Here is a 72,089-nt window from a genome sequence, read left to right on the forward strand (position 1 = left end):
TTTGTGAAGACTATAAAGCTTATCTCAACCTAAATAATTTCACAGTGTATAAATTAATTTTGTTTATACTTTTATATTTTGTTAGCTTGGAATATCAAAGTGATAAATAGCAAATATGGTGACAAAAAGCAACAGAAGCTTAATTACTTTATAGTTCTGGATATCAGCAGTTTTCAATTGAGTTATTTAAAAGAATTTTCTCCTTGATGCTCAAGAGAAAGAAAATTAACTTATAATTGTTGAGGTCCTCATGTTGTTGACAATCATTTTCATGTTTCTGTTGGTAAATACATTTCTCCCATATGTCTACTGTTACATTGTCTCTGCGTTTTTTCTTTCATTACAACAAATGCTATCTGCTTAGAATTATGTGTGCCCTCAACTGAATGCTCACTTCCCAATCCTATTAATTACCTGTGAAGGTGAAGTTTCATGATAAGCTTATATTTTAACTTTCGAAGCAGCTATGAGCTGTTCTTATGTCTATACATTGTATGTGAGTATGCTATCAACAGCAGTCAGCTTAATCTAACCTTCTTCAATGTTCACACTCACTCACATCTAACCCTTACATCTTAACTTATGTATGGCTGTATCAAATATAAATTCAAAGTTTTTTACAATTATATCCAACTAGAGAAATCTCAACTTGCAAGAAATCAAATAAAGATATAACTCAGAAAAGAGCTCATCTTGCATATATATTTTTTTAATGTGTGAACCTAAAAAAATTAAAAAGAAAAAATTTCCTCTTGTTTTAGTTAAGGTTTTACTCCTATAAATAGACATGATGACTAAGGAAAGTATTATAAGGACAACGTTTAACTGGGGCTGACTTACAGGGTCAGTCCATTATCATCAAGGCAAGAGCATGGCACATCCATGCAGCCATGGTGAAGGAAGAGCTGCGGGTTCCATATCTTCATCTGAAGGTGGATAGTGGATGACTAACTTCCAGGCGTCTAGAAAGTGGATCTGATAGCCCACACTCACAATGATACACCTACTCCAAGAAGGCTACACTTCCACATAGAGCCACTCCCTTGGCCGAGCAAATACAAGCTATCACATTCCACTCCCTGGCCCCCATAGGCTTATCCAAACAGAGTCTATGGGGGCCATGTCCACCCATAGCATAATAAAAAAATGCATTTAGTCTAACTTCCCAAGTCTCCATAGTCTACAGCATTCTCAATAATGCAAAAAGTCCAAATTTCAAAATCTCTTCTGAGAGTCATTCAATCAATTAACTGTAATAACCAAAACAAGACATGAAACCAGCTGTGCATACTGCAAACTCTGCATCTCCAAGGTTGATGTCAACAGGGTCTTCAGATCACCACTCCTTTTTCATCTCTGTTGACTTCAACAGACTTCTTTGTCTTGGGCTGGTTCCACTCCCTATTAGCAGTTTTCCTCAGCAGGTAGACCACACCTCTGGCATCTCAGACATCTTGGAGTCTCCAAGGCAACCTCAATTTTATAGTTTCTCATTTCAATGTCTTAGCCTCTGGTAGACTCTTCAGAGAAGGGCAAAAACCAGTGACATTCTTCACAAAAATATTACAAAAAATCTTTATGCCAAGTTCTGAAATTCTTCTCCTCTGGAACCTCTTGGTCCAGGTCAGTACAGTACAAATTACTCCCAGCAACAAAGTTTTTCATATTCCACAACTGATGACATGATGATAGTGCCGTTTAGGCCTTTGGAAGGTGGCTTGTCAGTAGAAACACAACTGTGTATGAATTCAGCACCTTCTTCTGGTCTCCCCAATCACTGCCACAGACAGTGGTACAGAGACAAACCAGAGAGTGCTGACACACCTCAAAGGCCCACAGGGAGGTCAAGTTCCAGTCAGAGACAGCGAGAGCATCTGTAAAGGTACAGCGTGGAATCTTAACTTCACCCACCATATTGTCCTCCACAGCTTCTCTCTCTCTCTCTCTCTCTCTCTCTCTCTCTCTCTCTCTCTCTCTCTCTCTCTCTCTCTCTCTCTTTCTCTCTCTCTCATCTCCTTGACCAGTCTTTAGTACCAGATATCAGTTTGCTCTTGTGAAGAAGGCCTTGAATTCAGTAAGAAAGTGGTTGGTTTGTCCCCACACGTCATGCTAATATTGCACCAATGGATCTATGCTGCTTAACAGGTTGGTAAAATAGCATTCAGAACCCACAGTTAAACAAGATAGTTAATGACAACTCCCTTCAGCAGCTTTTGTAACACCTTTTGTCATTGTGAATACCCACCTTTGGAGAGGAAGCTTCTAGTTCATTCCAGCTTTGTTTTTCCATGTCCTGCAAGCAATGCATTATTCCTATTCAGTTTTACTTGAGTTTATTAACATATTTTTGATACTAATTACTTCTACATTCTTGACTCTTGCTTCTACTGCTAGGAACTAGTTTCAACCAGAAGTTGACATTTGTATTGTCACCAGTAATCATTTTTATATGTCCTTACAGTGTATTAGAGGTGCAAGTTTTTAATTGTTGGCCTCATTTCCTGAGCAACTGGAGTTCTATTGACAAAGTTCTTGCCTGGGCTGGAGAGATGGCTCAGTGGTTAAGAGCACCAACTACTCTTTCGAAGGTCATGAGTTCAAATCCCAGCAATTACATTGTGGCTCACAACCATCTGTAATGGGAGAAAGTTCTTGCCTATGTCTATATCTTGAAGTATTTTTGTCTGTTTTCTTCTAGAAAAATAAGAAGCTCATGTCTTTCAACCAAGTCTTTAATCCGTATTGGATTTTTTATAAGATAAAAATTATGGACCTATATAGTTCCTCAGCAGGTAGATATATAATTTTTCAGAACCATTTATTGAAGAGGCTATATTTTATCCAATTCATGACACAAGTGTCTATAGTTATGTGGATTTTATTTTTGGATTTTTCTTCTATTGTTCTTGTCTGTGTGTCTATATTTGTGCCTCATTGGGTAATTTTACATTAAGACATTTATACAACTCTTGACATTTCTGTATTTTACTTCTTTTCCATTTAATGTTATGCTCCCTTACCCTTACAAGACAACAATTTATAGGAGAATGAAATTCATGTATTCAGTGATCACTTTATATTCATCATGTTTTGCAAACACACTAGAAACTTTGTTTTTGAATGAATGAATACTTTCTTTTAAAATCCATTTAAAGAAGCTATCATTTTAAAAAAATTTTCTTTTATTGAATTTTTTAATTTACATTTTAAATGTTATTCCCTTTCCCAGTTTCCCCTCCAGAAATCCTCTATACCACCCTTTCCCCTGCTTCTATGAGGGTGCTCCCTCACCTACCCACCGACTACCTCTCATCTCCCAATCCAGACATCACCCTACACTGGGGCATCAAGCCTAGACAGGACCAAGTCCTCTCCTCTCATTGATGCCTAACAAAGCCATCCTCTGCTACATATGTGGTTTGAGCCATAGGTCCATCCCTATGTGCTCTTGGGATGGTGGTCTAGTCCCTGGGAGCTTTGGGGGGGTTGGCTTGGTTGATATTGTTGTTCTTCTTATGGGGCTGCAAACCCCTTTAGCTCCTTCATTCCTTTCTCTGAATTCTCCATTGGGGACCCTGTTCTTAGTTCAGTGATTGTCTGTGACCATCTGCCTCTGTATTTGTCAGGCTCTGACAAAGCCTCTCAGAAGACAGCTATATCAGGCCCTTGTCAGCAAGCACTTCTTGTCATCTGCAATATTGTCTGGATTTGGTGTCAAAATGATCATCCATTATGATCAAGTAGGTTTCATCCCAGGGATGCAGGGATGGTTCAATTTGCCAAAATCCACTTTAGAAACAAACTTAAAGTAAAAAACCACATGATTATTTCATTAGATGCTGAGAAAGCATTTGACAGCATTCAACACCCCTTCATGATAAAAGTTTTAGAAAGATCAGGAATTCAAGGCCCATATCTAAGCATAGTAAAAGCTATACACAGAAAACTGGTAGCCAACATCAAGCTAAATGGAGCGAAACTTGAATCAATCCCACTAAAAATCAGGGACTAGACAAGGCTGCCCACTCTCTCCCTACCTATTCAATATAGTACTTGAAGTCTTAGCCAGAGCAATTAGACAACAAAAAGAGGTCAAAGGGATATAAATTGGAAAAGAAGTTAAAATATCACTATTTGAAAATAATAATATACTTAAGTGACCTGAAGAGAACTTCTACAGCTGATAAACAACTTTAGCAAAGTGACTGGATACAAAATTAACTCAAACAAACCAGTAGCCTTCCTCTACTCAAAGGATAAACAGTGTGAGAAAGAAATTAGGGAAATGACACACTTCACAATAGTCACAAATAATATAAAATACCTTGTTATGACTGTAACCAAGCAAGTGAAAGATCTGTATGACAAGAACTTCAAGTCTCTGAAGAAAGAAATTGAATATCTCAGAAGATGGAAAGATTTCCCATGTTTATGGATTGGCAGGATTAATATACTAAAAATGGCCATGTTGCTGAAAGCAATTTACAGATTCAATGCAATCCCCATCAAAATTTCATGTCAATTTTTCACAGTGTTAGAAAGAGCAATTTGCAAATTCATTTGTAACAACAACAACAATGACAAAAAAACAGGATAGAGAAAACTATTCTTAATAAAAGAACTTCTTGGGGAATCACTATCCCTAACCTCCAGCTGTATTACAGAGCAATAGTAATAAAAAACTGTATGGTACTGGTATAGAAACAGGCAGGTAGATCTGTGGAATAGAATTGAAGACCCAGAAATGAACCAAACACGTATGGTCACTTGACCTTTGGCAAAGGAGCTAAAACCATCCAGCAATTTCAACAAATGGGGCTGGTTCAACTGGAGGTCAGCATATGTAAGAATGCAAATAGATTCATTCTTATCACCTTTATACAAAGGTCAAGTCCAAGTAGATCAAAGACCTCCACATAAAACCAGATACACTGAAACTAAGAGAGAAGAAAGTAGGGAAGAGCCTCGAACACACAGGGGAAAATTTTCTGAACAGAACACCAATAAGGAAGTTTTCTAATCACATATTTTATAGTTCTTTAAATTCTTATGCTTAAGAATGATTAAGAAATTCATCCCTACTATAGGATCATTTCAGTTCCCTGAAGGAAAATGTTAGTCCCATTTATGTAAGGTGTCAGGTTACATTAATAGAAAACACATCTCCGAATTAATCTTGTTACACTTTAGGGATTTAACACCACAGGAATTCAGATTTCTCTACTGGCCATTCTCCCTCATGTCTCTAACAGAAGCCTATTATCCTTAGGTTCTTGAGTTGGCAATATTTCCCATAAAATCTATTTCTGTGATTCCATGATTTCTGTCCCACACTCAGATGAGAATACATCTTCATCTAATGTAAGAAAAAGATTTTTATCAAAATGTTGTGCTTCCCAGTGGGAAACTACTTCCATTTCTAAGACTCCAGGCTCTGAATTTCTGCTCATAATGACAGTAAGTTATCACAATTTGTTCAGTCTTATGGGTTAAATCTTCCAGCACATAGTATTTTATTCCAAATTTAATGTTGTTTGGAAACTTCCAGAAAAACCAGCAACACTTCTTGACAAAGGAGGTTTGTAAAGCTTTTGAGAAAATGTCTAAGGACAAAGTTAGAAAAGATCAGGTTGGTATGGAACAGCAGGAATTATTTTCAGAAAAAACAACCTTTGTGTCATTTTCAATATTTATATTACCAAGCATTTTTGATAGAAGAAACATATTTTATGTTATTTAGAATTTAATTGTTAAAAAGTTAAAATGATTTTTCTATGAGTTCAAACTCACTTCTAGTCTTAATTGCACAACAAAAATATCAACTAGGGAAACATTTTAAATGGAAATGATGAAAATAGAATTATTCAGCCTTAAAAATGTAGAAATTCTGGCATCTTTGACAACACAAATAGAATCAGAGACAATTATGTTAAATGAAAAAAATTTTACATAGGAAGGAGATAACACAAGATATATCTCAAGTGGAGTACAAAAAATTTTATTCAGAAGAGAGAGAGAGAATAGCAGTTGTCATAGTCTGCCCTGGAAGGAAGAAGGATGGTGTCAAGGAAGGGAGCTCTCAGGTTGGCAGTGGGAATAGCCTGGTGTTTTTAGAAGAATTACATAGATTCCTGATTAGAGCTGGACATTGAGATCTATGAATTTCAATATTGCTAACAGAATCCATCACTATAAAAATATGCATGAAATATTTTGGGTAAAGGATACATTAATCGACTTGATTTAATCACTCCATATAATATTAAAAATTAAAATACCACATGATAAAAATAAGTAAGTAAATAAAATATATATCTTTAAAAGGAAATAAAATGAGAATCTATCACTTAAGATAGGCTGTGTGATCTGAGGTGGAGAGAGTGAATGACGGCCTCAGAGAAATGTCAGGTTTTGTTCAAACTCTCAAGATGTGTGGATACTACGAGCTTCTTTGAAATGTTCACCTAAGATCTCAGTAAAACGAGCCTATCTCCAAACCTCTTTGCATTTTTCATTCATTACATTATATGTGTGGTTATGCTGAAATTATTCTGGTCATGTTGGATTTATCATAAGTAGTCACTAAGGACTATATGCTTATTGAAATATGAAAGCTATGAGAAATATCTGAAGAGAAATTATCTTGTTAATAATTGATTTTTGGTGTTATTGAGATGGATCAGTAGATAAAGGTGCTGGTAAGTAGCCTGATGACCCTAAGTTGTTGATCTCCAGAACCCAAAAAGTGAAAAGATAGAATTAACTCCTAAAGGCTGTATTATAACCTCCAGACATGAAGAGTGTCAGTTGTGTGCCCCAACCACACATAAATATACACACATATAAGTGCAAAAAACATTCACAAGAAAGAACTGTTTCTTGTTGATAATACCATAGGGAAATTATTTTCTTCAATTTCTTTGTTCTGTGTTTAAGATTACTGTATCAAGAATAAACTTATATTTAATATAACTAAATTGCTAACATCCCACTTTAAAGATGCTTTAAAAAATTTGGTACAGATGGTGTGTGTGTTCACAAACTTGTAGTAGCTTATACCATGACATAAGTACTAAGAATAAAATACCTTGGAAAACTAATAATTTTTATAAACAGCTAATATTTAAAACATATTTATATTTTTAGTGATCTGAAGTGCAGCATATAATGGAGATAAAGCCAAGGGGTGATGCTTGATTTGGTCTGAGTCATTCCTGATTATACTTTATGCACAATGAGTGGGAGGGTAAAGCCATCAATTACTTTAAGAACGAAAACAACAGTTTTAAACAGGTCAGATTGTTGGAAAAAGAGCAAATCACACGCAAAAAATGAGAAACAAGTGCAACTAAGTGAGTTTCAGAAGCCAAAACATTGGAGAAAAAGGATGTGAGTGGGGCAAAAAAAAGGTGTGTGTGTGTGTGTGTGTGTGTGTGTGTGTGTGTGTGTGTCTGTGTCTGTGTCTGTGTCTGTGTGTCTCTGTGTGTGTCTGTATGTTACAGGCTCCTTTTCACTCATGTGATGGGTCGAGAAAATAAAGGACATGACAAACAATAGAATTTGAAGGTGTATGAGTTTAATTTTACCAGGATTCTGAGCATCTCCCATAGTTTCTTCAGAATATAGATGTGGCTTGTCTGTCCATGAGGTAGGGTATGATTTTTATTCCCTAGTTACGAATATTCTATTTCATAGGAAAAGTCTCTGAAATCTGTGTACAATAATGTACTTAATAATGCAGTGTATACTTGAGGAGCTGAAGATATAGCTCATACTAAATGTGTCTGATACTATATTAAAAACATCATTATGTGTGCCTAAATTCTGTCTTTATAGATCCATTAAGACTTAAGTAACTAAAATTTATCTCCATAAGATCATGAGATGGCTAGGTAAGGTAAAAAATTCAGCTGTGGTTATTTAGCATTGTGTAATTCTTTTGCAGTCTTTTCGAATGTGTTTGGACACAAAGTAGACCATAAAATAAAACATATTTATATCTTAAACATCAGCATAGCTTATTTCTTGAATCTTTACATGCTTATGATATTTTTGATAGGAGGAGGTATAAAATATGAATGGATATATAATATGTAATGATATGTAGTGTATATGTATATAATGATGCATTGTTTATTTACCAAATTAAGTATCTCATAATTACAGATTAAAATTCTAGTGGTTGTTATCAGTGAATAAGCATCAAGTCAAGCAATGATAAGAAAGTTACAATGAAAGCAAGAGGTAAAAAAATGCTTAGATAAACTCTAGCTGCATCTGTGTGATAACACTGCTTGGCATAGGATCTTGCAAAAACAGATTTCTTATTTATTCTTGAATTTCCCTGGTGAGTCGTGAGTCAAATTGTTCACTATAATACTCTTTTGGAAGTGGCAAGAATCAAACCTTGAACTGTGTTGGCAAAGATTCACATTGATTCATACCCCCTGGTCATATAAGTAAGTGTTATCTGTAAGTTTACTTCTTTTGCTAAATCTGTTGAACTCCCTGATGATTCATTAGCATAAAGCACTATAGTAATAGACTGTCTATAACATCCATTCTTCCATAGCACTGAGCTGTGCTTCATGATGATGGCTTTAAAACATCATTGAAAGAGGCCAGTTTTTGAGCTTGTCCTTTTGAGATGAATGTATTGCATGGCTTTTGTGGCCTTATTTTGAGACCATTTTAATTCTGTCCTCATCAGTTCCAGCTCTTGTTCCAAATCATGGGTCTTAAAATCACTGCTCACCTTTTCTACCTCCTGGTTCGATGAAGGTGGATCCAAATTTCCCATCACTTGTCGAGTCTCCACCTTTGTTCTTAGCTGGACAACTTCTACTTCTTTAGATTACAGCTGTGCATTCAGTAATTTCAAAGAATCAGAGTTGTTTTTGTTTAACTCATCAAAATAGTGCTTCAAACTATCTCTACAAATGCCAATTTCTTGGTAGATATGATGGCCTTATTCATTGCTTTTTGTACCATTGTACAAGCTCTCCACTCCCAAGCTCTTATTTTTTTCTTTAATAGTTCTTTTCAACCTAAAGTTGCTTGATGTCTTCATACACAGTGACAAAGAAAATGTAGAGCAACAGACCCATTTCCCAAATGCTTTGTAAGAGATGTCTTTGCCTCTATTTTGTGGGCTTTTTCCTGCTACAAAATGCAGACAATATCACATTCATTGGCGCATTCAGGATAGCCTGATTCTAGGCTACCTGGAATAGAGGTTTTCCACAATTGAGCTTGCCACATGACACTCTGCAGTGTGCACAGTGGGGACTAAGGGCAGAGATTCTTACTTAGTTCAGTGATCCAAGTATGAACCAAAATACCAAGAAACTAAGAACACCAAATGCAATCAAGAAAGCCAGCAGATGACACATTCAAATGTCATCTCCCTTTGTCACTAAATGGCAAAGCTGTTTGTTAGCCTGCATCTTCCACTTTACCAGGAGTTATGAAACTTTTCATAGGAAAAACAAAACAAACACCTTGTAAGTCATGAACTGGTAATGAGAGATCAAGTACTAACACTAGTAAAGACTCCAGGAAGACAGCTCTTACCCTAGACATCCTCTGGAAGGTGATGCTTGAATATTCCCAAACAGGGCTAAATCTACTAAGACAACATTTGGGGTCACAAAGTGTTCAAAAAATAATTTCCTTTACCAATTCTGCCACCACTGCATGTTAAAATCAGCCCAATCAGAGCTGTGCTCATAAGAATTAATTCTGAAGTTCATCATGATTTGATGATAAGGTCACAGTAACTTCCAAGAGAGTATTCAAATTTGAACTGGACTCTGCTTAAAATGTTGCTGAATTCTTCAGTATGTACACTTGCATACACTGAACACTGTGTAGTTGACTTTCCAGTCAACTAGAACCCCTAGCTCCATTTTCCAAGAACAAGATTTATGACATCAAAATTAATAATGTTAACTAATACTCTTAAGTGTTTCAATATAAGAAATGTGTCCTTAATAATAATTCTGTGCTTTTGCTTTTTGAATAAAGATGTTGTTTTATAAAGTATGTGAAATGCTTAACTGCCTATTAAATAAAAAGAATCTTTTTTTATTTTCTTCAAATTCAACTTTTATTTTGCTATTATTCTTTCAATAGTACATATTTTTGAGACCAGATGACATATATTCACTTACAAACTTATTATGCAAGCTCACAGTATCCATTTCATTGTACTCAATAGCATAGTATTTGAATGGATGAATATACTTATAAATAACAAAGATTTTTTTAAATTTAGAGACAATTCATTGAAATGATTCAGAAGGTAAAACATAATTTTATTTACTTTTTAAAACATTAATGGACTTTTTTTATTCAACCTAGAGTAAAAAAGGCCAAAGGTATTTTTGAAGACTAAATAAGCAAACGAAAGCAATTACATATGAATTCAGTTGCATACCTTTTGTTTATTCAAGTTATGAAATAAAAGGCGAAGTGTCAATTAGGCATTACAAGGCCAATCATACTCATTTCACTGAACTCTCACTTTTTCATAGTCTGAGTTAATTTAATGAAAATTGAGGCAATGGAGGTGACCGTCTGTTTATTATTTCCACTGAGTATTGGAGAAGTAAACCGAGGCTCAAAATATATCATGAGAAATAAGGGTTGCTAAAAGGAAAGAATTACTACCTGTGAGTTTTTCTGGCAACGGTTCCAATGAAAACGTACTGTAAGGAATCTATTTATATTGTATAGATACAGTATGATCTCTTGCCTTCCTGACAGAAGGAGTTAGCAGACACTCTGAATTCAATGTCTTTCAAATTAACATGATTCTTTGTTAAAATAGCATGGAGAAAACCATGTGTATTAATGATTAACTATGGGGCTTAATGAAGTGCTTCTATATATTTAGAACAACTCTGAAGAGAACATATATGCTGTTACTACAAATAAAGAAAATCCACTCAGTACTAGAATACCATTTTTACTGCAGAATTACAAACAAAACCAACCATTTGCCATGTTTTAATGATGCTCCAACACCTTATTTTTACATCCCTATTTTACAGTCACATAAAATATAAACTCATCTTCTAACAGTGCTGCACCTCTGTTTTTTCCTTTGCTGTGAGTGGCAGCATTGTCAGCTAACACGGAGCTCTTGTGTGTCAGCATGCATGTGAAGAATTGATTGTATACTGCTAAAGGGCCAAGTGAAGGGAAGGTTACTTAACAAAGAGCAATAAAACACTCCTTCAAATGTTTTTCAAAGAGGCTTTTCTTGAATTTCCTTTGTGTAACTGTGTACTGTATTGTACTTCGTGAGTAGATATTTATAGTTACAATAGTATTTTTGAATTACTTAAACAGTTCCTTTTTTTAAAAAAGAAATAAAGTCTCATTAAAATAACTAGTTATAGTAACTCTCCAGCTATTGAAGGGAAGGCAGGTGGAAGGGTAGTGCAGTGGTCAACGATTGCCTGGCACAGATAAGGCTGTGTTTGTACTCCTTAGCACTACCAACCTTTACATAACAGATAAGAAACAAACTGATTTTTTCCATAAATATTTCTTTCTATGCTGTAAAAAAAGATAGCAGCAGATTTATTTTCATTTAAAAGCTAAAGGAATCTTTTAGTATAAGAGATAAACACCACTTAATGATACTTATGCTCAGAGAAAGCAGTGTTAAGAATCCCGTCTTTTCTTTTCCTCACAGGAAAATGTCTGAATCTCTCAAAGACTTCAATAGTTCCAACTTCCAGGTGTCTGAGTTCATCCTTCTGGGATTCCCGGGCATACACAGCTGGCAGCACTGGCTTTCCCTACCATTGAGCCTGCTTTATCTCTCAGCAATAGGGACAAACGTGGTCATTCTCCTCATCATCTCTCAGGATCCTTCCCTGAAGCAGCCCATGTACCTTTTCTTGGGCATCCTCTCTGTGGTGGACATGGGCCTTGCCACCACCATCATGCCTAAGATCCTGGCCATCTTCTGGTTTGATGCCAAGGTCATTAGCCTTCCTGAGTGTTTTGCTCAGATGTATGCCATTCACTGCTTTGTAGGCATGGAGTCTGGTATCTTCCTCTGCATGGCTTTTGATAGATATGTAGCTATTTGCTATCCTCTCCGCTATTCATCAATAATTACCAATTCCTTGATCTTAAAAGCCACACTGTTTATGGTGCTGAGAAATGGCTTAGGTGTTATTCCAGTGCCTGTGCTTGCAGCCCAGAGGAATTATTGTTTGAGAAATGAAATTGATCATTGCCTGTGCTCTAACCTTGGAGTAACAAGCCTGGCTTGTGATGACAGGAGGCCGAATAGCATTTGCCAGTTAACCCTGGCATGGTTTGGAATGGGGAGTGACCTGGGTCTCATAATATTGTCATATACTTTGATTCTGCGCTCTGTTCTTAGACTCAATTCAGATGAAGCTGTGTCGAAGGCTCTGAACACTTGTAGCTCCCACCTCATCCTCATCCTCTTCTTCTACACTGTTGTGGTAGTGATTTCAATAACTCACTTGGCAGAGACCAAGGCCAACTTCATCCCAGTTTTGCTCAATGTGATGCACAATATCATCCCTCCTTCACTCAATCCTATGGTATATGCACTTAGGACCAGAGAACTTAGGCGGGGCTTCCAAAAGGTGCTTTGTCGGGATTTACAAAAGAAATAAAAATCTCTTCTCTGTGATGTACATGGACTTCAGCCTCTCCTAAACATATTCTAGATGTTATGGATGGGAATGGAAGTGCCTTCGAGAGTCCCTTTTCATGATGTTTTTTTCTACCTAAATGATCATGAAAACTTACTAAATTAAAAAATTCTGTTCACATTCATTCTAAATTAACAAAAGCTAAATAAATATATTCAAGAATATGGAAAGACTGTCCACTAGACCAGCCAAAGAGTATTACAGGCAGAACTAGTGATTTATATGTATAATGAAAGTAAAAGCCAATATATTAACAAGTGTGTGAATTATAGGACAAGCTTGCCCTTTGTTAGCTGTATGTTAGGAGTGAAGTCAGCCTGCCTAATTAGCATCACCTTAGTAATATACGCTGCAGAGACAGACATAGAAAACAATAGGCAAAGCCCGACCAGGCTGTGAGAGCGTGCTGGGTGGTCCACGAGTGAGTGACCCAGCAGGAAGAAGTAAATCCACTTATATAGAGTTGCTGTTCACTTGCATCTCAAGATTTGCTCTCTGTCCTTTTATGAGAATTGACTTTGATGTACTGTGAGTCAAGCTTCACAGGCTTGGGACACTAAGGCAGACTGAAACAATGGCAGTGAAAAAGACAAGAGATTTTGGTTTATTTTAGATCCTTGATTCTTCCACTTCCAGCCTCCCTCAACATCATTTCCAGCAGGATGTCTCGTGGTACACTTCTCAGGTGGTCCACCATTTAGAACATGGTTATCCAGAAACTCTTTTTTCACTTATCTTTCCATTGAGACAAAGAAAATAATAAAAATTTCTGTTATTAGTAAGAAATATGTGCTGTTTGTTAAGTTACGTGGTCTCCTTTCTCTTGTGTGTGTGTGTCTGTGGATCTGTGTACTTGTGTGTGTAAGAGAGGGCTTGAAGGAGGGAAAGTAATCTCCTCCATAAAACAGTATTCGCTGCCTCTGTGCATGAATTCATGTTTAGATATAGGGCCTTTCCTTAAAATATGGAAATAATTATTCACATGGATGGAAGAACACACAATTTTAGAGACTGACCATCCACAAAGAGCACAGAATCCTGGAAAAATAACATTTTATTTGGAAAAGATATTTAAAATAATTTACCTTATGCTACATAGTTACAAAATTTTGTTTTTATTATGATGTAATTTCAGGTTTACAACAATGCTTCAAGACTAGAACAAGAAATGCTTTGCTATACATGATGGTGCTTGTCTGTAACACCAGCACCAGGGAGGTAGAGGCAGTTAGGTCTCTGTAAATTCAAGGCTAGCTTGAGCTACATAGCAAGTTCTAGTTCAGCTAATGCTACACAATGAGACTCCCCCTCAAATAAAGGAAGGAACAAAACAAAAATAGAAATTGTATACACTATTTACAGAGATTTAGCACGTGTTTGTATTATACCCATGTTGCGAGTTGTCTTCTTTCCATATGCCTGTGTGTATATGTGTGCATGTACATGCATGCATACTATTGTTCTGAGCTATCTAAAATAAATACTGTTTGTTTTACACACCTTGCTGTGTATTTTCAAAACTGAAGGCACATTTTAGACTTGGTTTTGGCCCTTTGTGAATTTCACATCATGCAACCCAACCCACTAATCTCCCTCATACATGCCCTCAGCTTTTGCAACTTCTTTAAAAGAAAAAAAATCTCATGGTAGAACTATAGTGTGTCAAAGTGTTTCCCACATGATACCATTTTGCCTACATCTCTTTGCTTGCAAATGTTCATAGCGATGAGTCATTGGTCTGGCTCGAGGCCTCTAGCTTCTGTTACACTATCAATATTTCACTGGGATTCCTCTCAGACATACTGCTGTTGCCTTGTGTCATAGAGATCCTACAGCTTGAGGTCTACCAGACAGGCCCTTTACATGCTTCACCAGTTGGGGTGGGCCATCTCAAAACTCTGGATCTGAGCACAGAGGTGTCTGAGCCGGTCAGTTCACCAACACCCTCCTGCACCCATAACACCAGGGTGAACTATCTAGCTCTGCCCTAGCTGGTCCATCCAATGATACAGCCATCAAGTGGCAGAGCTAGCTCTCCTACTCTCGTGCACTGGGGCACAGCTAAACCATGCCATTGAGGCCAGCTGTATTGTGTTGACCAGGTAAGGTACAGGGCCCACTCTCCCAAATGCTGCAGCAGGTGAGGAGCAAGGCAGCTCTCCGGCTCTGATGACCTTGGGGCTAGCTCTCCTGCCTCCCATAAGTGGCAAGGCGTAAGAGAAGAATCTCTCCCTGGCCCGAATCTTGAATAGCAGACAAATGGCAGTGGCTAGCTCTCTCACACTCATGTCCTGAGGGCTGGGTCTTTCCTACCTGCTCACATCCCCCCAACAAGATTATGTCTACCGTGCTGCCCAGGTGAGGTATAGGGTCTGCTCCATTTAGTACTGCCTGGTGAGGGATAGGGCTAGCTCTTTCATTTGCATGTCGTCAGGGCCAGTTCTCCCAGGTAAGTGCTGGGTACAATTCTTTACAGACCTCAGACATCGATATTGCTTTGGGAGGGTTTCCACTCAGACCACAGATGTCTACCTGGGTTTTGGTGATAACAACTCTCCCCTTACCTGCTACTGCTGTAGGGCCACAGACCCAGATATGGCCCTCAGTGTCAGTACAGGTCAGGACCTCCCCATGGGCATAGGTGGCATCACTGGCTACACACATCAGGCTGTTGCTCACTACCCTCGACTCTCCAGTTTTGCCTCTCTTCATTGTGCAAACGCCCTTCCTATTCTCTTTCTCTTCCATTTCTCCACCACTTACTTGCTCATCTTAGTGGTGCCTTGGGGTGCTTAGGTGTCTGGGATTGTCTCAGGTATGGTCTCAGGAGTGCTATGTTCTACCCATGTTCTGTGGCACTGGGCAGGAGTTGTCCCTGGTATGATCTGCATAAGCGTGCCTTTCACTGTGTTGGACTGGTGGTTGATTTAGACTCCCCCCCCCCCACAGTCATTTTGTCTCAGTAAAGGCAATGAATTTTATTATCATAAAAGCCTGAAGAAAATTAAAGAAATCATATTAATATTTTAATTTAACTTGCACAAACCATTGTTTATGGTATCTTTTGTGAAAATGCTTTGAAAGAATACAATATAAAAATGCCATTTGATATTTTTATGTGTGAATGAGACATTTTCTCATATTTCAACTTTATGATAAAATGAGCAAAATATGATATTTGAGGTATGCAGTATGCTGTTTTCACATGCTTATGTTTTGTGAAATGACCACCACAATCAAGCCAATTAACATATCGTCAGCTCATTACAATATTCACCCTTCAAGCAGACTCCCATCACAAAACATCATGATTGTTAATATAAAGTAAGACTAATCTGTGTGTGTGTGTGTTTGTGTGTGTCCATGTGAGTGTATACATAGGCAGGCGTGTGTGTGTGTGTGTGTGTGTGTGTGTGTGTGTGTGTGTGTGTTTTGACAGAAATCTGCAGAGGGCACTGGCTCCTTGGAGTTACAAATGTTTGTGAGCTGCCTGATTTGGGTGCTGGAATAAAATCTCTGGTTCTCATGATTGAGCAGCAGGTGTTCTTAACTGCTGAGCCAACTCACAGGTGACAGCCTGCTTGCAGCTGGCACACATTACTGTCATCAAGTAGAGGCCACCCTAATGTATAAAAGGAATGCATTCACTTTAGTTATTCTTTAAACATTTCATACAGGAGTGCAATGTTTCTTGATCATACCCAGTCCCGTACCCACTCTGACTCCTCAGGATCCTCATCTCATCTCCCTCTCAACTTCTCCATTTATATTTAATTATGTATTTTTAACCCATTGAGTTCAGTTAGCTGTCCCCTTATGTATGTGAGTGTGAGGTCATCCACCAGGGTATAGGGAACTCACCAGTGTCCTATTTATGAAAATAAGTAACTCTCCCACCCCCACTACCATCGCCTGACCAAATCTGTACAGCACACAGTCAGTAGCTTGCAAGAGCCCTCCACTTTATACTTCTATTAGTCACTCTTTTTTACACAAAAGAACAATTTCCACTTATATTGAATATTTTTTGAGACAACCTCACTATGTAGCCCTGGTTAGCCTCAAACTTGAACTTTCCCCTGTTTCAGCCTCCCAGATAGTTCTTATTTCTGACAGTGCACACAAAACTGACCCAGTTTTTTATTTTATAATGAGGTCACCAAGCAAATTCACTGCTCTGTGTCTTTAAGATCAACACAGTATACAAAATTTATTTAGATTATATGACAATCCAGGTTTTTATTATCAGTATTATATAGAATTTTACTGTGAGAGTGTATAAAAATTTGTTCATGTTGATGCTGACACACACACCCTTACACACTATACACATATACCATACTCATACATTATACACACATATGCTCACACATTATACACATACTACACACAAACACACACACAAACACACACACACACACACACACTCCCTTACACATACACATACCACACCACACACACACATTCACAAACACAACATGCATACACATCACACACTACATATACATACCACACACCACATATACACTTCATACACACACACACACACACACACACACACATTCACACACATACACCATACAGACACATATGCACACACTGAGAGATACAGAGAGACAGAGTGTCCAATGTTCCTTTGGGATTCTGAGCATGGGATTCTAGTTCGGCCAGAGTTGGCCAGGTATCTGTAGCCTCTCTCCATGGAGTTCTGGGCTTTCAGGGTAGGCCTGTGTGGATTCACATTGTTCCATGGCAGAAAAAACAAACAAAAAAAACAACAAACTAAAACAATGGAAATATGGGGCCCCGATTCCTCTACTCCAAACACTTAAGTTAGAAATGGAGTTTGGAAGCAAAGCCAATTTGGGGTTTGATAATTTTCTTCTAGTATGAGAAGCAAATATGAGATAAGATTAGAAATGTCAAATATCAAGCATTTTTCCTCCAAAGAAGCAAACCTTAAAAACCACCACCACCACCACTACCACCACCACCACCACCACCACCACCACCACCACCACCACCACCACTACCACCACCACCACCACCACCACCAACAACAACAACAACAATAAACAGGCGAGCAATTTTTACAAAGACAAGAGAGGCAATGAAAACACCCACTTGTCCTTTATCTGTGGCAAAGCTATATTTTTCAAGGTTTCTTATACAGAATTTTATTTAGAACACCACAGACAGTACACTAGAAGGCAGCTTCTCCCAAGGCAGCCATACTCAAGTCTCTAGTGGGCTTGAGGATGTAAGGACAAAATTACTGCACTAATTTACAAACAAAACTTGTCTAAGAGGCCCCTGTCTTCTTCCCCTAGGACCTTCACTCATGGGGGCTGGAGAGGTGGAGTCCTTGTCTTGTGAATGTGGAGGAAGCTCCTCAGTGGCCACACTGCCCAGCTCAGTCCTCAGTGTTCAATAAGTACCACTTAAGAGTTTGGAAATGAGGCCTGCCGGATGCTTGGAACCAGCCACACGAGGGCGGCAAGGGTGTCCTGATACATGTGCAGTGCCAAATAGCCGCAGTGGTGCAGATGGCGCTGGACCGATCTGAGCCTTCTCTGTGGCCTTGGTGGAGCAGGTCACTCCTGTGCTTGTGCTCTTGCTGTGGGTCCTGAGTTGCCAGTGCTGCTGCGGGAGTGCTTAGTCCACTTCGCTTTCACTTCCAGTAGCTCCAGCGTGTTCTCAGGTTAGGTGAGAAGACCTAGGGAGTTGAGGGATCCCTGGTGCCTGGGTGCAGGGTTGTGGATAGGATTCAGTGTCACCAAGAGGCCGCGGGAAGTGAGGTGCGCAGAACCATCTCATCTGGGCCTTCGGATTGGCCACAAGAATCCTGCAAACACACAGCTGTCAACCTTCAGGCCCATTGCCTCAGCGGTTCATGTCTGGCAGTTGTAATCTCAGGTAGATCTGTGGGTGTGTGTGTGGGGTTGGGGGGCGCCAGAGAGCCGGGTGGAAAAATTGAGATGGTGAAAAGAAAAGGGCTCAAATGCACAGGTCCTGCAGCCCTATGGATGGGATGAGTCTAACAGGACTCTGGGTCCTCATTGGTGAGGCTGGCCTGGTGCTCAACGTGGCCAGTGCTCCTGGAGAATGAGCTCTTGGTATTGGGTGGTGGAGATAGAGAAGAAAGTCAGGATGGGTTCAATCAGTTTCTTGGTTAGGGATGGAGGAGGGAGCACAGGTGGATTTCACCAGGAACTACTTACTTGAAATAGTTCATGCGGGTAGTCTGGAAGGCTTTGCCAAAATACGACTTTTATTTATGTGGCTCCTCATCCACATAAAACTAATTAAAATGGGTTCTATTTTTATGGTTTAAAAACATGAATCCGAAAGATCAGAGAGTATAAATGAGAAAACAATATCATAGATGTCAAAATGTTATTGAGAAAATGCATATTTAATGGAGGCAAAGACTTGATAACCTTTAATAAGTAATAGTAATATTAATAGTATATGTATACTTTAGAAATTGTAGATAAAATATGTATAAATAATATATCTAACACAGGCAATGGAAACTCTCAGAGGACAAGGAAGGTAAAGCAGGGGGATTTGTTGAAAGAATAAATGAAAGGATGTTACTGCTTATTTTGTAGAAAAAGTAAACCAAGGAACTCACCATTCTAGGCACCACAAGCTGCTCTTGACCTGTGACCACACATTCATCTTGTGGAGAAAAAGGATCATAGATCAGCATGTTAAAATACAGTGAAGAGAAATCACGAAGAATGAGGGAACAATATCACTGACTTGTGAGATCCTGAGATTTACTGGGGAATAAATCATGAGACTATTTTCAGAATCCTTTGATTAGAGCATCAGTAACAAAGATAAACTTCAACCACTGTTGATAAGAATTTTAATAGTCTAAGTTCTAAGTGTTTAATAGTTGGTGAGAGGATGAAATCATTTTTCTGTCTGTCTGTCTGTCTGTCTGTCTGTCTGTCTCTCATCTATCTATGAGACTTGCAATATATTACAAACTGGACTCACTCCAGCTCTCCTGACTCAGTCTCCCCAGAGCTGGTATGATAGGCATGCAGCCAGCATGCCCAGACCAAACTACATTCTAAGACCATACCTATAGTAAAATGTGTATCAACGGTTGAGTAAAGCCACATTTTAATAAATCATAACAATACAGTGGATTATTATTCCACAAAGATGAAAGTCTATCTTTTAAAAATTCAGTATCTGGTCAGTCAGAATCTGATCAGTAACAATTGTCTGAGTGAATTGATGAATTAACAATACAGAACAATAGAAACATAAGCATTCCTTTGGTTGATTGAATAGTAAAATGTACTGTATGGTTTTTAAAAGCAAAAGAGAGCTATAGAGAGCAATCCCAACCTATATTTTCTCTTGTGTTTTCTTTAGAAATACTTATATGACTTTAGGCAATTTCACGGTGGTACTAGCCTGGTCATGTCAGCGCAGAATAACACAGATCTGACTCCAGCTTCCTTTGTTCTGAATGGGATCCCCGGCTTGGAAGACATGCACATCTGGATTTCCTTCCCATTCTGTTCCATGTATGCAGTGGCTATGATGGGCAACTGTGGACTCCTCTATCTCATCTTCTTTGAGGACTCCTTACATAGACCCATGTACTACTTTTTAGCAATGCTTTCTCTAACGGACCTTGTCATGTGCTCCAGTACAATCCCTAAAGCCCTCTGCATCTTCTGGTTTCATCTGAAAGAAATTGGATTTGATGACTGTCTTGTACAGATGTTCTTTACCCATACCTTTACGGGGATGGAGTCTGGGGTGCTCATGCTCATGGCTCTGGACCGCTATGTAGCCATCTGCTACCCTCTACGTTACTCCACCATTCTCACCAATGCTATCATTGCCAAGATTGGGTTTGCCACCTTCCTAAGAGGGGTGCTGCTAATTATTCCATTCACATTTCTCACCAAGCGCCTACCCTACTGCCGAGGCAATATAATACACCATACCTACTGTGACCACATGTCCGTAGCCAAGTTGTCCTGTGGCAATGTCAAGGTGAATGCCATTTATGGCCTGATGGTTGCTCTCTTGATTGGAGGCTTTGACATTCTGTGCATCACAGTCTCCTACACCATGATCCTGAGGGCAGTGGTCAGCTTATCCTCAGCAGATGCTAGGCAGAAAGCCTTCAGCACCTGCACTGCCCACATCTGTGCCATTGTTTTCTCCTATAGCCCAGCCTTCTTTTCCTTTTTTTCCCACCGCTTTGGGGGGCACACCATCCCTCCATCTTGTCACATCATTGTGGCTAATATTTATCTGCTTTTGCCTCCCACTATGAACCCTGTTGTCTATGGAGTGAAAACCAAGCAAATACGAGATTGTGTCATAAGGATTCTTTCAGGGTCGAAGGATTCCAAAGCTCACAGTATATAAATGACCTTTGGCAGGATAACAATATAATTATACCTTATTGCTTGCTTAGGTGAAAGCTGGTAAAATCCTTGTAGATATACTATCTTAACAAGGCATTAAAAACTAGACCATGTTACATGTATTTTTCAACAGTTCTGGAAAGCTTTCCAAGCTCCCATGACTCTAGCTTCTTTTTTAAATAATAATCTACTGGAATGACAAGGTTTCTTTGACAGAAGCCAATGAAAAATGAGTAAAGAATGAGGATTTTAAGTCTTGTTTCAATATATCAACTGTAATTTTGTGATATAAGTCAGTTATTGCTTTTGATAGAGTATATATGTTTATATGTACACAATTGTAAATGTGTGTATAGATCTTATACACAGGATCTCTCTATCTCCATATATATATGTATATATATATATATATACACACACACACACACACACACACACATATATATATATGTAAAATCATGTTATTATCTAGGGAGCTCAACAGAATCTTACTAGGCTAGCTAAGTTGCTCTGTCTAAGCCACTGTTATAATTATTTCACAGCAGAATAAATGACTGTACCATTTCCTTCAAGACAGCCTTAATGATCAAGCAGTCCAGAAAATGCTTTGTCTGAAACACGTTTAAGGAAATTCAAATATTTTTCCATAGAAAAATCATATAAGAAACTACTAAATTTTATTTTGAACTTCAATTGCAAGTATAATAAAATTGAATATTTCTCTAATATTTAAAGATCTATTAAATTAATAAAAACACTTCAAAGAAACAGTATTTGTATATTTAATGTTTTGGTAGCTGAACTGATTCATAAGGAATGCAGAGTAAACATTTTTTATTCTCATTTCTCCTTGTCTAGCACACAAGAAAACACATTCTTTCTTTCAAACCATAATTTGAGACATCATAATGATGAATGAACTATAGTCATCAAATTTCATTCATTCATTTTAAACCTTTTGTTCTGTGTCATATTTAATAACTTATGAGATGATATCGCCTTAAAATAGGTTCTAGAGACTATAACCAAGAAACCATCTTGTCAAACGGCACTGGATATGTGACTCTAGGGTGTCCAGCCCCTGTGATGCAACTAAATTGAAACTTATGTACCTAAGACTCAGGAAAAATCATAGAAAGTTGGGTGGGAAGAGTATAAGAACCAGATGACCAGGGTACCTGCTCCTAAATAGTGTTTTATAAACACAACAAGGAAGCCAAACCTATGAAACCTTAACAGTATACTTGCCTAAAACAAGATCTTCATAATGAAAGTACAATGACATGACAATGACATTCCATTGTGAATGGGAGATATTTCCCAAGATCATATTCCAGATGAAGATCTAATAGTAACTGATCTGCTCAGAGAGAAGAGAATAAACTTTATATCCCTCTCATAGGTTTTCTACTACCAAGTGGTCATAGTCAGTACTTGGTAAATGTATGTATGTATGTATATATGTATATACGTATGTATGTATGTATGTATGTATGTATGTATATATGAATGTATGTATGAATGTATGTATGCATGTATGTACACATATGCATTTATATGAAGCAATTATTTAAGAAGAGTTTGTGAACTTGAGTTGGGATGAGGAATGGGAGGGTTTGGGGAGTAATGGAAATGATGTAAATAGAGTGTAATGTATCAAATTCTTAAAAGAGTAAAAGTTATTTAAAACCATATGAACAACAATGCCAAGCAATCAGAGCTTCCAGGGACTAAGCCACTAGCCAAAGACTATACATGGACTGACCCTGGGCTCCAACCTCATAGATAGCAATGAATAGCTGTAAGAGCACCAGTGGAAGTGGAAGACCTTGGTCTGGCCAAGACTGAACCCCCCAGTGAATATAATTGTTGGGGGGAGGGCTGTAATGGGGGGAGGATGGGGAAGGGAACACAATATAGAAGGGGAGTGGGAGGGTTTAGGGGGATGTTGGCCCGGAAACCGGGAAAGGGAATAACAATCGAAATGTAAATAAGAAAGACTCAGGTTAATACGGATAAAAAAAAAAAAAAAAACAAACCTGTAGTTGGGAGATGACTTACTTTTGAAAGTGTTTATCATGCAATCATAAGAATCCAATGATTCTTAAAACTAATGTAAAATAACTAATAGTGGTGGAGGCATAAAACTTTAATCCCAGAATTCAGAAGTTGGAAGCAAGAAGATCCCTATGACCTACTGTCCAGCTAGCCTGGTCTAATTGCCACATCCATAGATCATCACATCACTCAAACCTTATCAAAGAAGTTTCTTGCAGTTGATGGCAACTGCAGTAGGTGTTTAACTGGTCACTACACAGGAAAGAAAAAACTGTGAAGTGCTCAGCCTAATTTCCAAAACTTGGAAAGTATCTATACACGCTTATATTTCCCTCACAAGGCTCAAGGATTTTCACGAATGATTGTACAGAAAGATTGGGAGAAATGGGTAACTTCAAGAAAACTGTTTTAGACACGCTATATGGCAGATAAATGTAAGAACTCATGGGAATTGTGACAGCATGGATAAGACCTATGCAAACTTTGGTATCAGTCAAAATACAGCATGGATGGGGGAGATGGGTACAGAATCACACAATAAGCTGAGGAGCTATTGAAAGTTGTTGGCTTGTGCGAGAAGAGTCAGATTCTTTAAATTGGTAGGCTCACTACACTTCATGGGAGGCCATATTTCCAAGAGAAGTTGGGCAGCATGAATTTTACTGGATATTTTTGTTAAGAAAGAAAAAGAAAAGAAAAGGAAGGAAGGAAGGAAGAAAGAAAGAGAGAGAGAGAGAGAGAGAGAGAGAGAGAGAAAGAAAGAAAGAAAGAAAGAAAGAAAGAAAGAAAGAAAGAGAGAAAGAAAGAAGTTGGGTGGATAGGGATGTGCTGTGGAGGGGGTAGATCTGAGAGCAGCTGGGAAAAGTTGAATATTATCAAAATTATAGACCACTAGATAAATGAAAATTGAAATTACCTCCTAAATCTTACCAGAGCACTATGGATTAAAGCTGGATATGAACAACTAAACAATCAATCAAAGAGCATGCAGGGTCTGAACCTAGGCCCCCTACACAGTTGGAACAGATGTGTATTTGGTCTTCATGTGGCTCACCTTATAATTCAAAGAGGGTCTGTCTCTGACTCTTTTGCCTACAATTGGATCCCCTTCCCCCCCTGAACTGCCTGGTTGGGCCTTGGTGGAAAAGGATGTGCTTAGCCCTGCTAGGGTCTTGCACTGTCTTTAAAAAGTAGTCTTTTCATATTGTAACATAGGAAATTACTCCCTGATTTTGCTTCTTTTTGACTCCTTATTGCAATATATAGGTATACAATGGTGTTTTTTTGTGTGGTGATCATGTAAACTTGCTAGTTTCCAAAAAGAATGTAACAGAATTATTGGGTTATTTGGGATTTTCTATACCACACCTGTGAAAAAAGATATTTTCACTCAAAAATGATTTGAAAATAGAAACAACCCAAAAATTCATCCAGTGCTGAGGTATAACAAAAATGAAAATCATCAGAGCCAGAGGTTACTCAGTCATTCAAAATGGAAGATTAGTATTTGTAATAATGGACTAGACATAAAACTAAATACTATATAATTCCATTCATAATAAATAAGTCTTAAGTAAATATATTCATGAAACAGAAAGCAAATTAATGCTTTCTGAGATAAAAGAGGGGGTAATAAAATGACCATTTAAGTATTATGTTTCCATTTGAGACAATGGGAATACTTTTGGACTGTGGTGGTATTTGCCTAGCACAGGGAATGCACTAAAATTCGCTGGTTTGTTTATGTCTAAAAGCTAAGATGCTCAACATAGTTTTCTGTGAATATCAGCTTTATGCAGACAATTAGTTGTAAAAATGTTTTAAAATATGGGGGCTGAAGAGATGGTTTGATGGTTAAGAGCACTGGATGTTTGAAAAGCACACCCACATTCACAATGTTCCGCTTCCCAATCCATTTACAAGGGATTCAGATCCCTCTTTTGGCTCCCTTGAGTTACCAGGCACAAACACAATACACTTACATACATCTAAGCAAAGCAGGCATACAAGTAAAATAAAACAAATTTTAAAAGAAAATTTCTCTACATGAACATTTAAAATTTCTTGCAAAAATAAAAGAGGTCATATAATAAAATAGAAACATTCACATTTTAATATTGTATCATCTGGGCTTCTATTAAAACCTATAATTTATGTTTATTAAGAAATTGGAGAGATCCAGCTGGGATAGAACTGGTCTCCCAGTAGTGCTGACACACCTGGGAGCATGGGTGAAACCACTACTTCTGTTACAGGAGACCCGTCTATGGCCATACCACCCTGAACGCGCCCGATCTCATCTGTTACAGGAGACCCGCCTGGAGCCCTCGGGATACAGGAGCCAAGGAGCAGTCTGGGACAGGATCCTCTGAGTTTCTGTTTGTGTCCAGAGCTGACCCTGAGTCACAGCACACTGTGCCCGAATCCCACTGGGAGACAGCTGGTCTCTCAGGAGTGATGACACACCTGAGAGTGCAGAAGGGTCAAGCCACTGTCAAAGACAGCAAGACCAGCTAAGACTAGATATATCCAGATGGCCAGAGGCAAGCACAAGAACATAACCAATAGAAACCAAAGCCATTTGGCATCTTCAGAATCCAATTCTCCCAGACAAGTCCAGAATACCCCAATACACTGGAAAGCAAGACTCTGATTTAAAAATCACATCTCATGTTCATGTTAGAAGACTTTGAGAGGGACATAAATAACTCCCTGTATGTAAACAGGTAGAAACCCTTAAAGAGAAACACAAAAATCCCTTAAAGAATTACAGGAAAACACAACTGAAAAGGTGAAAGAATTGAACAAAACCATCCAGGATCTAAAAGTGGAAATAGAAACACTAAAGAAATCACAAAGGGAGACAACACTGGAGATAGAAAACCTAGAAAAGATATCAGGAGTCATAGATGCAAGCATCACCAACAGAATACAAGAGATAGAAGAGAGAATCTCAGGTGCAGAAGACACCATAGAAAACATTGGCACAACAATTAAAGAAAATGTAAAATGCAAAAACTCCTAACCTAAAATATTCAGGAAATCCAGAACACAATGAGAAGATCAAACTTAAAGATAATATGTATGTAAGAGAGTAAAGACTCCCAACTTAAAGGGTAAGGAAATATCTTCAACAAAATTAAGGAGGACAACTTCCATAACCTAAAAAAAGGGATGATCATAAGCATACAAGAAGCCTACAGGACCCCAAATAGATTAGACCTGAAAAGAAATTCATCCCGTCACATAATAGTCAAAACACCAAATGCACTAAACAAAGAAAGACTATTAAAAGCAGTAAGAGAAAAGGTCAAGTAACATATATGGGCAGACCTATAAGAGTTACAGCAGACTTCTCAACAAAGACTATGAAAGCTAGAAGATCCTGGGCACATGTCATACAGAACCTAAGAGAACACAAATGCCAGCCCAACCTAGTAAATCCAGCAAAACTCTCCATTACCATAGATGGAAAAACCAAGATATTCCATGACAAAACCCAATTTACACAGTATCTTTCCACAAATGAAGTCCTATGAAAGATAATACTCCAACACAAGGAGGGAAGAAAGAATGTAATCTTCTTTCGACTAACCCAAAAGAAGATAGCCAAACAAACATAATTCTACCTCTAACAACAAAACTAGTAGCAAACAACAATCACTGGTCCATAATATCTCTCTACATCAATGGACTCAAATTCCCAATAAAAAATAGACTAACAGACTGGATATATAACCAGGACCCAGCATACAGGAAACAAACCTCAGTGACAAAGCAGACACTTCCTTAGAGTGAAAGGCTGGTAAGATTTTTTCCAAGCAAATGGTCTGAAGAAAAAAGCTGGAGTAGCTATTTTAATATCAAATAAAATTGACTTTCAACCAAAAGTTATCAAAAAAGATAAGAACACATGATACTTATCAAAAGAAAAATCTACCAAGATGAATTTTCAATTCTGAATATCTATGCTCCAAACACAAGGGCACTCACATTCATAAAAGAAACTTTACTTGAACTCAAAGCACACATTGCACCTCACACAATAATAATGGGAGACTTCAACACCCCAGTTTCATCAATGAACAGAACATGGAAACAGAAACCAAACAGAGACATAGTGAAACTAACAGAACTTATGAACCTAGTGAATTTAATAGATACCTATATAAAATTTCGTACTAAAACAAAAGAATATACCTTCTTCTCAGCACCTCATGATACCTTCTCCAAAATTGGCCATATAATCAGTCACAAAATGGGCCTCAACAGATACAAAATGATAAAAATAATACCATGATTCAATCAGATCACTATAGACTAAGGCTGGTCTTCAAAGCAACAATAACAACAGAAATCCCACATACACATGGAAGCTGAACACTCTGCTCAATGACAATTTGGTCAAGGAGGAAATAAAAAAGGAAACTAAAGACTTTTAATTTAATGATAATCAGGGCACAGCATACCCAAACTTACGGGACACAAAGAAAGCAGTGCTAAGAAGAAAACTCATAGCTCCGAGTGCCTACAAATAGAAATGGGAGAGATCATACACTAGCAGCTTGACAACACACATGAGAGGTCTAGAACAAAAAGAAACAAATACATTCAAGAGGAGTAGATGGCAGGAAAAAAATCAAACTCAGGGTTGAAATCTAGAAAGTAGGAACAAAAAGAAGTATACAAGGAATCAAAAAATCCAGGAGCTGGTTCTTTGAGAAAAACAACAGGATAGACAAATGCTTAGCCAGACTAACCAGAGGGCATAGAGACAGTATCCAAATTAACAAACCAGAAAATGGGATAACATTCCAAATGTAAGTAAAATATGCAATTAAATAAAAGAAATTGGAAAGTAGAGTAAGACAAGTGATAGGTGGGTCATAGATTCATATTGACAAAAAATGTTTTTTGCTGTATCATATAACTTAAGGTTGCTTCTTCTCTCCTTCCAAATGCTTTGTATTTTTCAAGATTTATAAAAATTATAACATTATTTATATTCTCAAGGACATATAAAATTAAAACCAAGTACTTATATAATATTTCTATTCTCACCATTGCCATTATTACCAGGTTTAGCATCTAGTTACTTATAATTTCATGTGAGTGTATACTGTTGAATGTTTGACAAATTTTGGCAATGCTTTATGACAATCCCCAACCTTACTATAAAGCAGACTTTACAAAAGCCAGAACTTAACTCATCTGTTCCTTTTGATATGGTTCCTTTATTGACTTTGGAAGTACTGAAAATTCATTAGTATAAATGTAAATGTAGACATGTACAAACAAATAAATAAATAAGACATGAGTGTGCTTGTATTCGTAGTGCAAACATTCCATATAATTGCTTTCAGCAACTTCTTTTCTATTCTCCTTCACACGTTTAGTTGCTCTAGCTGAGACTTCAAGTATCAGCTTATATAGGAGGAGGAAGAGTGGTACCTTTATCTTGTTCTGGGTTTGAGTGGTTTTAGTTTTGAGTTTTTCTCCAGTTTGCAAGATGATCATTGTGTGTTAGATGTATGTTGCCTTTACGATGTTGATATATGCCCCAATAGCCCTATATTCTCTAGGATTTTTAACAGGAATGGGTGATGGATTTTGTTAAACTCTTTTTCAGGATGTACTAAAATGATTATGTGGTTTTTGTACTTTAGCCTATTTACAGGGAAGATTCCATTTATTGACTTAGGTATTTCAAAACATTTCTGCTTCTCTAAGATGAAGGTGACGTGATCTGGTGGATGATGTCTTTGATGTGTTTTGAAATTCAAATTGCAAGTTTTTTATAGATAACCCCATGTTTATCAGAGATATTGTGCACCAGGGTGCGTAACAAAGAAATAATCACAACTTTGTGGTCAATGTTACAGTCCATGATTTTCATAAATATAGCTTCTGTTTATTTTTTCCTCTTATTTCCAAATGTCAACAAACTAATGTGTCATTATGAGGTATAATGAGGTCATCCATGTCCTCCCATGGTATTGCACCTCACTGATTAGTGCCTTCCTTCCCAGTGTTCCCTTGGGATATGGAACACAGATTTTCTTTTAAAGACTGAATGCAGTAGTGATTGTCATGATATGTAGAAGCCCAGCACCATGCACATGCTCGCACTAGGGGATGACAAATTTTCTTCTTGAAGGAGACCCTAAACATCTGGAGCATGTTTTCTTATCTCAGTGTTTGGCTGCACAGAAATTAGGTATTGAAGGGCACACAATGGTAGTAGAAGGGTGGCTGCAGAATAATTTTAAGGCAGCATGACATAGTAGAGAGAGGCTTCTGCTGCTTTTTACTTGGTTATTTTCTCAGAAATATAATTTTGATGCTATTCACTATTTTAATAACAGAATTGTTTGGAAGGAAGGATTTTGGTTGTTAATTCTCAGATCCATAATTGAGTTAAGTTTCCCTGATGATTATGAGTATTTATATATTTGCCATAATCACATAGAATTGATTGACCCTTATGTGATCGAAATCAGGTACAAATCACCCCAAGAAGAAATGCAGAAGAGCTAGAGTATTGCATTTGATAGTCGGAATGCTGCTGTCTCTGACCTGACTTCTTCTTCTTGTTTCTCAAGTGAGCACAGCATTCCATTAGTTTGACAAAAGACTCATTTATGATTATAATCCTTTCTGGTGACATTGGAGGAATATACTATCACATGAAGTAAAACTGCAGATATTAAAGATGGCTTATTGAGGACGTGCCATCATTGTCTGTGGCATTTGTAACAGAGAATAGACATCTCATGGTATCTGAATTACAGACTTTCTTTTCTGTAACTGAGGCTGGCCTGGAGCTCATGGTGTAGCTCAAGGTCCTTGAACTTGTGACAATCCTCCTGCTTCAGCATCTCATGTACTAGTGTTATAGGTGAGAGCCACTATACCTGGGTAGAACAATAGTTTGTTAGTGATTATAACTATGTAGTAAACGATACCACTTCAATACGTCTATCCACACTCAAAATAACATGAGTTCATTCTTTACATGTGTGTTTAAATTATGACATACTGAAATTGATTTTGGGAAAATGTGTTTCATGGTTATTATTTCTTACTTTGATGTAAGTGTTGGCCTTGTGTATTCAGAATAAGATTAAAATAGTTTCAACCTAGTTTTAATAATTAAAGCTGTAGTACAAATATAGAATGCATGAACTACTCTTGATCCAGTGCATGAAATACTCTTCAGAGTACAGCACATACATCAGAAATGTTTTTTCTATCTTTGAATCAGAGATTTTTACATTTTCTCTAATTTTACTATTTATGTGTTTTGTAAAGCCACTATGTAGAGGCCTGCTGGTCGAGGACATTAAGAAACAAGTGATGAGATTAATTTTAGAAATAACTTGTGACACTTTATGACACACTGCACAAGTGTTCATAAAATGAATTTAACCCTTCCTTCTGGTAGTCAGTTCTATGTGTGTATATCCTAGTTATATGTGTGTATATACCTATGCATGGGTATATGAGCTTTTTAAATAAGATCTCTAAAAGTAATCTGAAAAAATAATATATGCAAAGTGTAAAGCACACATTACAAGCCTGACAAAAGAGTTTACGGGCATTTTAGTATTCATGGAAGCACAAATTTTATATAGGCTTATGTAGTTCTTTTGATAAAAATGCAACTTCAAGGCTAGTCTTCTAGTCTTCTTGCTGTTTGTTGAAGACCAATTATTATTGGGAAAAATAGATTTCAGATGCATCAAGGACCTGATGATGTGATTTAAGTAACAGCCCCGTTTAGAAATCTGTGTATTGTCCAAATTAGGCAGAATATTATTAAGAACTTTAACTAAATGTAGAGATAAATCAAAGCAGTATATCACCTGGCATTGCGCTCCACTAACCACTTTCTCCTCTTCTTTTGGGTGGGTGTTTTCAGTATTTTATTTTAATATATTTACCATTCACTCATATAATTTTAATTACTATGCATCTCTTTTTATTGTTTTTTAAAACTAACTGAATTATGATGTTTGTGGTACTAGTCAAATTAATTATTTTTAAAAGATATATTTAAATTGTGTTCAATCATTTTCTTTCCATCTTGGGATGAATTTTTCTTTTTGTCAGTTGTTATGAGCTTTGGGGAAATTCATGTTTCTGTTTATTTATGAGGTAGAAATTATGTTTTTATGGTGGTACCTTTTGTATTTCCCACAGAGCGTTATTAGATTATAGCTAAATAATGTTTAAAGTCTGTTTAAATTTTATTAATCTGCCTACCCATTCAAAAATAATTTGACAGATAATAGGTGTTATTTAAATTGTTATATAATGCAAGTAAAAACTTTAAATAACATTTGTTACAATATTAAGACATTTAAATGTGTAAGTGATAACAAAATATAAGAACATTTTATACAATCATGGTGTTAAAATTGCAACATAAGATTGACCAGCCTGACACATTGCTAGCTACCTCACCCAGCCTTGATATCAGGGTTTATGCTAAACTTACTGTATCTTGCTGTGGAGTGTTTGGCTGGACTCCCTGGAGGCTTGCTCTTTGTTGAAGGGAAACAGAGGAGGAGTTAATCTGGGGAAAGGGGTAAAGTTGGGAAAAATTGAGGGAGTAAAAACTGCTGTAGAGTTTTATTGCTTGAGACTATGATAGATGATAGATAGATGATAGATGATAGATGATAGATAGATGATAGATGATAGATGATAGATAGATAGATAGATAGATAGATAGATAGATAGATAGATAGATATGGATATTAAGTTATTAAGTTGGGGATTGTGTGTTGCCCAAGACAGAGGTGGACATTTAAAAAGTGTTGGTATTGGTAATGGGAACTAAAAGGAAGTAATGTGTAAAATAATGAATAGGCAAAATGACATTATCAGGAAGGAATTCTTTGCCCCTGTCCATCAGGCAGGATTATAATCATATTTCAGCTCCAAGAAAAAGAAACTTGTCTCTCTAGGTCTCAAAGTTTTCTTTTGCTTTATAATATTCCAAGAATATATATTGTAAAGAAGACTATTATGAGCATGTATATAACACAGCACTGACTCCAGCAACAACGTGTCTGGTGGCATTCAATGCAAACCCACAGAAGCAAACAAGGGAGGGAGGGAGAAAGTGAGATGTCTTCAGTGAAGGAAGGTCCTTATGTAAGAACTCAATCAAACCACACCATTTATGAGATTCATGTATGTGTTTTCTAAAGCCTCACAGTCATATAGTCATCACCAAAGTACTATCTTAGGCATGAAAAAACAGCAAATCATCTGATACTTGGAGCATCTAATAAAAACTAGGGTATAAAGAAATAAGTCATAAAATAAATTAAACATGGAAGCTACAAGAATAATACCTACAGACCAATGATGTCATATAAGAGTGTGATGCCCAGTTTTTTTCAACTTGACAAAACTTAGAATCTTCTGAGAGAAAAATCTTCTGGGCATGTCTGTGAGTGAGATTCTAGATTGACAATACCTATCCTGAACATGGTGACATCATTCTATTTCATGGGGCTTCAGAATAAATACAAACAAACCAAGCAGAACACTCAAAGTCATCTTTCTCTGATTTCAGACTGCAGGTGCAATGTGACTATTGCCTCATCAGCCTGCCCATGCCTTCCCTGCCACTGTAGATTGAATCTATGCCATCAAACTGTAAGGCAAACAACTCTGCTCTCATTATGTTGCTTTAATTGGGTATTTGATCACAAAATAAGAAAAGTAAATTATATGTTCAGATAGTTATTGCTATATTCACATGAAACAGAGGGTTAAATTTTGCCATTAATGCTTAAGGAAGACCCTTCTATCTGTACATTACTACCATTTACCCCATTGCAAATGCCAGGCTACAAAAATATTGCTTAGATGGTAGTGGGAATCCAGTTTGTGAATACATAGAAAGTTCTCAGCATAGTAACATAAATATGATGTATTAATAAAAACAAGACAATAAAGAATGCATCCCAAGCCTCTGTTGCATCAACAGTGGGAAGACCTAAGACCTTTTCCTTAAGAGATGAAATGCAGACAGGCATGCAGGAGCACACATGTTATCTCAGTCATTTGGAAACAAAGGGCAGGAAGACCAGGAGTTTACGGTCATTCTCAGCTCCATAATGAAATTGAAATAGTCCTGGACTACATCAGTTCTTATGATAATACAAAAGGAAGGAAGAAAGGAAGGAAGGAAGCTCACAGAATCAAAAGGAAACAAAACAAAATAGTAGTGAGTCTAATTAGAAAAAGTACATAAGATATAGCAATTACACCATGAAAAATAACAAAGCAGGCTATTGTCCTTGTTCACTGTTACCAATGAACTTGATGGTAGGACTCTATTGCTGAAGCCACCTCACATCTGGGCTGTAAAACATGGAGAAATAATGCTGGTAGTGATCTGGAACTTCTCCCCTACCAGAATGTGCTGCTCAGGTTGTTAGGGGAGAAGAGTCATCAATACTCTAACCCAGCTGTGAATCTGCCAGCACAGTCAAGACTGACTTGGCAAAATACTTCCATTTGGCATCTTGGATGTTATGCGGATAATCAATGATTTTTTTTTACTGGATTTAGGGTTAATTCCATGGGACATAAGTTATGCTTAGTACTATAAAAGTGGCCATGAGCTTACAAGTGAGTACATCCTAGGCACTAGTGGAGATTTTACTACTGTTTCCCTTTGTGAAAGTGATATAATAATAAACTGCCTTCTACGTACTTATTTGTAGACCCATAGATTGTGTGGCTCCTAATCCTTACTTAGAAAGCCTGTTTTTGCAGTGAACAGCTATTGATACAGAGACAATTGGTTACATTGCAAAGAATGAGTAACTATGGGGTATTCAGCTCTAAAGCAGACATCTGTTTTATCCTCACTTCTCTCATGGCTCAAGGAATACTGTGGATGAGGGAACAGAAACATTCTAAGAACTGGATTACAAGGAGGCCTGTTGTGAAACAATGTCTTCTAGAAATGATAGGGTCATTGCTTTCATGAACTCACAAGACCAAGCAAGCCAAAATTTGATCACAGGTGAGGGAAGAGTCCTCAGTCTCATGCATAGTTGAGACCTTTCATAGCTAAAAGACTATCAGAGTAGGAAGACTCAGTGTTCTATAGGAAAGTGACACTTTGTGTCTTGCCCATATTCCAGGGGGATGATGCTGCAAATATTCATATACAGTAGTTATAATAGCACTCAGTGGCATGTGAGAAGTGTTTAAGTTGAGGTGGGGTGTGGCAAGTGAGTTTTGGGAGGACTTATGGATGGGGTAGAGAGATATATAGTTAAAACACATTGTATATGTTTGGAATTCTCGCAAATTAAAAGTCCACAAAAATAGAATGACTATAAATTTGTTATTTCTCTCTCCCTTCTTTTAAAAATAATATTGATAAAGCAAAGCACTTAGTACTTGTTAAACAATTATGTTTGGAAGTAATGAACAAATTAATAACTAGACAGCATATTATTAGTCTAGAATCTATATTTTGTGGGGGAATTAATTTCAAAGCCTTGAACATGCTAAGCAAATGTTACACCAATGAGCCATATTACTCTCTTTACATTTTTATTTAATCATTTAGTTGTTTGTTAGTAATATGACTACTTAACAAATGAAGAAGAGAGATGAGGATTTATCTTTCTCATTTATCTTAATCTTGGAAGGTTAGACTGTCATACAAATAAAAGCCAAACTTCATGAGCTACTTAAGATGAAGCCTACCTTATCATGCAGCTGCTGAATCAAACAGAGGTGACCCTAGCCTCATTTTTTCTGACTGGAACCCCAGACCTGGAAGATATGCACATCTGGATTTCCATCCCATTCTGTTCTATGTATGCAATAGCTGTGGCGGGCAATTGTGGACTCCTCTATCTCATCTTCTTTGAGGACACCCTTCACAGATCAATGTACTACTTCTTGGCTATGCTTTCCCTTACAGACCTTGTCATGTGCAGTGCTTCAATACCCAAAACTCTCTGTATCTTCTGGTTCCACCTTAAGGAAATTAGTTTTATTGATTGTCTGGTCCAGATGTTCTTCATCCACACTTTCACAGCAATGGAGTCTGGGGTGCTCATGCTCATGGCTCTGGACCGATATGTAGCCATCTGCTACCCTCTACACTACTCCACCATCCTCACCAATCCTATCATTGTAAAAGCTGGCCTTGCTACCTTCTTGAGAGCTGTGGTGCTCATCATTCCTTTGATTTTCATCACAAAGCAGCTGCCATTCTGCAGAAGCAGTATATTAATACACCATACCTACTGTGACCAGTTGTCTGTAGCCAAGGTCTCCTGTGGGAATATCAAGGTCAATATTGTCTATGGTCTGATGATTGCTCTCTTTATTGGGGGATTTGACATTCTGTGCATCACAGTCTCCTACACCATGATCCTGAGGGCTGTTGTCAGCCTATCCTCAGCAGATGCTAGGCAGAAAGCTTTTAGCACTTGCACTGCCCACATCTGTGCCATTATTTTCTCCTATAGCCCAGCCTTCTTTTGTTTCTTTTCCCACCGTTTTGGGGGGCACACAATCCCTCCATCTTGCCTCATCATTGTTGCTAATCTTTATCTGCTTTTGCCACCCACTATGAACCCTGTTGTCTATGGAGTGAAAACCAAGCAGATACGAGACTGTGTCATAAGGATTCTTTCAGGGTCTAAGGATTCCAAAGCCCCCAGTATATAAATGAGCTTTGGCAGGGTAACAGAGTATAATTACATCTAATTACTTGCTTAGGTGGGAGCTGGTAAAATCCTTGTAGATGCACTATCTTAACAAGGCACTAAAAACCAGACCATGTTACATGTATTCTTCAACACTCCTGGAAAGCTCACCAAGCTTCTGTGACTCTGGCTTCTCTTTTGAAGGACTAATCTACTGGAAGGACCAGCAGTGAAAACCAAGCAGATATGAGACTGTGTCCTAAGGATCATTTTAGATTCTAAGGATGTTGAATACTGTAGCATGTGGAAAACATATCCATCAGGAAAAGAAATGGAAAGGGAAGAAATGTCAAGGATATACAAGATAATATTTTTTTTAATTCAAAACCCATATGCTTTTGTGTTTTATTTTTGGTCCCCAAATGGTTGTACTCTTGAGAAGGTTCTGGAAACTTTTCAAAGTAGGGTCTCAACGGAGGAATTAGGTCACTGGAAACCCAACTTTAACAATCATATGACACTCCCTCTCTACGCACTTTATATTATGATGTGAGGACTATTTATTCTCTGTCATATTCCCTTACTGCCATGATGTTTTTTCTATGTACAGGGACCTACCAACCAGAAAAAAATCTTCTATAATAATGAGAATGAATAATATGTCCCTTACTTCAGTTTTTCCTCCAAGCTTGTTTGGCCATAACAACAAATAAAATACCCCAAGAGAGGATCCAGAAGAATGAACAGAAAGAAAGAGTTTTGTCTTCTGTGTAGTCAGGGTCCAGAGATGCCTGTCAAAGAAACCATGACACAGAGGGTGTTTAGTAATGCATTCTGACTCAGTTGATTTTCAAATGTCAATGCCAGGCCATGTCTTCCAAGTTTTTCCTCCCTCCCTCACTGCTTTTATCCTCAGTACAAATTTCCATGAACAAATATGAGAAAGGGAGTATGAAGAAATGAATGTCAGCCTAAGGTAATGTATTACAAAAAAGAACATAGCAAAAAAAATATCAGGCAATGACATATTTTGTCCTATTGTTGGTTACTAGTCAGAATGCAGTCAGAAAGGCAGTAGTTTCACTCTGCTGAGAAATGTGTGTAATGAGAGATGAGTTTCTCTCATTACATCATGTTCTCTTACTGAACCAGAGGACGGAGGCCTGTCAGATTATCAGTGCAAAACTTGAGCCTTTGTTGCCAGTTCTAAGTAGTTTAGAAAGGTGGATTGTGAACATTAAAGTCAATTAAAATATATGTGTCTAGTGGTAAGTTTTGAATATAGAATGCATAGTTAAAAAAATTCTGAGAAAAAAATAAATGGCAGTCATTTACCCTATGCAGGTCAGAAGCAAATTAAAATAAAATAGCCAAGACACCAAAGTGTAAATTAAAAAAAAATAATAAATAAAAGATGACAGAAGAGAAGACAATGCAGTCAGCCTGATGCTGCAGAGAGTAAGGCAGACAAGGAAGATAGCAGCTGCCAAAGAAACACCGTCAAATCTCTAGTCAAAAGCAATATAAAGTAAAAACGTTAAAACACAGTGTGAAAATGCATACTCCATCCTAGGAGGACGGGTGCAGTAGGGAGAGCTGTCCCCCTTCTAGTTACAGGGAGTGACCACAGCCACACTGAAGACCAAACAGGAAGTGACTGACTTGTTGAAAGGGTGAAAAAACTGGAAGACAGGAAGAGAATGTTGCATACAGTAGCAGCAGAATGAGAAGAGAGACTGGGAACACTCCTTTTTGTTTTCTTTTTATTTCTTTTAATTGGATACATTTTTATTTATATTTCAAATGTTGATCCCTTTCCCAGTTTCCTGTCCATAAACCCCCAATTCATCTCCCCTCCCCCTTCTTCTGTGAAGGTGTTCTCCCTCTCCAACCACCCACCCCTTCCTGCCTCCTTGCCCTGACATTCCTCTACACTGGGGCATCAAGCCTTGGCAGGACCAAGGGCTTCTCCTCGAGTTGGTGCCCAAGAAGGCCACCCCCTGCTACATATGCAGCTGGAGCCACGGTTGTCCATGTGTGCTCTTTGCTTGCTGCTTTAGTCTCTGGGAGCTCTGATTTGTTGCTGTTGTTGCTGTTGTTGTTGTTGTTGTTGTTGTTGTTGTTGTTGTTGTTGCTGTTGTTGTTCTTATGGGGTTGCAAGCCCCTTCAGCTTCTTTAATCCTTTTTCTAACTCCTCCAATGTGAATCCCATTCTCAGTTCAATGGTTTGCTACTAGCATTCACCGCTATATTTGTCAAACTCTGGTGGAGCCTCTCAGGAGACAGATATATCAGGTTCCTGTTAGATGGTAGAGACATAAAGAACCCACAAGCCAGCCCTGTTTATGTTCATGTGAAGCCTATAAAAATAGGCTTCTTGGCATCAGCACTATTGTCTGGGTTTGGTCGCTGTATGTACATATATATATATATATATATATATATATATATATATATGCTGGGTTTTCCAGTGGGGCAGGTTCAGAATGGCCATTCCTTAACTGTCTGCTCCAAACTTTGTCTCCATATCTCCTCCTATAACTACTTTTGTTCCCCCTTTTAAGAAGGACTGAAGCATCTGTACTTTGGTCATCCTTCTTCTTGAGCTTCATGTGGTCTGTGTTTTGTATCTTGGGTAATTCGAGCTTTTGGGCTAATATCTCCTTATCAGTGAATGCATACCATGTATGTTTTTTTGGGGGGTTACTTCACTAAAAATGATATTTTCTAGTTTAATACATTTTCCTATGAATTTCATGGTCATTATTTTGATAGCTGAGTAGTTCTCCACTGTATAGATTTTCTGTATCCATTCCTTTGTTGAAGGGCATCTGGGTTCTTTCCAGCTTCTGATTATTATAAATAAGGCTGCTATGAACATAGCGAAGCTTGTATCCTTTTTATATGTTGGAGGGTTTTTTGTTGTTGTCTACTAGAACAGTGAGTTACCATTTTAAGTAGAACCTTCCGTAATCCAGCAGCTCAGTATTCCAAACCCTTAGTGAACTGCCCTGTAAGGGAGTTCTATCTGGTGTCCCAGAGTTACATGCTGGAATATACCTGGCAGGTTACTTGTAAGATGCATCTAAACCTCTACCTTTTCAGAAACACAGAATCTTGTTGGAGACAACTTCTTCAGAAGAAAAATAAAAGCAGGGTCCAAAGACTTTCACAGCATTATAAAGGACAGTCAAGAAGCAGGACCTGCATTGTAAGCTGGCCTCTGCAGGAGTTCACGGAGCCTGTGACCTTACCCCTAAAAGAACCTCCCACTGGTGGGACCAACACTGTGATAACTTCAGCCTTGCAAAGGACCTCTCAAGTGTAGAAGCATATTGCCTGGGAAGGGACAAGAGAGCCATCACCCAGTAATCAGACAAGACTGTCTCCAGACTCTATACACCACTCAGTATTTGGGTTTGTTTTGGCTGTAACACCAGTTTCAGTTCAGAAGACCAGATCTCTCCTGCTATGTTCTTGCCCTCTCTTTTCCTTTGATTTTCTTCTTTCCTCTTTTTATTTCATAGGCTTCACATGACCATAAACAAGGCTGGCTTGTGAGTTCTTTATGTCTCTACAATCTGAAATGGAGCTTATGTTATTTGGTTGTATTTCCTTGCTTATAGTTCTGCCTTCTGTTTTCTTTCCCTCCTCTATTTTTCTCTGTCAATATAGCATTAATCACCAGTCTTAGTCTATTTTTTTGTTATTGTTTTTCTCCTCTTTTTCTTCTTATTCCTCCTTCTCCTGCTCCTCCTCCTCATCTTCTTCTTTCGTTCCACTCATACCCACAGTAAATAATACCTAAATGTAAACTATACTATTGGTGTTACTTTATGGCCTAAGTAGATTGGTGTTTAAATAGTGCTCTTTGTTACTTGATTGTCACTGTATCTTCCCAGTGGGCATGCATTTTGATAATGATCATTATTATAAAGAGTATTCTACTTTCAGGAGACTAATTCTACTGCCACGAATGCCTGTCTAGTATGAAAATGACACATTAAACCCAGTATAACTTATTTACCCTTGACACTACAAGCTCTTGCATTGAATGAATGTGTTTTTAAATGCAACCTATATCCAGCACATGACCCAATGCAACAACATAAGAAACATGAAAAATCAAGACATAAACTAAGACTACACTATGGTGATGTCCTCCAACAAGAATTAATTAGATGAAACCAACACAATCTAAACCACAATTAATGGACGCATTTAAATCAATCGTACAGAGATGGAGGCACCCTTGTTTGAATTCCAAGAGAGCATACACAAATAGCTGAATGAATTAAGGAAGACTGTACAGTATGTCAATATTGCATTCAATAAACAGAAATATTTGGAAAATAAGCTAGTAAAATGCTCAGTGGAAACCCTTACAAATAGTATAGGTTGAACTAACACCCTGAGCTTGAAGATAAAGCAGAGTGTGGTGCTTAATATTAATCACTGTCTGACAGAATCATTGAAGAGGCAAGTCTTTGAAGACATCTGTGTGGGATTGTCTAGAAAAAGTTAACTGACGTGGATAAACACATCATAAAGTCAGTGGTACCACTCCATTGCCTAACATCCTGAATCTCATTAAAGAGAAACCTAGTAGGGAATGAGTATTCATCTCTTTTGCTTCGTGATTGTGAGTGTCATGTGACCGGCTGGCTCAGTCTGCAGCTGTTATGCCTTTGCTGCCTGGATGAACTGTAATTTTAAATAAACGCCTCCATCCTTAACCTAAGGCTGTCAAATTTTCTCTTCTATGGATTTAAGGAAGCTATGTCCACAAGTCATTTGTACAGATGATGCCAGAAGGAATCATTTTGAAAGAGGAGAATAAATATTTCCAAGAGGGTACAAGGGATATAAAGGCTCAGAATGTTTAAATGGAGTCTAAGAAAATAACACTTCCAGAAGCCATCAGCTTCTATTCCCAGAATAGCAAGAGAGAGCTGAATAGCCAAAAGTCATCAGTTTTTGGTGCCTTCCTCAATTACCTGAATGCTGAGTGGACCTTGGGACACGATCACAAAATAACATGGATTAATAAACACCATTTAATAATAACTCAAAATAGTAACAGTGTGAATTTTTCCAATAAAAAGACACAAATCAGATAAGATTAGAAATTAGGATCCATCTTTTTCTGCCTCTAGAAAACACACCTCATCATCAATGAGAAACACCATTTTGGGGTGAATGATATTTTAAGGAAATGGGAAAAAAGAAAAAACAAAACAAAACAAAGAAACAGAACAAAACAAACAGCAAAACCAAAACAAATGAAAAAAATGAATGTAGCTATCCTAACATCTGACAAAATAGCTTTTTATATCAAAACTACCCAGAGGAGACAGGGAAAGACACTTCATTCTCACTAAAGAAAAAAAAAATCCACCTGGACCATACTACAATTGTAAACACTTATGTAACAGTGAGGGACACCTAATTTCATGAAAGAAACACTATTATATCTGAGATGACAGGAAGAACCCAGTGTTAGTTGGTGACTTCACTAATGTACTCCCACCAATAGACAGGTTATCTAGGCAAAAGCTAAATAAAGAAACTATGAAGCCAAAAGAATCATAAACCAAATGCATATAACAGAATTTTACAGAACATTTTCCCCAAACACTAAGGAATGTACTTTCTTTCTGGAAGCCCAAGGGACTTTCTGCAAAAGTGGCCAGATCTTTCAGTTCTTTCCTAATAATATTTGCATCAATGGGCAGGACTGTGACTCTTAGCACACATGTTTTCAGGTTGTCGTTCACCTGAGTAGTGATTGGGTGGCACATTCCATAAATTGATCAGCCTAGTTATCTGCAGGGTTCATGAAGAATTCCACCTCCAGTCTCTGGTGACATGTTTACATCACAGTCTCTTGCACCCGGTGCAGTTCTGAACTTGTACTGAGCTCAGGATCACTTCTCTGAAGCCCATTCAGTCTCTCTCCAGATCATCATCCCTTCTCGTGTTCAATGTGGGTGAAGGCCAGCCTGGAAGTTGCAATTGACAACAGTCCCAACTAGTGGTGGCAGACCTCCTACTGCCGCACCTAGCTGCTCCTTCTGTGGAGTAATAACTCTGTTTTTAAAGAATACTTAATATATAATGCAATTAAAAATGAAAAATTTGGCATTATAGAACTTTTAAACTTGTATGATCTTCTTTCAATAACTATTTCTCAGAATATATAATTACAGGTTAAGAGATATTTACTAGGTACTCTTCTTACACTATATCTTTTCTCAAATACATTTTTATTTATTTTAAAACTTATAAATAGTAAACATATAGACTATAGGCATTAATTTGCTACCAATTTAAACAAATAGAAAATTAGAGTAATTTATTGCTCTTTAATTTCTCTGTGATCATCATCTCTACCTCAAACATTGCATGCCTAATCAAATCTAAGTTATGAAATTTTGGCTGAATTTCTCAATGTGATAAAGTTTATTGTCAATCCCACTTGCAAATAAATAAACTTGGTGAAAATAAGAACCAATGTTACCTAGGGATCATTTTCAAGATTTTAGTCTTACTATAGAGTTCTCAATGATCTCTATTACACCACTACACATAATAATGCAAAATGAATTAAAGGTGAGTCTCTGTATGTAAATGATTCAAATATTTACTATTTCAATGTGCAGCTCACAGTCTGTCCACAGCAGGAAGTGTTGAAATCATATAAATATCATGACTGTTAACAACATATTTATTCTCATTACTGTCACCGTATGGATTCTCACAAACAGACATGTGCATCATACAAATGAAATCATTTATTTATGTGTTTTCAGGAAGCAGTGGGATAGAAAGCTCCATCTGCTAATCTTCTTCCCAGAGGGCCACTTTGTTTTTACACTAGCACTTTGTTCCTAAAACACTGCTATATCCTCTGGGATACAGAACACAGTTCAAATACTTTCAACAGTATTTCAGAGCTCAAGGGATTAGGACATGGAGGGCCATGCCCATGGATAGAAGTACAGCAACTATAAGAGAATGCTGATGTTTTAAGATCACCACATTGAACATCTGGACCAGGTTATTTTCATCTCTTCATTTTTTTGACTAGAAAATGATATGAGAGGACATGTGACAGGATGCTCAGGCACAGGGGAGTAGATCCACTGCCCAGAAGCTTTGTTAGAGGGCTCAGGAACTTTTCGTGTGTTTCAGCTGATTGTCTAATTGATTAATTCTTTAGAAAGGTAGCTTTGGTTCCACTCACCTAGATCACAGTCAGTCATGAAAATTGTTGCTTATTCCTTGGAGAAGGTATTCCCCACAATCTTCAGACTTCATTTCTGTATAGATTTTCATAGTGCTGTTTATGATGATGGTGAAAAATCTCTCTTTCTCTTAAACAAACAGGCATCATTAGAAGTGGTGGGAGTCAGATGAGAATCATAGCCAAGTGAGAAGCCACAGAAGAGATGCTGAACAGGGTCTAGACACTTGTTTGTCAACTGCTCTCCCTTGTTCTTCAGAATCACTATCTTCTACTTTCTTCTTCTGAGACGTACTCAGACACATCTGTGTTTCATCCACCTAAGACAGAAAAACCAAATCAGGTAAGTCTACTGCCATGTTGATGGGCGGCAAAGACTGAGCATGGTCAAATGAGTACATTAACATTTAAGGACTTGGAGGTAAGAGAAAACTGACAGTCAAAGAGTGTGAAGGAAGTTGGTATAACTCTTGCTCAGTCACTCATCTTCTTACAATGCATCTAGATTTACATTAACTTATACATGTTAATTTGTGAATGTACATATATAACAATAAATATTTTAATGGCTAACTTTTTTTGATATAACTCAGCGATAGTATACCTAGCATGTAGGAGGACCAGAATTTAACGCACAGCATGTGAAAAATAAATATAAATGAAATTTAAGTATTATATATGCATTCTAAAACTCTAGCTTACATTACTTTATAACATGAAAATATATTTGATCATATGCTAATACATACACACTATTAATAAAAGTTTCTCTTACATGGAAATAGAATGATTTCTGTTCTAAAATATAGTACTGTCTAAGATTGTAGCAAAGGAAAATTTTACATAAAACACTCCACTGAGCTTTATATTTTAGATCTCCAAAGCAACCCCTAGTCAAATCAAATATACCTGTTATACCAAGATATCAGGTTATTTCCATCATGCACAGAGTCAACAACGTACTGCATGGAAGATCATTAACCATACTTTTATTTCCTCTAATGTTCTATTTCTGACTTAGGAGACAGTGGGAAAATATGATCTGCAGCAAGGAACAGTGTGGTGATTTGATAAATTAAAAAAATGTGCCACAACAAGAGTTCCTGTATCATAAGAGTAACAAGTATCAGTAACAGTATGGGAAGATGAAGACAGAAATTCATCTCTTGATATTAAACCCTGGGCAAATCTGCATCCAACACTGCTGCACAGATAATCAGGAATAGGCATTATTTTATTATTAGCAAGAGATGTTCCAGATCCTCAGGGATTCTAACAGCTCTAGGTTCCAGGTGTCTGAGTTCATTCTGATGGGATTTCCAGGTATCCACAGCTGGCAGCACTGGCTCTCCCTGCCCCTGGCTCTGCTCTATGTCCTGGCTCTCATTGCCAACATACTTATTGTGAGCGTCATTTACCAAGAGGCATCACTACACCAGCCTATGTACTATTTCCTGGGCATCCTTGCTATTGTGGACATGGGTCTGGCAACTACTATCATGCCCAAGATTTTAGCCATCTTATGGTTCAATGATAACAACATCAGCCTCCCTGAGTGCTTTGCTCAGATGTATGCCATCCATTGCTTTGTTGCCATGGAGTCAGGTATCTTTGTCTGCATGGCTATAGATAGGTATGTGGCAATTTGCAGACCACTGAGATACTCTTCAATGGTTACTGAATCTTTTGTGATCAAAGCAACTGTGTTTATGACCTTCAGAAATTTTGTGGCTCCCATTTCAGTACCTGTGTTGGCTGCTCAGAGAAATTACTGTTCTCAGAATAAAATTGAGCACTGCCTATGCTCTAACCTTGGGGTCACTAGCCTTGCCTGTGATGACAGGAAAATTAACAGCATCAACCAGTTATTCCTGGCTTGGACACTCATGGGAAGTGACCTTGGTTTAATTATTGTTTCCTATGCTTTGATTCTTCGGTCTGTGCTGAGGTTGAACTCTGCAGAAGCTGCATCTAAAGCTTTAAGTACCTGTACTTCTCACCTCATCCTAATCTTTTTCTTCTACACAGTCATTGTTGTTATGTCCATCACTCACAGTGTAGGAATGAAAATTCCACTCATCCCAGTTCTGCTGAATGTGCTCCACAATGTTATTCCCCCTGCTCTGAACCCCATGGTGTATGCCCTTAAGAACAAAGAGCTCAAACAAGGCTTGTACAAGGTGCTTAGGCTGGATGTCAAAGGAGGCTAAAACAGCAGAAAACCCAAGTCACCTTAATATTTCAAAACTAGGCTGTCTGTACTGACTAGTCTTACAGGCATAATACTCAATATCCTTGATAAATCTGTGTAATACCTTAATATTTATCATCAATATCACTTAAAATAATTACTTTTGGAAGAGGTTATCACTCCTGTAATCATGGCTGGACTAGAACTTGCTATATAGACCAGGCTGGCCTTGAACTCTGAGAGAACCACTTGCCTCTGTTTCCTGAGTGTTGGAATTCAATAGCATTGGCCATTACATTCAGTAAAAATAAATTTCTTGAAAAACCAAATATCATGTTATCTAATTTTTTCTCAAAGTTACTAACTGGGATTGGACATTTCTAAATGATCATTGGATAATATATTTCATTCATATGGATACATGAAACCTTTTATAAATAAGGAAAATTTTAATTGAATATGAGTCTGTGACATTCATAATATAAATTTCTTAAATTTGTGTCCTCTTGTCAGCCATGAAATGATGTTAATTCTGACTTTTAATTCAGATACTTTGCCTTTCCCATGTGTATACAGTCTCACACATGCATGTGTACTAATTACTATATGAATATGATATTATTCAGTTGTTGAGGCACATAAGAGTGATAGTAAGAACCGAAATCCCTACTCTTGCTCCTCCTATGTAAAGTTTGTTAATCATCATACAGGTACTTATAACTCTAAAATTTTTAAATCCTTTCTGAGGCTAAGTCAGTTGAAATATGTAGGTATCAAGGGACTGAGAAGTTAAGGGATGCACACACACACACACACACACACACACACACACACACACACATATATATATATATATATATATATATATATATATATATATAACATGATCCAATTGTTTTTTAACATTGTCCTAATATTTAACGATTATTCCAAAATAATACTTCTCATTTGGTTAACCAATACCAAGATATCTGCACAAAAATCATATTCAAACGAGTAACATTCTAAAACTCAAGCAAGTTATATGCATTTATTTACTATTTCTTTGCTTAAATATTTTCTTTCTTTTTAAATTAATTATTCTATTTATTTACATTTCAAATGCTGTCTCCTTCCTTACTGGTCCCCCTCCATGTGCCCCCACCACATTCCACCTCCCCTTTGCCTCTAAGAGTATATTTCCCTACCTATCCACCGACTCCCACTTCACTCCTCTAGTATCCCCCTTCTCTGGGGCATCAGGCCTCCATAGGACCAAGTGCATCTTCTCCCAGTGTGGCCAGATAAGGCAGTCCTCTTCTGCATTTGTGGCTGGAGCCACAAACCCATCCGTGTATGCAATTTGGTTGGTATCTTAGTCCCTGGGACCCATGAGGGGTCCTATTAGTTGATACGACTGGTCTTCCTATGGGGATGTCATCCTCTTCAGCTCTTTCAGTGCTTCCCCTAACTTTTCCATTGGGGTCCCCAGGCTCAGTCCAATGTTTGGCTGTATGTATCTGCATCTGTCTTAGTCAGGTGCTGGCAGAGCCTCTGAGAGGACAGCCATGACAGACTGCTGTCTGAAAGCACATCCTGACATCAGCAGTAGTGTCAGGGTTTGGTGTCTGTGCCTGGGATAGACCCCAAGGTGGGGTGGTCACTGGATGGCCTTTCCTTAAGTTTCTGCTCCATTTTTTTGTCCCTGTATTTCCTTTAGACAGGAACAATTCTGGATTAAAAATTTTGAGATTGGTGGGTGGCCCTATCCCTCAACTGGGGGTCAAGTCTATCTATTGGAGGTGGTCTCTTCAGGTTCTATTTCCACACTGTTGGGCATTACAGTGGAATCTTAGGGTTGCTTTTATTTGCATTTCCCTGATGACTAAGAATGTTGAGCATTTCTTTAAATGCTTCTCAGGAATTTGAGATTCCTCAGTTGAGACTTCTCTGTTTAGCTCTGTACCCCATTTTTAATTGGGTTTTTAGGTTTTCTGTAATTTAATTTCTTTAATTCTCTGAGTATTTTGGATATTAGCTCTCTATCAGATAAAGGGTTGGTAAAAATCTTTTCCCAATCTTTTGGTTGCTGTTTTGTCCTATTGATGGTGTCTGTCCTTTGACTTACAGAAGCTTTTCAATTTCATGAGGTCCCATTTATCAATTGTTGATCTTAGAGCCTGAGCCATTAGTGTTCTGTGCAGGAGAATTTTCCCTGTACTGATGTGTTCAGGGCTACCTCCCACTTTTTTTCTATTAGATATAGTATGTCTGGTTTTATGTAGAAGTCCTTGATCCACATGGACTTGAGATTTGTACAAGAAGATAAAAATAAATCAATTTGTATTCTTCTACATGCAGACCTCCAGTTAGACCAACAACATTTGTTATTTGCACTATGCTCTAACCAACTAAGCTAACCAGCCACCTAACATTTGTTGAAGATGCTTCCCCCCCACCCCACTGTATGGTTTGGCTTCATTGTCAAATATCAAGTCTCCATTGGGATGTGAATTTATTTCTGGGTATTCAGTTCTATTCCATTGAATAATCTGTCTGTCTCTGTACTAATAACATGCTGTTTTTTTTATATCACTATTGCTTTGTAGTACAGCTTGAGGTCAGAGATGGTGATTCCTCTAGAAGTTCTTTCACTGTTGAGAATTGTTTTTACAATCCTGGTTTTGTTTGTTTGTCATTCCATATGGAGTTGAGAATTGCTCATTCTCTCTCTATGAAGAATTGAGTTGGAATTTAAGGCTTAGAGAGATCAGGAATTCAAGGCACATATGTAAACATAATAAAAGCAATATACAACAAACCAACAACCAACATCAAATTAAATGGAGAGAAACTTGAAGCAATCCCACTAAAATCAGCAACAAGACATGGCTGATCACTCTTCCTATTTATTCAATATAGTACTTGAAGTTCTAGCTAGAATAATTAGACAACAAAAGGTCAAAGGGATACAAATTGGAAAGAAGTCAAGGTATCAGTATTTGTGGATAATATGATAGTATACATAAGTGACCCCCAACCTATAGCTGATAAACAACTTCAGCATCAAAGGGGCTGGGTATAAAATTAACTCAATCAAGTCAGGAGCCTTCCTCTATACAAAGGACAAATGGACTGAGAAAGAACTTAGGCAAACAATACCATTCACAATAGTGACAAATAATATAAAATATCTTGGTGTAATTCTAACCAAGAAAGTAAAAGTAAAAGATCTGTATGATAAGAACTTTAAGTCCCTGAAAAAAGAAATCAAAGAAAACCTTAGAAGATGCTCATGGACTGCTAGAATTAACATAGTAAAAATGACCATCTTATTAAAAACAATCTATGGATTCAATGCAATCCCCATCAAAACAACCAATAGTTTTTAACCTAGACAGTCTTCTTAGACTTGACTGTACCTAACTCACTGTTTGATATCCAGACTGTAGCCATTTCACAATATCACAGACTAAGGAGGGAGACCAGGGAGTGTCACCATATTTTTGTTGTTAGGAGATGCATTGGAGAGTTTTTTTGTTTGTTTTTTTTTTTTTTGTTTTTTGTTTTTTGGGGAGGGGTACAGTGACTTTGAGGGTATAGCAATGAATCACGTAAAAAGACGACCTTTTTGAAAAATTTTTATGTATTAATTTCTAAGATAGCAATTCAGAATATCCTTCCATAGGGAATAAGAATGTTGATGTTTCCCTTGACCAAAAGGAATCACGGAAATGACACCAGCCGGGTTACAATGCCACAGACTGAGAAAAAATAGTTATAGGTGAGATCCTTATTTTAAACACTGTTGGTTGCTCTCCCTGCCTTTTAGAATGAGAATACAGTTAACTTGCCTCCAGTCTAAAGATGTGTAGACCATGTTAAAAACAACAAACGTTTAGATGTCTAAGGAGATTGGATGAACTCTCACTATCTTGTTGAGAAAAGAAGACTTTCAAGTTTCAGGAGAAGTAAGGACACAAACTGACTTTCTACATGGCTTGGCATAAGGTAAAAAGTAAATGCTTGCAAAGTTTTCTTCTATAAATAATGATATTTATATTTAAATTTATCTTATCAATAGACCTTCTGGGTAACGGAATAATGAATGACTTTTTCTTTTGAAATAGTAAACTTATTTAATATTGAAAATATGTTTTATTTTTGTTGAAAATGTGTAAATTATTTTGTACTTAGCACACTCCTATTTATTATCTTGCCCTTATTTTGAGAAATTTGAAGTTATATTGAAGAAGCAAAATTACTTGTATAACATCAAACTCTATACTACCTCCTACATTTATGACTATAAGGAAAACATTATAGAAATAAATAGGACATCGATCTTACATTTTAAGAAACGATCATTTCAGAATATACTATATTGCCTTGCTGATATAGAATTCCACTTCCTAGCTTAATAGCTCCTTCCACTTTTCCTAACTGCTACTTTTTTATGAAAACCTATCTGCTTAGGAAAGTCTATCTGTTTATATTCTGGAAAGGAGTCAAAAGTAAATATTCCCTTCTTTGTGACAATTAAGTTTTAGATGTATATTTCATTTTATGCATATGAGTGTTATGCCTGCATATCATCTGAATATACATGTGTGACTGGATTCCCTAAAACTGGAGTTATAGATGGTTGTGAACCACCATGAAAATGACAGAAACCAATCCAGCATTTCTGACAATTTTATAGGCAAACATAAGACTTATTACACTGTCTTATTTTGTATATCCTTGCATTTCTGTAACTGAAAATTAGGTTTAAAATATAAAATGGACTTATAGTGTTAGCTGCTAATATTCTTGTTCTGTTACACTAATGGGAGGGAAAAGGAGAAAATGGTAGGCAGGTAACATGACAAAAGTTGATTGTATTTCTTGGCTAGACAAGTGTATTTACTCTGATAATGAACTCACTATTTTTTTCTCCATCTTTATTAAATTGGGTATTTCTTATTTACATTTCAAATGTTATTCCCTTTCCCAGTTTCCAGGCAAACATCCTCCCTCCCTTTCCCCTCCCCCTCTCCTACTCTATGAGTGTTCCCCTCCCCATCCTCCTCCCATTACCGCCCTCCCCCCAACAATCCCATTCACTGGGGCTTCAGTCTTGGCAGGACCAAGGGATTCCCCTTCCACTGGTGTCCTTATTAGGCTATTCATTGCTACCTATGCAGTTGGAGCCCAGGATCAGTCCATGTATAGTCCTTGGGTAGTGGCTTAGTCCCTGGAAGCTCTGGTTGGTTGGCATTGTTGTTCATATGGGGTCTCAAGCCCCTTCAAGCTCTTTCAGTCCTTTCTCTGATTCCTTCAAAGGGGGTCCTGTTCTCAGTTCAGTGGTTTGCTGCTAGCATTCACCTATGTATTAGCCATATTCTGGGTGTGTCTCTCATGAGAGATCTACATCCCGTTCATGTCGGCCTGCACTTCTGTGCTTCATCCATCTTATGTAGTTTGGTGGATGTATATGTATGGGCCACATGTGGGACAGACTCTGAATGGGTGTTCCTTCAGTCTCTGTTCTAAACTTCGCCTCCCTATTCCCTCCCAAGACGGAACCCCCAGTGAACAGGATTGTTGTGGGGAGGGCGGTAATGGGGGGAGGATGGGAAGGGGCACACCCATATAGAAGGGGAGGGGTAAGGTTTAGAGGGATGTTGGCCTGGAAACCGGGAAAGGGAATAACATTTAAAATGCAAATAAGAAATACCCAATTTAATAAAGATGGAGAAAAAAATAAAATGAAAAAAATAAATAAAAAAAGAAAAAGAAAAAAAGGACAGATATTTAGAATGCTATTAGGGATTATACAGCTTTAATAAAGTGATACTTTGGTGTGTCTGAAGATAGCTACAGTGTACGCATATACATAAAATAATAAATAAATAATAAAAATAATAAATAATTCTTAAAAATATTTCTAATAAAGTGATACTTGCAGTTTCTTTTCTAAGATCCATAACTTCACTAGCCCTCGGTACATGGTTAAGATTCCAACATCAGGTATGATTTTTCTCAAGTTAAATAGTTATAATTAGAGAGCTGTTGTCTACCAATAAGATGTGTCTACCACTGTTGCATCCTCATTGTGTCATGTAAGTGGTGGTGATGATTTATAGTCATCACACGTGGGAGGGACAATTAGTTGCTTCCTTCCTTTGGAAGCTTCCATGTACCTTCTGGAAGCATAAAAGTACTTGCAACTAAAGAATGTCAAGGGAGTTAACAGTCTTCCCTAGGGAAGAGTACACCAATGAGTTATCCAAAACCAAATCATTATCAATAAAATCACACATAAAAATGAACTAATCAGACTGAACAGGATGTACTTAAATACTGAGGAATGTGTGCACCTATGCAACAAAAACTAATGAAAAATGAAGCCACAGATTTGACAAAGAGCAAGAAGGGGTATATAGAAAGGTTTGAAGGGAGGACAGGGAAGGGAAAGATGATATAATTGTAATCTTAAAAACTAAAAAATAATTTTAAAAATAAAATATAATAAAGAAATGATTGAAAAGAAAAAAGTCTCCCAACCAAAAAAAAAAAAAAAACCCTCAGGATTTGATGGGTTTAGTGCAGAATCAATCAGACCTTCAAAGAAGACCTAATACCAACACTCTTCAAACTATTCCACAAAATATAAACATAAGGAACATTACCCAATTCATTCTTTGAAGCAACAATTACACTTATACCTAAACTGCACGAAGACCCTACAAAGAAAGAGAACTTCAGATCAATTTTCCTCATGAATATTGATACTAAAGTACTCAAAAATACTCAATAAGATTCTCACAAACAGAATCCAAGGACACATCTAAATGATCATCCATCATAATCAAGTAGGCTTCATCCCAGGGATTTAAGGATGGTTCAATATACAGAAATCCATCATGTATTCCACTATATAAACAAACTCAAAGGAAAAAAAACATGATGATTTCATCAGAGGTTGAGAAAGCATTTGACAAGCTTCAACACCCTTTCATGATAAAAGTCTTGGAAAGATCAGGAATTCAAGGCCCATTCCTAAACATAGTAAAAGAAATATACAGCATACCAGTAACCAACATCAAGCTAAATGGAGAGAAACTAGAAGCAATCCCACAAAAATCAGGGACTAGACAAGACTGCCAACTGTCTCCCTACCTACGCAATATAGTACTTGTAGTCCTAGCTAGAGCAATTGGACAACAAGAAGAGGTCAAATGGATACAAATTGGAAAGGAAAAAGTCAAAATACCACTATTTGCAGATGATATAATAGTATACTTAAGTGACCCCAAAAATTCCACCAGAGAACTCCTATAACTGATAAACAACTTTAACCAAGTGGCTGGATATAAAATTAACTCAAACAAATCAATATCCTTCCTCAACTCCAAGGATAAACAGACTGAGAAATAAATTAGAGGAACGACACCCTTCATAATAGTCACAAATAATATAAAATACCTCAGTATGACTTTAACTAAGCAAGTGAAAGATCTGTATGACTAGAACTTCAAGACTCTGAAGAAAGAAATTGAAGATCTCAGAAGACAGAAAGACCACCCATGCTCATGGATTGGCAGGATTGATATAATAAAAATGGCCTTCTTGCTAAAAGCAACCAACAGATTCAATGCTATCTCATTCAAAATTCCAACTTAATTCTTCAGTTAGAAAGAACACTTTGCAAATTCATTTGGAATAACAGAAAACACAGGACAGTAAAAACTATTCTCAACAATAAAAGGACTTCTTGGGGAAATCACCTTCCCTAACCTCCAGCTATATTACAGAGCACTTGTGATAAAAACTGCATGATATTGGTACAGAGACAGGCAGGTAGACCAATGGAATAGACTTGAAGACCCAGAAATGCACCCATGCACCGATGGTCACTTGATCTTTGACGAAGGAACTAAAACCATCCAGTGGAAAAAAAGACAGCATTTTCCACAAATGGTGCTGGTTCAACTGGAGGTCAACATGTAGAAGAATGCAAATCAATCCATTCTTATTGCCTTGTACAAACATCAAGTTCAAGTGGATCTTGGGCCCCACATAAAACCAAAAACACTGAAACTAATAGAAGAAAAAGTGAGGAAGAGCCTCGAACACATAGGCACAGGGGAAAATTTACTGAATAGAACAGCAATGGCTTATTCGCTAAAATAAAGAATCAACAAATGGCACCTCATAAAATTGCCAAGCTTCTGTAAGGCAAAGGACACTGTCAATAGGACAAAATAGCAACCAACAGATTGGGAAAAGGTCTTTACCAAGCCTACATCCAATAGAGGGCTAATATCCAATATAAACAAAGAACTCAAGAAGTTAGACTCCAGAGGATCACATAATTATATTTAAAAAATGGGGTTTGGAGCTAAACAAAGAATTCTCAACTAAGGAATATAGAATGGTCAAGAAGTACCTTAAGAAATGTTCAACATCCTTAGTCATCAGGGAAATGTAAATCAAAACAACTCTGAGAGTCCACCTCACACTGGTCAGAATGGCTAAGATAAAAACTCAAGTGACAACAGATGCTGGTGAGGATGTGGAGAAAGAGGAACCCTCCTACATTTTTGGTGGAATTGCAAGCTGGTACAACTACTCTGGAAATCAGTATGGCAGTTCCTCAGAAAATTGTTATGTAGTACTGTCTGAGGACTCAGCTATACCACTCCTGGGCATATACCCAAAAGATGCTCCAAACTATAACAAGAACACATGCTCCACTATGTTCATAGAAGCCTTATTTATAATAGCTAGAAGCTGGAAAGAACAAGATGTCCTTCAACAGAGGAATGGATACAGAAAATGTGGTATATTTACACAATGGAGTACTACTCAGTTATTAAAAACAATGACTTCATGAATTTCTCAGGCAGATTGGAACGTGAAAACAACATCCTGAGTGAGGTAACCCAATCACAAACACACATGGTATGCACTCAATGATAAGTGAATATTTGTCTAAAAACTCAGAATAACCAAGATATAATTCCCAAAACACATGAAGCTCAAGGAGAAGGAAACCAAAATGTGGATGCTTTAGACCTTATTAGAAGTGGGAAAAATTACTCACAGGAGGAAATATGGGACAATATATGGAGTAGAGACTGAAAGGCCACCCACCCAGAACCTGCCCCACATGTGGATGCATTCCATATACAGCCACCAAACCCAGACAATATTGCAGATGTCAAGACCTGTGCATGCTGACAGGAGCCTGATATAGCAGTCTGCTGAGAGGCTCTGCCAGAGCCCTACAAATAAAGAGGTTGATGCTCACCATCAACCATTGAACTCAGAACAGGGTCCCCAGTGTAGAAGTTAGAGTAAGAACTGAAGTAGCTGAAGTGGTTTGCAACCCCATTAAGAACACATTATCAGCCAACCAGACTATTCAGAACTCACCAGAACTAAACCACCATCCCAAGGGACACAGGGATGGACCTATGGCTCCATTTGAATACATAGCAGAAGATGGCCTTGTTGGGCATTAAGGGGAGGAGAGATCCTTGGTCTTCTCAAAGCTTGATGCCCCAGTGTAGGGGAATGTCAGGGCAGAGAGGTGGATGGGTGAGGGATCACCCTTATAGAAGTAGAGTGGTGAGTTGGATAATGGGTTTCTGGATGGGAAACCTGGAATTGGGATGACATTTAAAATGTAAATAAAAATGCAATAAAAATGACATGCAAAAGAAATCCCAAGAGTGGGAGAGATATTATTGTTTTAGGGAAAGTTAAGTCACTTGGTTAGCAAATACCAACTGGTCAGCCTTGAAAATGCAAATAAAAATAACACTATCCATACTACATAGGTTATATTTATGCATTTAGGAGTATGTGTGTGTGTGTGTGTGTGTGTGTGTGTGTGTGTGTGTATGTATGTGCAAAACAACAATTAATACAAAAGAGTACATAAAGTTGAAAGAGAGCAAGGAAAGGTAGATGGAAGGGTTTGGAAGAAGGAATAGGAAGGGGGAGATGATGGAATTATATCATAATCTCAAAAAATAAAAGAAATGATTTAAAAAATGTTGAAGAGAGTTGAGGATTTTTCTTTTTCATTTACCCTAATTTTGTAAGGTTAGATTGTCATAAGCCACTTAAGATGATACCAACCTTATCATGCTGCTGTTGAGTCAAACAGAGGTAACCCCAGCCTCATTTATTCTGACTAGAATCCCAGGCCTGGATGACATACACATCTGGACTTCCTTCCCATTCTGTTCTGTGTATGTAATGGCTGTGGTGGGCAATTGTGGACTCCTCTACCTCATCTTCTTTGAGGACATCCTTCATAGGTCAATGTTAATTCTTATCTTTGTTGTCCCTAATGACCTAGTCATACCAATGCTTCAATACCCAAAATTCTCTGTATCTTTTGGTTCTACCTTAAGGAATTTAGCTTTACTCATTGTCTGGCACAGATGTTCTACCATTAACTCAATCACCTTCTGGGACTCAGCACATAATTGGGAATTCCCTTCATTATCAGGACTTCTCTGACCCTGTCTAAAGAATTCTAAGTCCCCACATACGCTTCTACCTGAGAAATACCTTGTAGCCTCAATTAGATTACAAGATCAATTTCTTTTCCACTGATAAGAACCCGTTCATCAAGCATGTGAGATTACAGAAGTGCTTCTCCACGCCAATGAGGCATTTCAGGTACCCTAAACCCTTAGCCAGTGACATTTGCCCATCTTGGATGTTCTTACCCTCAGTTCCCCAAACTTTATAAGACCTGAGTCACTGTAAGTAAAGTTGATCTAACATCTGATAGCTGATCCCATTGTAGTTAACTCCATATGTACTCACAGGGCTTCCCAACATCCTGCTCATCTTCTCTTCTCCCACTGCACTCTTGTACCTTATCAACCAATGATTCATGAGAACTAGGAGACCCTGCAGAGACTTGATATGCCAGGGTGATAGCATACCCAAAGTGGCCCCACCCTCTCAGAGGTGTAGGAAAGAGAAACTGGGGGAGGGAGGGGCTCTGTGGAGTGGATCTGGGAGGGGGGAACATTTGGGATGTAAATAAATAAATAAATAAAGTTTTAAAAAGATGGAAGATACAGATAGAATGTTGTGTACAGTAGCAGAGAGGAAAGACACTGAGAAAACTCCATTTTCTTTTCTAATGGAACAGTGAGATATCATTTGAAATGCACCCCTGGTTGAATTCAGCACCTCTGTGTCCCAGACCATTGGTGAACTGGACTGTAAGGGTGTCATGACTGGTGCCCCAGGGTTATGTAATGAAATGTGCCCAGCAGGTTACTAGTAGGATGCAATGAAGAAGCTTTGCATCAGAACCTGGAAATATTAAGAAACACAGAAATCTTGTTGGAGGCAACTTCTTCAGTGGAAAATAGTCTAAGTCTCCAAAACCATTTTCAGCATTAGGAAGAACAGATGAGAGGTAGGGCCAACATTGCAACCAGGTCTCTGCAGGTGTTCATAGAGCCTTGACTTCACCCCAAAAACAACCTCCCACTGGTGGGACCAGCATTGTGGCTTAACTTCAGTATTGTGAAGGACCAATCAGGTGTAGAAGCATATGGCCTAAAAAGAAACAAAAGAGGCTTCACCCAATAATCAGTTAAGACTGCCTCCAGACTCTGTACACCACCCAGCTCCTGCCCCTTTGGATTTGTTTTGACTGTAACACCCAGTAGTTACAAGTGTAACTACCCACTAGTTCAGAAGGCCAGATCTCTCCTGCTATGTTCTTGTCCTCTCTTTTCCTTCCGTTTCCTCCTTTCCACTTTTTATTTTCATAGACTTCAAACGCACGTAGACAAGGCTGGGTTGTGGGTTCCCTTTGTCTCTGCCATCCGAAATGGAGCTTAGGTTATTTGCTTGTATTTCCTTGTTTGTTCTTTGCATTCTACCTTTAACCCAAACTATTTAATGCCTCCTCTCCCTGTCCCCTGTCATGTCTATGGTTCTACCTTCTTATTCTCTTTCCCTCCTCTATTTTTTCTCTGTCCACACAGTATTTATCACTAGTCTTACTCTATCTTATTTCTTCTTCTTCTTCTTCTTCTTCTTCTTCTTCTTCTTCTTCTTCTTCTTCTTCTTCTTCTTCTTCTTCTTCTTCTTCTTCTTCTTCTTCTTCCTCCTCCTCCTCCTCCTCCTCCTCCTCCTCCTCCTCCTCCTCCTCCTCCTTATTGTTCTCCTTCTCCCCCTCCTTCCTCTCCTTCCTCTTCTTCTTCCCTCCTCCTCCTTCTCCTCCTCCTCCTTCTTCTCCTTCTCCCCCTCCTTCCTCTTCTTCTTTCCTCCTCCTCCTCCTCCTCCTCCTCCCCCTCCTCCTCCTCCTCCTCCTCCTCCTCTCTCATTTTCCACTCATATCCACAGTAACCAATACCTAAATATAGGCTATACTATCAGTGTTCCTTTATGGCCTGAAAAGATTGGGTTTTACAGAGTGATTACTTGTTCCTTGATGTTCACTAACTATTCCCAGTGGACATGCTTTTTGAATGATCATTATTACAGATAGTATCCTACTTTGATGAAACTAAATTGGATGCCATGAATCCCAGCCTATCAGTGAAATTGACACTTCAAATCCAGTACAACTTACTCGACCTTGTCATTGCAAGATCTTCTACTGAAATAATGTTTTTACAAAAGCAACCAATATCTTGCACCTGACCCAGTGCAATGACATAAGAAACTTGCAAAATCGAGACAGTCTATAAACTACTAGTCTCACAGAGATATTCTCCAACAAGAATGAATTAGAGAAAAATCATCAAAACAATGGAGTATGTTTAAAGAAAACATACAACCACCCAGCAGCTGACTGAAATGGATAAATAGACCTACGGACAAACATTGAATGGAGCTTGGGGTGTCTTATGGAAAAGTTGGGGAAGGATTGATGGACCCAGAAGGGATAGGAACTCCATAGAAAAAAACCAACAGAGTCAACAAACCTGTAACCTTGGAGGCTCTCAAAACTGAACTACCAACCAAAGAGAGTACATGGCCTGTACCTAGGCATGCCACACATATGTAGTGGATGTGAAGTTCAGTCTTCATGTAAGTCACTCAAACACTGAAGCAGGGGCTGTCACTAAATCAGCTGCCTAACTATAGATCCTGTTCATCTAACTAATCTGCTTTGTTTGGACTCAGTGAGGAAGGATGTGTGTAGTATTGTAGAGACTTGATGGACCAAGATGGGGCAATACCTGAGAGCAGAAGGGGATGGGAGAATGGAAGAAGGAACTTTGTGATGGGGGAATGGGAGAAGCGGTGCATCAATCATGATGTAAATATATATATATATATATATATGTATATATATATATGTAGATAGGTAGATAGGAAAACAAAGTATACAAAAGATGAATGAACCCTTGGTTGAATTCCGAGTGAGCAGACACAAACAGTTGGATGAAATAAGGAAGTCATTTCAGCATGTAGAAGTTGTATTCAATAAACAGAAATGCTTGAAATATAAGCCAGTAAAATGTTTGATGGAAACCTGTACAAATAGTATATGTTAACAAAAGTCAGAATAGCAGATATTGAAGAATAAGTAGAGTGTGATGCTTAATATTCATCAGCCCTAGACAAAAATCACTGAAGCAGCAAGTCTCTGAAGCCATCTGTGTGGGACTGTTTAGACAAAGTTAACTGAGTGGAAAGATAAATTACAATGTCCATGGTAACACACCCTGGGTTAGTATACTGAATCTCTTTAAAGGAGAAAGTACACTGGGGATAGTATTCATCTCTCTTTACTTCCTGATTGTGGGTATCATGTGACCAGTCCCTCACACTGTAAATCTCACATAGGTGGTACCAGATTTCATGCTGCTACTCCTAGCTACTTCTTCTGTAGAGCAATAACTCTATTTTAAAAGCATGCTTAATACATAATGCAATTACAAATGTCAAAAATTTGGTTTAACAATTTGTTAAATTCTTCTTTTTTTTTCTTTTTCTTTTTTTTTTTTCGGAGCTGGGGACCGAACCCAGGGCCTCGCGCTTGCTAGGCAAGCGCTCTACCACTGAGCTAAATCCCCAACCTAAATTCTTTTTATAATCTTTCTATACGTCTTTCTCAAAATTAATCATTATAGTTTAAAAGATTTTACTAAGTACTCTTATATTATGCTTTTTCTCAAATATATTTTTATTTATTTTAAAGTTTATAGATAGTGAACATATATACTATAGGCATTAATTTGTTACCAATTTAAACACATAGAAAATTAAGTTAATTTATTGTTTTTTTTCCTGTGATTACCATACCTCAAACATTGCATGTCCAATCAAATCTAAGATACCAACTTTTGACTGAACTTCTCAATGTGATAATATTTATTTTCAATCCAACCTGCAAATAAGTAATGTTCATGAAAATCAGAACCAATGATACCTAGGGATCACTTTCAAGTTTTCAGTCTTGCTTGCTGTAGAGTTCTCTAAATATAATAATTATTTCATCAGAGTCTCAGGTCAGGATTTCATATCTCAAGGGATTTAGACATGAAGGGCCATGCACATGGATATAAGTACAGCAACTATAAGAGGATTCTGGCATTTTCGAATCACCACACTGAATAGCTGGACCAGGTTATTTTCGTCTATTTATTTATTTTTTTATTTTATTTTATGTTTTTGCTGACTAGAGACTGGTATGAGAGGACATGTGATAGGCTGCCCAGACACAGGGTGTCTTTGCGAATGTTAGTATATCCACTATCTAGAAGCTTTGTCAGAGAGTGCAGGCACTTTTCATGTGTTCCAGCTGATTGTCCAATTGATTAATTCTTCAGAAAGGCCGCTTTGATTCCATTCACTTAGATCACAGTCTGTCATGAAAATTATTGCTTGTTCATTGGAGAAGATATTCCCCACAATCTTCTCTTTCCCCTAAACAAACAGGCATCACTGGAAATGGTGAGATTCGGGTGAGAATCGTAACCAAATAAGAAGCTGCAGAAGAGATACTGATCACAGTCTGGACACTTGTTTGTTACCCGTTCTCCCTTGTTCTTCAGAAGCAACATCTTTTACTTTCTTCTTTTATGACATACTTAGACTAAGAAGGAAAGAACCTATCTTAGACAGCAAAGCTGAACTGGTGAGTCTACTGCCATGTTAAGGGGAAAACATGCACTGTAAAGATAGCGGATGATAAACCGAGGGTTGGAAACATTATATTCAGGGTTGGAAAGGAAGATAGAATTGGATGCTTTCAATATTGTTCTTGATATATTGAGATAGTCATGTTTCAAGTTGTTATCTCTACAGATCTTTAGCCTAATAGAAGTCTGTAAAAATAAGGCTGTGTAATATTTAAAGCATTTTAATTTTTATTGGAAAATATAATTTATACTAAGCATTTTCTTGGAGATTATATTAAATCTTTGACAAAGAAGTTTAAAAATATATTGAAAGTGCAACAATTAAACCAACAGTAATGATTATAATAATACCAGTAAAGGAAATATGGGTAATATAAACAGAAAGTTTATCTCATATGTGGAAAATAATCGTAAGGATACAAGAAGCCCTCTTGGAGACATATTTCATATTCTTAACTCAAAAACACGTTAATGGATTCCTTGATCTTCCTACTTGATTACACATGCACTGAGAGTTCAGTGTTACTGGGTGTGGTGGCACATGCCCTTAAATCTAGCACTCAGGTGGACAGAGCTGTGAGTTCATGGCCGCCTTAGCCTACCTCGTTAGATCCACACTAGTGAGGTTAAATAGTGAAATCCTATATCAAAAAATTGACGGTTATTGAGGGGATTTTAAGTTATAACCTTGAAAAAAATCTGTGACAGAATAAGTATATAATTCAGTTTAATTTATTTGTGGACTTTTTAATGGTTTTTGTATAAAAAGGCAAGGTCAATGACAGTATTTGCATTTAAGACCTTGGCTACCCTTACCTAGGAAGAAAGAGAAAATTGAACATCAATGAAGGAGGTGGAAGCTGGTGAAACTCTTGCTCAACTCATTCATCTTCTTAAAATGCATCTCGTTTCACATAAACTTTCACATAGAAGTTTGTTAAAATATGTCACATAACAACAAATATTTTAATGATTAACTTTTTGATATAAATCAGTTATAGTATCCCAAGCATCTTGGAGGACAGAATTTAACTCACAGCAAACCCAAAATAAGAACAAACAAAATTTAACTATTACATCCACATTCCAGACACTAGATTCTTTCCCATTATAAGATAAATATGCATTTGATTAAATATATGCTCACATATACATACTATTAATAAAAGTTTCTCATACATGGAAGTAGAAAGATTTCTTTCTAAAATACATGACAATTTAATATTGTACCAAAGGAAAAAATTGTACATAGCCATCTCCACTGGGGTTTATATTATATTTCTCCAAAGCAACCCTTCGCCAAATCAAATATACCCATTATACAGAAATATCAGGTTATTTACATCATGCACAGAGTCAATGACCTACTACAGGGAAGATCATTTACATAATCTGATTTGCTCTAATGTTCTATTTCTGAATTAGGTGATAGCAGAAAACATGGTCTGCACCAAGGAATTCTGTGTGATTTGATGAATTAAAATATAACATGCTACCTATGATGGTTCCTGCTCATAAGGATAACAAGTGTCAGTAGCAGTATGGAAAGATGAAGATGCAAACCCATCCCTCAGTATCATACCCTGGGCAAGTCTGTATCCAACACCATCACACAGAAGCTCAGGACTAGTAAGCAGGCATTATTTTATTATTAGCAAGAGATGTTCCAGATCCTCAGGGATTCTAACAGCTCTAGGTTCCAGGTGTCTGAGTTCATTCTGATGGGATTTCCAGGTATCCACAGCTGGCAGCACTGGCTCTCCCTGCCCCTGGCTCTGCTCTATGTCCTGGCTCTCATTGCCAACATACTTATTGTGAGCGTCATTTACCAAGAGGCATCACTACACCAGCCTATGTACCAATTCCTGGGCATCCTTGCTATTGTGGACATAGGTCTGGCAACTACTATCATGCCCAAGATTTTAGCCATCTTTTGGTTCAATGCTAAGGCTATCAGTTTCAATGAGTGCTTTGTTCAGATGTATGTCATACATGTTTTTGTTACCATGGAGTCAGGTATCTTTGTCTGTATGGTTTAGATAGGTATGTGGCAATTTGCAGACCACTGAGATATTCCTCAATAGTTACTGAGTCTTTTGTGATCAAAGCAACTGTGTTTATGGCCGTCAGAAATTGTGTAGCTCCCATGTCAGTACCTATATTAGCTGCTCAGAGAAATTACTGTTCCAGGAATCAAATCAACCACTGTTTTTGTACTAACCTGGGGGTCACTAGCCTTGCCTGTGATGACAGAAAAATTAACAGCATCAACCAGCTACTCCTGGCTTGGACACTCATGGGAAGTGACCTTGGTTTAATTATGGTTTCCTATGCTTTGATTCTTCGGTCTGTGCTGAGGTTGAACTCTGCAGAAGCTGCATCTAAAGCCTTAAGTACCTGTACCTCTCACCTCATCCTAATATTTTTCTTCTACACTGTTATCATTGTAATGTCCATCACCCACAGTGCAAAAATGTCAGTTCCTGTCATCCCGGTTCTGCTGAATGTGCTGCACAATGTTGTTCCCCCTGCTCTGAACCCCATGTTGTATGCTCTTAAGAACAAAGAGCTCAAACAAGGCTTATACAAAGTTCTTAGGCTGGATGTCAAAGGAGGCTAAAAAGGTGGGGAAAAAACCACTTTTTCTATTTCAACACTAGGATATCTGATTGTACTGATTAATCTTAATAGGCATATAATACAACATCGTTAATAAATCTGTATAATGTCTTATATATTTATTATTAATATAACTTAAAATAATTGTTTTTAAATCATGGTATCACTTTTGTAGTTATGGCAGGTCTAGAACTTGCTATGTAGACCAGACTGGCCTTGACATTTGAGAGAACCACTTGCCTCTGTTTCCTGAGTGTAGGAATTGAAGGCATGGATATGACATTCAATGAAAATCACTATCTTGGAAAACTGAAAATCATGTAATCTAATGTTTTTTTCAAAGTCACTAGCCTGGCCTGAATGTTACTAAATACTTATTGGATAATACAATTCATTCAAATGTATACATGAAATGTTTTTTAAATAAAAATTAATTGTCCAGGAGTCTGAGACATTTTTAATGCAAATTCCATAAATTTGTGTCCCTTGGCAGAAAGAACAGCTGTGAAATGATGTTAGTTTTGACTTTTAATTCAGACACTTTGCCTGTTCCATGTGTACACACAGTCCCACACATGCATGTGTACTGATTGATATATGAATGTGAAATTATTTGGTTGTTTATGAGCATCAGAGTGGTGGTAAGAATGAAATCCTTACTGTTTCTCCTCCTAAGCAAGGTGTGCTGATCATCATACAAGAATTGTCCTTTCTGGGGCAATATCAGTTCAAATGTGTAGCTGTCAAGGGGCTGAGATGTTAAGGGATGTGCACACAGCAGCATTCAATGGTTTTTAAGCTAGACTGTCTTCTTGGACATCACTGCATCCAGCTCACTGTCTTGATATTTAGAAAGAAGCCATTTCATAGGGTGAGGAGGGAGAGCAGATAGTGCCGCCATGCTTTTGTTGTTAGGAGGAGATTAATTGGAGAGGTTCAGTTAAAGGAACAGTGGCTTTGAGGGTATGATAATGAGTAAGATCATTCTCAGAACTATAATCTTTATTTCAATCATTCAGAATAAAGACATAAATTTTGTGGGTTTTTTTGTGTAAAATATTTACTTAGTAATTTCCAAGATGGAAATTCAGTAAAGCCTTTTATATGGATTGAATATTGGTGTTTCCCCTGACCAAATGGAATCACTGGAAATGACAGCAGTAAGCTTACATTATTACAAAATGAGAAGAAATACCTGGAGTTGAGCTCCTCATTTTGAACATTGTGGCTTGTCCTCAATGCCCTTCAGAAAGAGAAGGACTTCTGGTCCAAATAGTGTAGATGTCACATTAGAAACAACAACATCATGTCTTTAGATATCTTAGTAGAATATATGAACTCTCACTATTATAATGAAAGAAGATGTGTTTCAATTTTTAGGCTAGTAAAGACACAATCTGACTCTCGAAAGAGCTTGGGATAATGTTAAACAGTAAATGCTTCTCATGGTGTCTTTTATAAACAATGATATTTATATTTAAAGCTATTATCAATAGACCTTATAAGTCATGGACTAATGACATTTTCTTCAGAAAAGTAAGGTTTTTAATATTGACAGCCTTTTATATTTTGGTTGAAAATGTGTAATTTTTTTTGTAGTTAGCACTCTATTTGTTATGCTTTAGTTGAGAGATTTGAAATCATATTGAAGAGACAGAAATTACTTATATAACAACAAACACCATACTACTTACTATGTTTATAACCAAAAGGAAAATATAGTAGAAGTAAACGGCATGTTTACCTTACATCTTAATGAATGATTATTTCACAATATAGTATATTGTCTCTCTGGTATAAAATTCCCCTTCCTAACTTAGGAGTAAAACATTACTGGCAACATTCCTACTAGCTGCTGTTTTATAAAAACATAGAAATCTATTTGTTTATATTTTGGGAAGGAGGAAAATGTGAAAATTCATTTCTTTGTGACAATTAATTTTTAGATGCATATTTTAGTTTTAGAGTATGAATGTTATGCCTGCACATGTGTCTGTGTATTAATGTGTGACTGCATTCCCTAGAACTGGAATTATAGATGGCTGTAAGCCAACCCAGAATTCTCTGTAGGAGCTGAGCCATCTCTCCAGCAATGATGGCTGCCAATGTTCTTGTTCTGTTACATTGTGGATAACGGAAGGAGAAAATGGTGGGCAGGTAACATGACAAAGGTTGATTCTATTTCTTGGCTACACAAGTGTATTTCTTCTTCTTTTTTTTTTTTTGACATTTCATACATGCTATCTTAAGGCTTCTATTGCTGTGATAAAACACAATAATCAAAAGCAGCCTGGGGAGGAAATAATTTGTTTAATCTTACAATTTATAAGTCTGTCACCAAGGGAAGCCAGGGCAGGAACCCAGAGGCAGGACAGGAACAGAAGTCATAGAGCAGCGTTTCTCAACCTGTGGGTCCAGATCCCTTTCGCAAAACTCTTTTTTTTTAAATTTATTTAATACTTAATAATAATTCTTTGGTTTCGGGGCAAACATCCCCCTCCTCCCTCCCCTTCCTTATGGGTGTTCCCCTCCCAACCCTCCCCCCATTGCCACCCTCCCCCCAACAGTCTAGTTCACTGGGGGTTCAGTCTTAGCAGGACCAAAGGCTTCTCCTTCCACTGGTGCTCTTACTAGGATATTCATTGCTACCTATGAGGTCAGAGTCCAGGGTCAGTCCATGTATAGTCTTTAGGTAGTGGCTTAGTCCCTGGAAGCTCTGGTTGCTTGGCATTGTTGTACATATGGGGTCTCGAGCCCCTTCAAGCTCTTCCAGTTCTTTCTCTGATTCCTTCAACAGGGGTCCTATTCTCAGTTCAGTGGTTTGCTGCTGGCATTTGCCTCTGTATTTGCTGTATTCTGGCTGTGTCTTTCAGGAGCGATCTACATCCGGCTCCTGTCGGTCTGCACTTCTTTGCTTCATCTATCTTGTCTAATTGGGTGGCTGTATATGTATGGGCCACATGTGGGGCAGGCTCTGAATGGGTGTTCCTTCAGTCTCTGTTTTAATCTTTGCCTCTCTCTTCCCTGCCAAAGGTATTCTTGTTCCCCTTTTAGAGAAGGAGTGAAGCATTCACATTTTGATCATCCGTCTTGAGTTTCATTTGTTCTAGGCATCTAGGGTAATTCAAGCATTTGGGCTAATAGCCACTTATCAGTGAGTGCATACCATGTGTGTCTTTCTGTGATTGGGTTAGCTCACTCAGGATGATATTTTCCAGTTCCAACCATTTGCCTACGAATTTCATAAAGCCGTTGTTTTTGATAGCTGAGTAATATTCCATTGTGTAGATGTACCACATTTTCTGTATCCATTCCTCTGTTGAAGGGCATCTGGGTTCTTTCCAGCTTCTGGCTATTATAAATAAGGCTGCAATGAACATAGTGGAGCACATGACTTTTTTATATGTTGGGGCATCTTTTGGGTATATGCCCAAGAAAGGTATAGCTGGGTCCTCAGGCAGTTCAATGTCCAATTTTCTGAGGAACCTCCAGACTGATTTCCAGAATGGTTGTACCAGTATCCAATCCCACCAACAATGGAGGAGTGTTCCTCTTTCTCCACATCCTCGCCAGCATCTGTTGTCCCCTGAGTTTTTGATCTTAGCCATTCTCACTGGTGTGAGGTGAAATCTCAGGGTTGTTTTGATTTGCATTTCCCTTATGACTAAAGATGTTGAACATTTCTTTAGGTGTTTCTCAGCCATTTGGCATTCCTCAGCTGTGAATTCTTTGTTTAGCTCTGAACTCCATTTTTTAATAGGGTTATTTGTCTCCCTGCGGTCTAACTTCTTGAGTTCTTTGTATATTTTGGATATAAGGCCTCTATCTGTTGTAGGATTGGTAAAGATCTTTTCCCAATCTGTTGGTTGCCGATTTGTCCTAACCACAGTGTCCTTTGCCTTACAGAAGCTTTGCAGTTTTATGAGATCCCATTTGTCGATTCTTGATCTTAGAGCATAAGCCATTGGTGTTCTGTTCAGGAAATTTTTTCCAGTGCCCATGTGTCCCAGATGCTTCCCTAGTTTTTCTTCTATTAGTTTGAGTGTGTCTGGTTTGATGTGGAGGTCCTTGATCCACTTGGACTTAAGATTTGTACAGGGTGATAAGCATGGATCAATCTGCATTCTTCTACATGTTGACCTCCAGTTGAACCAGCACCATTTGCTGAAAATGCTATCTTTTTTCCATTGGATGGTTTTGGCTCCTTTGTCAAAAATCAAGTGACCATAGGTGTGTGGGTTCATTTCTGGGTCTTCAATTCTATTCCATTGGTCTATCTGTCTGTCTCTGTACCAATACCATGCAGTTTTTATCACCATTGCTCTGTAATACTGCTTGAGTTCAGGGATAGTGATTCCCCCAGAAGTCCTTTTATTGTTGAGGATAGTTTTAGCTATCCTGGGTTTTTTGTTATTCCAGATGAATTTGCAAATTGTTCTGTCTAACTCTTTGAAGAATTGGATTGGTATTTTGATGGGGATTGCATTGAATCTGTAGATTGCTTTTGGTAAAATGGCCATTTTTACTATATTAATCCTGCCAATCCATGAGCATGGGAGATCTTTCCATCTTCTGAGGTCTTCTTCAATTTCTTTCTTCAGTGTCTTGAAGTTCTTATTGTACAGATCTTTTACTTGCTTGGTTAAAGTCACACCGAGGTACTTTATATTATTTGGGTCTATTATGAAGGGTGTCGTTTCCCTAATTTCTTTCTCGGCTTGTTTCTCTTTTGTGTAGAGGAAGGCTACTGATTTATTTCACTTAACTTTACACCCAGCCCCTTAGCTGAAGTTGTTTATCAGCTTTAGTAGTTCTCTGGTGGAACTTTTGGGATCACTTAAATATAATATCATATCATCTGCAAATAGTGATATTTTGACTTCTTCTTTTCCGATCTGTATCCCCTTGACCTCCTTTTGTTGTCTCATTGCTCTGGCTAGAACTTCAAGAACTATATTGAATAAGTAGGGAGAGAGTAGGCAGCCTTGTCTAGTCCCTGATTTTAGTGGGATTGCTTCAAGTTTCTCTCCATTTAGTTTCATGTGAGCAACTGGTTTGCTCTATATGGCTTTTACTATGTTTAGGTATGGGCCTTGAATTCCTATTCTTTCCAGGACTTTTATCATGAAGGGGTGTTGAATTTTGTCAAATGCTTTCTCAGCATCTAATGAAATGATCATGTGGTTTTGTTCTTTCAGTTTGTTTATATAATGGATCACGTTGATGGTTTTCCATATATTAAACCATCCCTGCATGCCTGGGATGAAGCCTACTTGATCATGGTGGATGATTGCTTTTATGTGCTCTTGGATTCGGTTTGCCAAAATTTTATTGAGTCTTTTTGCGTCGATATTCATAAGGGAAATTGGTCTGAAGTTCTCTTTCTTTGTTGGGTCTTTGTGTGGTTTAGGTATAAGAGTAATTGTGGCTTCATAGAAGGAATTCGGTAGGGCTCCATCTGTTTCAATTTTGTGGAATAGTTTGGATAATATTGGTATGAGGTCTTCTATGAAGGTTTGATAGAATTCTGCACTAAACCCGTCTGGACCTGGGCTCTTTTTGGTTGGGAGACCTTTAATGACTGCTTCTATTTCCTTAGGAGTTATGGGGTTGTTTAACTGGTTTATCTGTTCCTGATTTAACTTCGGTACCTGGTATCTGTCTAGGAAATTGTCCATTTCCTGTAGATTTTCAAGTTTTGTTGAATATAGGTTTTTATAGTAAGATCTGATGATTTTTTGAATTTCTTCTGAATCTGTAGTTATGTCTCCCTTTTCATGTCTGATTTTGTTAATTTGGACACACTCTCTGTGTCCTCTCATTAGTCTGGCTAAGGGTTTATCTATCTTGTTGATTTTTTCAAAGAACCAACTTTTGGTTCTGTTGATTCTTTCTATGGTCCTTTTTGTTTCTACTTGGTTGATTTCTGCTCTGAGTTTGATTATTTCCTGCCTTCTACTCCTCCTGGGTGTATTTGCTTCTTTTTGCTCTAGAGCTTTTAGGTGTGCTGTCAAGCTGCTGACATATGCTCTTTCCTGTTTCTTTCTGCAGGCACTCAGGGCTATGAGTTTTCCTCTTAGCACAGCTTTCATTGTGTCCCATAAGTTTGGGTATGTTGTACCTTCATTTTCATTAAAGTCTAAAAAGTTTTTAATTTCTTTCTTTATTTCTTCCTTGACTAGGTTATCATTGAGTAGAGCATTGTTCAATTTCCACGTATATGTGGGCATTCTTCCCTTATTGTTATTGAAGACCAGTTTTAGGCCGTCGTTGTCTGATAGCATGCATGGGATTATTTCTATCTTTCTGTACCTGTTGAGGCCCGTTTTTTGACCAACTATATGGTCAATTTTGGAGAAAGTACCATGAGGAGCTGAGAAGAAGGTATATCCTTTTGCTTTAGGATAGAATGTTCTATAAATATCCGTTAAGTCCATTTGGCTCATGACTTCTCTTAGTCTGTCTATGTCTCTGTTTAATTTCTGTTTCCATGATCTGTCCATTGATGAGAGTGCGGTGTTGAAATCTCCCACTATTATTGTGTGAGGTGCAATGTGTGTTTTGAGCTTTAGTAAGGTTTGTTTTACGTATGTAGGTGCCCTTGTATTTGGGGCATAGATATTTAGGATTGAGAGTTCATCTTGGTGGATTTTTCCTTTGATGAATATGAAGTGTCCTTCCTTATCTTTTTTGATGACTTTTAATTGAAAATTGATTTTATTTGATATTAGAATGGCTACTCCAGCTTGCTTCTTCTGACCATTTGCTTGGAAAGTTGTTTTCCAGCCTTTCACTCTGAGGTAGTGTCTGTCTTTGTCTCTGAGGTGTGTTTCCTGTAGGCAGCAGAATGCAGGGTCCTCGTTGCGTATCCAGTTTGTTAATCTATGTCTTTTTATTGGGGAGTTGAGGCCATTTATGTTGAGAGATATTAAGGAATAGTGATTATTGCTTCCTGTTATATTCATATTTGGATGTGAGGTTATGTTTGTGTGCTTTTCTTCTCTTTGTTTTGTTGCCAAGACGATTAGTTTCTTGCTTCTTCTAGGGTATAGCTTGCCTCCTTATGTTGGGCTTTACCATTTATTATCCTTTGTAGTGCTGGATTTGTAGAAAGATATTGTGTAAATTTGGTTTTGTCATGGAATATCTTGGTTTCTCCATCTATGTTAATTGAGAGTTTTGCAGGATACAGTAACCTGGGCTGGCATTTGTGTTCTCTTAGGGTCTGTATGACATCTGTCCAGGATCTTCTGGCCTTCATAGTTTCTGGCGAAAAGTCTGGTGTGATTCTGATAGGTCTGCCTTTATATGTTACTTGACCTTTTTCCCTTACTGCTTTTAATATTCTTTCTTTATTTTGTGCGTTTGGTGTTTTGACAATTATGTGACGGGAGGTGTTTCTTTTCTGGTCCAATCTATTTGGAGTTCTGTAGGCTTCTTGTATGCCTATGGGTATCTCTTTTTTTAGGTTAGTGAAGTTTTCTTCTATGATTTTGTTGAAGATATTTACTGGTCCTTTGAGCTGGGAGTCTTCACTCTCTTCTATACCTATTATCCTTAGGTTTGATCTTCTCATTGAGTCCTGGATTTCCTGTATGTTTTGGACCAGTAGCTTTTTCCGCTTTACATTATCTTTGACAGTTGAGTCAATGATTTCTGTGGAATCTTCTGCTCCTGAGATTCTCTCTTCCATCTCTTGTATTCTGTTGGTGAAGCTTGTATCTACAGCTCCTTGTCTCTTCTTTTGGTTTTCTATATCCAGGGTTGTTTCCATGTGTTCTTTCTTGATTGCCTCTATTTCCATTTTTAATTCCTTCAACTGTTTGATTCTGTTTTCCTAGAAATCTTTCAGGGATTTTTGTGATTCCTCTCTATAGGCTTTTACTTGTTTATTTATGTTTTCCTGTGTTTTTCTAAGGGAGTTCTTCACGTCTTTCTTGAAGTCCTCCAGCATCATGATCAAATATGATTTTGAAACTAGATCTTGCTTTTCTGGTGTGTTTGGATATTCCATTTTTATTTTGGTGGGAGAACTGGGCTCCGATGATGCCATTTAGTCTTGGTTTCTGTTGCTTGTGTTCCTGCGCTTGCCTCTTGCCATCAGATTATCTCTAGTGTTACTTTGTTCTGCTATTTCTGACAGTGCCTAGACTGTCCTATAAGCCTGTGTGTCAGGAGTGCTGTAGACCTGTTTTCCTGTTTTCTTTCAGCCAGTTATGGGGACAGAGTGTTCTGCTTTCGGGCGTGTAGTTTTTCCTCTCTACAGGTCTTCAGCTGTTCCTTTGGGCCTGTGTCTTGAGTTCACCAGGCAGGTCACTTGCAGCAGAAAAGTTGGTCTTACCTGTGGTCCCGCGGCTCAAGTTTGCTCGCGGGGTGCTGTCCACGAGCTCTCTGCGGCGGCAGCAACCAGGAAGATCTGTGCCGCCCTTTCCGGGAGCTTCCGTGCACTAGGGTTCCAGATGGCGTTTGGTGTTTTCCTCTGGTGTCCGAGATGTGTGTGCAGAGTGCAGTCTCTTCTGGTTTCCCAGGCGTGTTTGCCTCTCTGAAGGTTTAGCTTTCCCTCCCACGGGATTTGGGTGCAGAGAACTGTTTATCCGGTCTGTTTCCTTCAGGTTCCGGCGGTGTCTCAGGCGCACGGGTCCTGCCGCTCCTGGGCCCTCCCCTACGGGCACCCAGAGGCCTTATACAGTTTCCTCTTGGGCCAGGGATGTGGGCAGGGGTGGGCAGTGTTGGTGGTCTCCTCTGCTCTGCAGCCTCGGGAGTGCCCACCTGTCCAGGCGGTGAGGTCTCTCTCCCACGGGGTTTGGGAGCAGAGAGCTGCTGCAGGCCGGGATCCGTGGGTGTGGGACTTCCGGTAAACACAGGAAGTGCCCGGTCCTAGAGGAATTTTGCCTCTGTGTGTCCTGAGTTCACCAGGCAGGTTTCTTGCAGCGGAAAAGTTGGTCTTACCTGTGGTTCCGAGGCTCAAGTTTGCTCGTTGGGTACTGCCTAATTCCTCTCTGCGGCGGCAGCAACCGGGAAGATCTGCGCCGCTCTTTCCGGGAGCCTC

General features: G+C 38.0%; 5 protein-coding genes across 5 annotated transcripts; all 5 read left to right on the forward strand.

Moving 5' to 3' along the window:
* Positions 1-11,708: 11,708 nt before the first annotated feature.
* Positions 11,709-12,668, forward strand: Or56b1 (olfactory receptor family 56 subfamily B member 1). Its single transcript, NM_001000548.1, is given in 1 exon segment — positions 11,709-12,668. A coding segment is annotated over 1 exon segment (960 nt).
* Positions 12,669-20,153: 7,485 nt separating this feature from the next.
* Or52n4 (olfactory receptor family 52 subfamily N member 4) lies at positions 20,154-21,119 on the forward strand. The gene is given in 1 exon segment (NM_001000170.1): positions 20,154-21,119. A coding segment is annotated over 1 exon segment (966 nt).
* Positions 21,120-34,930: 13,811 nt separating this feature from the next.
* On the forward strand, positions 34,931-35,899 carry Or52n20 (olfactory receptor family 52 subfamily N member 20). Its single transcript, NM_001000738.1, is given in 1 exon segment — positions 34,931-35,899. A coding segment is annotated over 1 exon segment (969 nt).
* Positions 35,900-44,373: 8,474 nt separating this feature from the next.
* Positions 44,374-45,333, forward strand: Or56b2 (olfactory receptor family 56 subfamily B member 2). Its single transcript, NM_001001000.1, is given in 1 exon segment — positions 44,374-45,333. A coding segment is annotated over 1 exon segment (960 nt).
* Positions 45,334-62,082: 16,749 nt separating this feature from the next.
* Or56b2b (olfactory receptor family 56 subfamily B member 2B) lies at positions 62,083-63,041 on the forward strand. Its single transcript, NM_001000950.1, is given in 2 exon segments — positions 62,083-62,453; positions 62,456-63,041. Coding segments are annotated over 2 exon segments (957 nt in total).
* The last annotated feature ends 9,048 nt before the right edge of the window (positions 63,042-72,089 follow it).

The sequence above is a fragment of the Rattus norvegicus genome, chromosome 1, assembly GCF_021556685.1.
Source record: "Rattus norvegicus strain SHRSP/BbbUtx chromosome 1, alternate assembly SHRSP_T2T, whole genome shotgun sequence".
In the NCBI taxonomy this organism is placed as follows: Eukaryota; Metazoa; Chordata; class Mammalia; order Rodentia; family Muridae; genus Rattus; species Rattus norvegicus.